Source organism: Strix uralensis, chromosome 3 (genome assembly GCF_047716275.1).
Source record: "Strix uralensis isolate ZFMK-TIS-50842 chromosome 3, bStrUra1, whole genome shotgun sequence".
NCBI classification, from domain to species: Eukaryota; Metazoa; Chordata; class Aves; order Strigiformes; family Strigidae; genus Strix; species Strix uralensis.
In genome coordinates, this window is record NC_133974.1 from 40,941,114 (window position 1) to 40,995,938 (window position 54,825).

The 54,825-nt window shown below is 41.1% G+C and overlaps 2 protein-coding genes across 5 annotated transcripts; both read left to right on the top strand.

The window, feature by feature from the left end:
• Positions 1-17,388: 17,388 nt before the first annotated feature.
• CFAP206 (cilia and flagella associated protein 206) lies at positions 17,389-37,479 on the top strand. 3 transcript variants are annotated; one of them, XM_074864733.1, is made up of 12 exons: positions 17,389-17,554; positions 19,226-19,309; positions 19,631-19,721; positions 20,826-21,014; positions 21,281-21,439; positions 23,770-23,978; positions 24,805-24,924; positions 27,447-27,645; positions 28,338-28,475; positions 30,482-30,675; positions 31,741-31,884; positions 35,459-37,479. In XM_074864733.1, exons 1-12 carry the CDS (start codon positions 17,447-17,449, stop codon positions 35,687-35,689), a joined length of 1,866 nt encoding a protein of 621 aa, XP_074720834.1. In that variant the 5' UTR covers positions 17,389-17,446; the 3' UTR covers positions 35,690-37,479. The 3 variants fall into 3 exon arrangements, with proteins under 3 accessions (XP_074720834.1, XP_074720835.1, XP_074720836.1); XM_074864734.1 differs by lacking the exon at positions 19,226-19,309; XM_074864735.1 differs by lacking the exons at positions 17,389-17,554; positions 19,226-19,309 and adding an exon at positions 19,102-19,164.
• Positions 37,480-38,336: 857 nt separating this feature from the next.
• Positions 38,337-54,371, top strand: SLC35A1 (solute carrier family 35 member A1). Of its 2 annotated transcripts, none has more exons than XM_074862025.1 (8): positions 38,337-38,442; positions 41,420-41,597; positions 47,120-47,279; positions 47,663-47,815; positions 48,623-48,689; positions 51,787-51,963; positions 52,368-52,502; positions 53,830-54,371. In XM_074862025.1, the coding sequence occupies exons 1-8, from the start codon at positions 38,427-38,429 to the stop codon at positions 53,958-53,960; spliced, it is 1,017 nt and encodes a 338-aa protein (XP_074718126.1). In that variant the 5' UTR covers positions 38,337-38,426; the 3' UTR covers positions 53,961-54,371. The 2 variants fall into 2 exon arrangements, with proteins under 2 accessions (XP_074718126.1, XP_074718125.1); XM_074862024.1 differs by having other exon boundaries at positions 38,349-38,460.
• The last annotated feature ends 454 nt before the right edge of the window (positions 54,372-54,825 follow it).

Sequence of the window (54,825 nt, forward strand, 5' to 3'; positions counted from 1 at the left end):
CTTGTTTAGCTATATAAAAAAGGAGTACTTTTTGGTTTTTATATGTATTTGGGCTCACAGTATTTAAGGCATTTTATGGCTAAGGTTACTTCACAGTCTTTATAGTAACATACATGGGTGTAAGATAATGAGTTAGAAATGAATCATTTATACAGCTCACCTGGTACTTCAGCAGAAAAAGTATGAAAAATTCATGGCAGAAACTTGTGAGGGCTCTTGCCAAGTTATAGCAGGAGCTGTCATGGTTAAACATGCATGCAAGTCATCTGAAGATGGGCAGTCATAGAAAAAGGAAAGTGTAGTTTATGGCACTTACGAAGAGGACCTTTATGAAGAGTTGCTAGGAAACACTACAGGAACGTGTCAGAAAATATCTCAGGCCTGAAAACTCGCTAACCCAAAAGAGCCAGGATGCACGTGTCTCAAGTATGTCAAAGCACCAAACTAGGCTTGAAACATTTCCAGCATTGGCAAGGCTAGTATCTCAATGTCAACTGGGTCAGCACTGGAGCTTAAGTGTCAATGTTCCTCAAAGTACTGCAGTGCTACAAGGCAGCATTAATGATAGTATCCTTTGGAGGAAACTCTTAGTACAGACTCTCCCCATTTGTACGCAAGGAGGGTTTTCTCATTAAAACGGGAAAGTTACTCTGGACTTGGAGCTACATGTTGAAAACAGATTGAGCCCCTTCACTTCCTGAATCAGGTGGTAAAAGTACTCTCACCTTGCTAAACAGACATTAGCATTACCTTCAAGTAAGGCCACGTTTTCACAGAATGAAGTAGCCCATAGTAAAATTGGATTAAAGTATTGTCCTCCCTATCCTCTTCTCTTATTCTGGCCCAACCGTTTGCTGTGGTGCTCTGACTGGATCAGGGACCTGATTCCTCTTTAAAAGGGGAGAGTTGAGAGTCTAGGCAACACAGTTGTATGTAGATCATCTGTTATAAAACAGGACCTTTGCTCTTGATTCAATAGAGAACAAGGTAAATGCTTGCTGGCATGTTGGTATGTTTAATGAATTATCATCAGTCATGTGGGGAATGCAGAGGAGGAGCTGGCTGCTGCTGTAATGTTTGTGTCAAGCTTTTCCTAAACTCTTTCATCTCTGAGATTGATGGTTTTGTATTGTATGTTGGGGTTTTTTACAAAACTTGTTTCTTCACTAGAAACTAAAAGTCACATTAGTGATCACTTGTGAGTAACAACTTGGACAAGTCTAGGTTTAACATTAACTACCTGAGGTGTGTTTCTTTACAAGGCAACTCTGTAATTCCACAACAGAAAATAGAGCATACTGTAAATGTGTTTGACTCCCGACTTTCATCTATGAATATATTTAACCCAAACATTGCATCCTTGTGCTAATGAAGAACCAGAAAGCGAAGACAACAGACACCATCACTGTGATGAGGAAGAGGAGGCAGTTCAAGGAAATAAAAAATAGCTGCATCTCCCATTTCTTAATATGTTTAATCAATATCAGAAAATAGCTTTAACCATCTTATATAAGTTACCCATTCTATTTAGGGACTGATTAAATATAAATAGTAATTTGTCTTTGGATAATTGCGAATAGAAACTGGGTAACATTCAAGAATATATATACATTCAATAATATCCATCTCTTGGTTATTAAACAGATAGTGCTCTGTACAAGACTTGCTGACCTCTCCTGGATAAAGACTTCTAAATGGATTGGAATGCTCTATTTGATCAGAGAAATCTGATCTCCACCACAAACTGGACTGATCCTTCTTCTGTTACAAACCACATTAGATGAAACTGATTGCTGTAGTCAAGAGCAGAAACTTTCCATGCCATCTCACAAACCATGTGAAAGAAACTGTGTTTCAAAGCATGACTCGGATAAGGCTGTAACACTCAGTTCAGTTCAGTAAGCTGAGATTTGTAAATGAAAGCTTGGAATTACTAACTTTACTGCCAAGGAAAAGTTCTTATGCTTTTAATTCTGCTGCCAAAAGGGGCTGTATTGGCAGGGTACTGGAGAGTTCCTGGCTGACTTTACTGGAAACCTTGCAGTGTTACAGAAACCACCAGCCACCCAGTCTGCTGCATATGGGACATGAACTGTAATTCACTGACATTATTACTGGTCAATTAAAGATGCACCCGTGGGACTGAGGCCTTGATCTGTGTCTACGCTGTGCAAGCTGACACATGCTCTTGCAGGCTTGCCAATTCTGAACTGAGCTCTGTAGAGACCATCCCCTGCAGGGCTTTCACCGAGGACAATGAGGAGTTGGATTCCTTTCATAGTATGACGGGGGACTACTATGATCACGCCAGAGGATTCCTGGAAAGCTGCCAGAAAGACAGCAAAACTTGCTTTTATTTCATTCAGGAGGAAAATAACCTGGGATTCTCTACGCACACCACACCAGCAGAGCTCTTTCAGTACATGCCCCCAGTCTTTTTATCTTTAAGTCCAAGGTTAAGATGTTGGAATGTGCATTGTTCAGAGATCCTCCTGAACAAAAAGCTTCTAATACTGTAAAAGCCTGAAAGCCTTAGTTTCATCTGTTCCTGTGCTTGGTTCTATCTAAGCAGCAATATGTCGAGTGTCTTGGAGTGGGTCTTGAAAGTCTGGCAGTGGAAGAGGACATTCATGGTATTGAAAGACTGTTTGAAAGAACTGAGCTCATTTGTAAGTGAATAATATGGGTTCAACTCTATAAGCCCTGTAAGTTTCTTAAGTCCCTGCTGCTTGCTTTTTTTTTACTAAAATTATTTTTCCTTTGAGAATACTAAAACTACGTATTTTTCCTTTAGTAAAAAAAATGGCTTTTTGATACTGTAATCCTGAACATAAAATCAGTATACATCTTACTTTAATTGCCTTGCAGTCTTACTTAGGACAAAAAGATCTGTGCTTCTGCAATTTACTGATCTGTTCTCACCCAAATGCTGTCACAGGAAACAGACTGGAAAACCTGAGAGATATGTTACTGTCTAAAGCCCAGGGGAACAGCAAGAACCATTATGATCCCACAGGGGAAATGGCAGCTGGTGTTAGGTGGTGGCTTTTTCTTGGTTCTCAGTATGTTCCTGTCAGGCCTCTTTCCTCTTGGACACAAAGTGTTGTGGTAAATCCAATTTATGGCATTAAGGAGTGTCTGAGTTCAAATATGCTGTGCAGATTTGTCACTGTGAGCAAGGCTCCCAGTGCTGCTGCACATCTCCTTCCAGAGCTCCTGGCACTAGTGCTCTTACAGCACCTTCTAGTGAATTATCTTTTAAAAGTCGGAATCGTCCTTCCAGTAAAAAGTCTTTCAGGCATGATACTAACCATAATGTGCTGAAAAAGCTGGATGTCACTATGTATCAGTGTGACTTTCTACTGAGGCTGGCAAAACCCTTCACCTTTCCCCTTTCCTTGCAAGTTAACTTAATGAATCCGATATGTGTGTGGAGCAGAGAAGTGGTGGGTCTGCTGAGACTGTCAAAAGGATTGATAAGAGTTTAAGAGCCACCTTCTTGAATGTGTGCTGGAGGCAGGAACTTCTTGAAGAATATTTTGCAGCAGTTTATTTCTCCCTCCCCCTGAAAGTGACTGTCATGCAATGTCACTGTATGTGCACACACAGTATGTATGCAGAGGGGAGGCACCACAACATTTTATTTTAAAGTATTTCAATGGTTTTGACTATTCTACTGGAATCAGAGTCAAGGAAACCAGAATGAGCACAGAAATGTGTGAAAGCTGGCAAACTAGCGTCTTTGAGCAATTACAATACACATGTACAGTCATCTCTTAGCTTTATTTTACCCTCGCACCCTGCCCCCAAGCTGTATGCATAGCCCTTTTTTCTTACCTGTTGTATTTTCTTCTCCTCTTGGCTCCAAATGGTGGAAATGTTCACTCTGCTACTGTCAGCACAGATAAGAGGGAAACATCTTTCCTTTAGCTGCAGACCTCTAGTTAGCCCCAAGTCATCCATGGGACATGGAAACAGCTTTTTCCTTCACATGCTGGTCAGAAGCCCCTTCTGCAGCTCATTGCAAGGCTGCTCTGAGTTACCAGGGTAGGGAATTTTTTACAAGCAAAGTAGTCTGGTGGCTGCCTCACCCCACAGATAACCGCAGATGTGGGTGCTAGGAGTATCTGTCTTCTTTAGAATTAGGGGATGCAATGCAGGAATAAAGCAAGGAGCTATTTCATGCCTGCCCTGAGCACAATAACATTCCAAGCTGGTATTGTGTAAATGTTTGATCTGTTGCTCATATTTTAAGGTGTGGCTTGTGTCAGTTCCACTTGATTGGGATGTAAACAGTTTTACTGCCAGATATGCTAATTGATATGTAGTTATTAACACAAGATTTTAGGAAAGTTTTACCTTGTGGGTGTTTTCCAGGCACTTCTAGAAGTCTGATATAGAGAGGATACAGATCTTAGCAGTCTGTAAACTTACATGCTTTCTTTTGATATTCTATATTTCTTTACCCATTTAGCTGTCCATTATCTAGAATGCTGTGAGGTCTCCAGCATAAGCAAGAGGTCGAAGAAATTACCAGTGGTCTTTCAGCAAAACATCTTTCCAGAGTTTCACAGCTACTTTTCAAAGGAGTTTGTGCATCCAAGGTCCTCGACAAAGCTTAGAAATAATCTTTAATGCCAGTGTGGGCTTCAGAGTTCAAAAACTCTTACTCTAGGAGAAAGAGGATATTCAGTGCGAAGTAAAAGGGGATATCTTTTTGCAGAGCAGTAGAGCTGTCTGGAGGGGTTGAAGATCTTCTGAAATAAAGAACTGTGTCAAGTGCAGCCACCAGGCTTGGAAATGGCATGAAAATCCTTGCTTTGCTCAAAGTGTTCATTTTTAAGCATCTGTAAGTTACTGCTTTGATAGTGTAGGTCAAAGTTCAATCTTGAGTTCTGTCTTTGTGAAATACACCTGTGTCGAAACTTAATGTGCTTGTCTTTTAAACCTCAGCCTAAAGGCCACTCACATTTTAAATTAATTCTATCCCTAATTGAACTTTGAAAAGGAGTTGTGAAACCTGAAGTTTCACAGTTATGTTTAAGTCTTAAATTGTCTTTAGGTTATAGCTTCCAGTGAAGCTGCAGGTAAAATCTCTGGAAGTTCTCAGCCTGTTGTGTGCAACCTTAAAGACAGCTGATGTGATGTGTCTTTTATTAACACAAATGACTCAGTCCTTCAAACACTATAAAACAGGAATTTTACAATCAGATTAAGTTGATAACTGAGAGACTAAAGGAACTATACCCACTTAAGAGTAGAGAAACTACATGAAATTGAGCTACGAGCAGCATTTCAAGATCACCATTGCTTAAACATCAGCTGTATGGTGACACATAAGTGGAGAGAATTAAATGAAGTTCAACAAGATGAACAAAGCCAGACTAGAGATAAAGCCCACAGAAAACTAGCTAAAGCCACAGAAGAAAAGCAAAACAAGAACTTCCTTGTCTCTCCTACAAAGCTGATCATACCCAAATGATCAACCAGATGACCCAGCTTAACTATTTCTAAGAACAAGTATCCTTTGTCCATTATTGGGGGGCTTAAGATTCAAATAGCATGAAGTTGCACATGTGTTAAGCGAGAACTAACCACAAAGAACAGTATAAAGAAACTTAGCTGAACAGAAAGCATTGTGCCTTACGGTTAGCTGGTTCAAAATTTGTTTTGGTGAGTTAATCCTGTTCAGTTTGCAAATGGAACAACATGAGGGTTCAGCTAGTCAAAGAAAATTAGGTTGTAACAGAAACTATTGTGAGGCTTTGTTTTTTACATAAATATTGTGTTTAAGGGTGTTTGTTTTAGCTCAAAAGACCACCTGACAACAAATTAAATTATCTTCTAAAGCAGAGCCTAATATTTCATAGTAGAGGAAAAAATCAAACTCATATCTTCAGAGATTTTAGTTGATTTATCAGTAATACCTCTTCTCTCACATACAGAAAGCCCACAGTTTGCAACACTGGTGTGGAATACTCATCTAGGTAGGTGAAAGTCCTTATGCCACCCTCAGCATGGGATATAAGCAGCTGTTTCAGGACTCAGAAGACTTGCAAAAGCTAAGAATTCTGAAAAGTGAATAATCTATGTGCTCAACCTTGAAAGGATTGCTTGGCTCCAGCGGGAGTGACCTCCTCCTAGGTTAGAAGACAGCAAGGGCACTTCTCCTGAGAGGCCACATACTGGCCACACCTTCTCTTTGTCCATGTCTGGGTGGGCAGAGAAGTTCATTGTTGTTTGGGCTTGGATTGAAGATTTGGGCTACAAGGTAAGACCTAGGGTTTGAAAGGCAAAAACAGGAATGGAAATCAGGACAGGTGATTTCTCCACCAGTGAGTTCTCCAAATATATAAGGAAGGCTGCAGTCACTAGAGGCCCAAGTCAGGTATATGAAGTGTTTATTTCTAATGCACCCAATTATAACCAGTTATCTTGTTAAAAGACATTTAAATACCTACTAGGAACTCTGGGAGATGTCAGTTAGGCTGCTCTGTGCTTAAATATATTTCTTACAGCTCTCCACTCTTCTTGGTTGATGCTTCAGCTAAGACAGCTGTTAGCCTGCTACCTCCCTCATGTGCAGATATCCATATGTGCATGTCAAGATGTGTGTAACTTAATAGTCTTCCTCCTAGGGACCACTACAGATATCTTTAGAAGAAATTCTGATTAAAATGAGATTTAATGTTGACAAAGAAACAGGGTGGTTGTGTAGAAGTGTGGTCTGCTTCAGGATGAGAGGGTTGTGGCATTGCCTGGTGACTCTTGAAATGATGACTACCTCTGACACTACAAGGGAGCAGATCATGCTCATGGCTGATGGTCATGTCTTTTGCATCCTAATATCTCCACATGGAACTAAGGAAATGCCAGAGGAAGCAACTGGGACAGCTTTGACAGCAAGAACTCAATGCGAATCTAGGGATTTTCTTTTTGCTTTTTCCAAGTAGTCCTAGATGTTGCAAATGACCAACTGGAAAGAGCTACCCAGGACGAGGGCTTTTTGCAAGCTGTTGCTTCACATTATATTTCTCAGTACAGCAATGTCTTCCTGCAGCACATGAGAGCATTTATCTTATATATATATATATAAAAATATTTAAAACTCTTCTAACCTGCCAGTAAGACTTCCTGTGCTCAAAAGCATCTGCCAGCAGACCCATTTCTAACTGCCCCAAAACTGTATAGGATAGATATTCTCTTCTCAAAACCCTCCTGAGCAATGAGCTGTGGTGACTGGAGTCAGTCTGTATGTCTCTATGGCCTCCAGCTTACACTTTGATAAGGACTTGAAGAAAACTCCAATTTCACTTCAGTTGTCTCCTCGTCATGGGAAGGAACTGAATGGGAGGTCAGAGGGAGTCAGCATGGTAAACTGTCCTAGCAAAGGACTTTCAAAGTTTCTTACAAGACATGCCTTTGATTCAAAACAAAACTATCTGTCTTGCTCAAATGTTTGTGCATGCCAAGGAACAGTACTTCTGTCCTTGTTTCAGCAAGATGGACTCAATGACCATCTCTAAGTCTTTTTCAGTCACGTTTTATGTCTATGGTTACTTCTACATCACGTGTTTTCTGTACTTGTAATTTCACAAATTGGTTTTCTATCTTCTCAGGATATTTTCTATCAAAATATTGTATTCATTTCTATTATCAAGACTAGCTGGCACACCAGATTGAAAAAACAGTCACAGCTGGCCAGTGCTGCACATCTGTAAAAAAGTCATAGAATTCATTTCTAAACTAAAAGAAATGCTAATTCAGCAATCCTTCTGGTTTTCTAAGAGTTACCAGGCATCACATGGTGTTAAAATACCACTTTTTTCTAGTCCTTAGTTATGCTTTTGAGGATCACTACAAACAGGCACAGTTCTCTGAAGAGTTATTCTGCCAAGTATTCAGTACAAATTGACAGGATCTTAAGCCTTAATAGCTGCTCTAGGGGAGAGAAGCTGCACTGGGAATAGAATTGCTTTTGGGCAACAAAATTCAGAATTTTGGAGAAGGATTTGCAAATTTGTACATCACTGCAAGGGTATCCGTTTCGTTCCCAGTTCATTTCTTGACATGAGGAAAACACTGCAGGGAGGGCTCTGGGGTAGTGTGCATAATAATCCTCTTGCCCTCCCTGTCTGATTCATTGATCATTCCCTTTCTTTCTGACAGATGAATGAAGAGCATCTTTGTACATCAGTAAGAAGTCTGTAGCTGGATAAAAGTGAGCTGAGTGAGAGGTTAATTTACAAACTGTGGGATAATCACATACCCATTACTAGTGCATTTTTTCTTCTCCACTAATGGAGTCAAAGCCACGGGAGCACATTTTCTGTAAGATTCTCGCCTTCATCTGTTTACTGGATAGTTGTGTTTCCATAACTTTGAAAGAAGTTCCTATAGCCTGAACTGAGAAGGAAGTCCTCAGGACCCCATCAGGGTGGGGTGCTGCCCAGCAGTTGTTTCTTACACTTGTTCAGCTCGTGGGAAAATTACTGTATCACTTTTTTTTTTTTTCTTTTTTTTGCTTTTGCATACTGGTGGGATTTGGGGCTGTTGCAATGACTCACCTTAGCATTGCACAAGAAGTTGGTCTCCTGTAAAAAGAATATTAATGTTTCTGAATTATTATAATCTGTACAGACATAAGGACTAGTTAATATCTAGCTAACCCATGAAATAGCAGTGTGTGCTTCTGACCAAACTGCAGCTCTTTTGAAACATAACTCATCAGGAATATATGGCAACTACTTGATCTATATCAAGTAGTATATGATAAGTCCTGGGTCTAATTTTCAGTGGATTTTTTGGAGAGATGATTAATGGAAAAAACTCTTGATCTGTGTTATTTTTATTAATGCCTTTGACTGAAATGTTAATGTAATGTTAATATTGTTTAGGAGCCTTAGGGAGCGATTCTGCCAAATACAGATGAATAATGCATCTTTTGCAGGAGTTTCCAGTTGAGGCACTTGATGATGGTATGTCTGGAATCTCTCCACTCCCTCTGCACAGTGAATGCCAGAGCTCTCAAGGTTTGAAGGACAAATAATTTTGCTCCGCACCCTTTTCTGTAACCTGGCAAATACAGTGCATCCATTGTGCTTGCTAAAGGATCCAGGCTAACAATAGTGCATTTATAACTGGGTTTCTACACTTCTGAGTTTTTTTCTAGCAATGTTCAAACGAAGGGTAAACCTTTTGTGCCATGTTGTCTGTGAATGAATTTCTCAATTTCTAAGTTAAAAGCTGAATCGGACTTCTTCGTCCAGCAAAACCTTGCTGCCTTGGTGACATTTTCATCCTGGGGACAACTGTCAGCTTCCCTGATCTGTGTTCCCTGTACAATGAGTAAGTCTAAGTTCCCTGCTAGGTACCCTCATATTGTAGTGAAAGTCTGATATAGGGAATTAGGGGGAGACACAGCACCAGCATACCCAGACATCTCTTCTGTACTGCACCAAAATGATGGTTCTGGGAGAAGAAAACAGAAGAGCAGTCTAAAATTCCTTTACCATATTCTAAAAATGAGGCTCCAACCCTTAATGATACCTTAAATAAGCACTATAGATATCATCTGGGATTCCCTTACATGTGAATCATTAGTCTACACTGTGCCTCAATGAGCCTGAAATGGATATATACCTACCACTCATATAGTTTTCCAGGAGAGTCCTGGAAACTTAAAATAATGCTGCACACTCTTGTGTGAACGTGTCCTTAAAGCTGAGCTGGTCAGCACTGTCGGTTGGCATCATGTGGTGCTCCAACCAAGGCAGCACAAGCATAGAGACCTCCAATTGGTGATGTGCAGGCTTGAGGAGGAAGAAGAAATAAAAATTCTTGCACCAAAACATTCTCAGCTTTGAAACTCAGTTTTATTGTAAACTAACAGACAAACTGAAGAAGGTGACATGACATGTCTGCCCTCACAATGTAGATTTCCGACTGTGAGACTCCTGTGTGACTCTTTGGAAAAGTCAGATAGATTGAGTGTATTTCCCTCATGAAGGAGACAGGCTTTTCATTCTTGTGTTAATACAGGCTTTTCTTGCATTGCTCCTTTGGAAGAACCAGGTGTAATCAAGCGTACATTAGTTTCTGCATCAAGCAGACAAAAACCTGCATCACATGGCTTATGTTTTAACTTCAGAGATGAAGAAAGGGACAGTAACTCAACTTCTACTTGTATCCCACTGTAAATCCCTGCGCTTAGGTATATCATCTTCACCGGGCTTTAACTGGTGCCTTGCATTTTTTATGACAGCAGGAGACCTTTAGGCTAGAGGGCCAGTGCTCGCTCACTAGCAGGCCACCCAGTCAGAGGAGGCTTGAGTACAGAGAGAGGCTAAACTGAGCTGGAAGGTCAACTTGATTAGTGTCTCAGATGAGTGATGAGTGAGAGCGACTGGAGGTTTAGTTGTTGTGGAATCCCTTGGTGAATGCAACTGTGTTAGTGGAGCTCAGACAGACTCTTCCTCAGCCTAGCCTCTCCACTGGCTACAGGGCAAAGGGCAAAGCTTCAAAAGGCAATGCTTTTTGCCATCCTGACAGTCATGTCTTCTGGGGTACAAGCTCTCCATTCACCTAATGTGACTGCCAAGTGCTCAGGCTGCACCCTAAATTCGCCTGCCGAGTCATGTAGCCGGTTCTAGGCTGTTTCCCCTTCAACTCTGCAGTGTAAGAGCACCCAGCTGCAACTTTGTCCCCACACTGGCAAAATGAGGGGATGTGCTCAGGCTTGAGCAACCCATCGAGTAAATCCTGTCTTCTGGATATAGCTGGAGAAAGAGGTGACTTCCTAAATGTGATAGCCCGTCTAATGGGATAGCCATCAAATAGGTGACATACTTTCCCTTGAAGGAAGCACTAGGGTGTCAATCTTTGTAGCAATTTAAAAAGTACTACGTTGTTTTTAATGGCTCTTCAACGTGATATGTAAAATCCTTGTCTTGCAAACCCCGGGATCTTTTCACGGGGTATCACTGTCAGTCAATGGCTGAGGCACACCGCGAGGGGGCAGGGTTCGTCTGTCCGTCAGGGTACCACGAAGCAGCCTCGCAGCAGCTGTATATCGAGAATTTTCGAGGAGAGGGTAAGAAGGGTCTTTAATTCTAGTTACAAGAACACGGGATAAACCAGGCCTCCATCTCCAAGAATGTTTAAAACTGAAATAATAATTCTAGGGGACAAATGCATCTGCTTTGATCACAAAACAGTGTTCTGCAACCTAAAGTCTTCAGTAGCTTACTGACAGGTAAAGTTAATTTTTGTGGTCTAATATAGACTGCAAACCTTTCCTGCAACCATAGTTTTCTTTGGAAAATATGTAATTGGCTTGCTTGCTTTCTTTCTTTCTTTCTTTCTTTCTTTCTTTCTTTCTTTCTTTCTTTCTTTCTTTCGAATGCTGCTGGCAGTTTGTAACTTTTCAATTCTAGAAATATCTGAAATACAAGTTAATACTTCTGAAATGCTTAAAAAAGTAAAAGAATTTAAATTCTCAATAAGTTAAGCTGCAAGTATATTGTTCTTTCCTTCCAGTCTGCAGCCTAAAAGTGTATAGGCAGTTGGACGTATCCCTACTGGGATTTATGGGTGTGAGCTAGCACTGGTGGCTTTTCGCAAGTTCCAAATAATGCATGCTTTTGCAAAAGGAATGCAGTAACACTGTGATATCGTCACTCATATTTATTCCCCATGTTTTGTCTTCTGAATCAAGTGCTCTTTGGCTTGCAGGTGTCCTACTGACAACAGCAGAATTGCTTTTATCAAAGAATATCAGTTATTTCAATTGAAGTAAGAGTTCTTATAACTTAATATTCTTCCAGGAAATAGTCAAGCAAACTAACATGACTGTGAATATTGGTACCTCAGACAGAGTGGGTGGGTGTTAGGGTGGGTAGTTTTTTAATTTAGGATCAAGCGTGTGTTTATGGAGAGAATCTCTTTGTAGTACTCACCTGCTGTGCTTTGGTTTGCATAGTAGAGCAGGCTTTGAGCATGTGAACCTTTCAGGTGAAACTAAACTTGAAGGCGTGCTCTGGGAATGCCCCTAATGCACTCCAGCCACAAACATACCACCAGTCACTGGGACCAGACTAATGCTAGTCTGAAGTAAAAACCGCTGAAGCACATATGGTGTGGTCCTCAGCACCAGCTGCTTTGCTCTGCAGAGGTTGTGCTACTTGCAGATGTGGACACAAGTACAGGTACCAAGAAAAGTGAATTTATTGAAATAGTCTTTAAATTGTCTTTAAAAAGTCTTTAAACTGTTGAGCCCAAACTGCACAATTATACAGGCTCTGCAAACGTACTGAAAACCTGGACAAATCCTACCTTTGGGCTCCTGCTCTCTCTGAAAGTATTTGTGTAAGCCTGTGAATGTGTTAGCCACAGCCTCTGACTGTTATGAGATGGGAACTGGCTCTCTGCAACAGCAAAATTGCAAATTCCACCACCATCTCAACTGCAGATAGTGTTCGGTTAAACTCTGTAGAACTGTCCACATTTAGCTGATAATTTTTTCAGAAGAAGACATTACCATCACTGCTTTGAGCACCAAGTTTTATCACTGACTTTTGAAATTTGCTTTTATAAAGAGAAATCTGGTAGTGGCACCTTCTCTTTTTTCTTTTAATCCCCAGAACTATAGTCATCTTCTCCCCTTGCTCCTCCCCACCTGCAGCTGCAGAAGAGCTGGTTCTTGTATGATTTATCAGAAAGCACATAGGGGAATCTCTGTGACCCTAAGCTCACTAACAGCAACATGCTTCTGCTCTGGAAAGGGCCCTGAAAGCTTCTCATCCTGCAATTTGTGGAAAAAGCTCTCCTGTACGTTTTTGTTCTCTTGATAAATGTCTTGCTATAATTACTGAGCTTAAGGGTATTGATTTTTTAAAATGGGAATGCAGAAGACATTAAGAAGCTCCATTAGCTGTGCTACTAGAATGAAACCTAAGACTTCACAGTGTCCTTTGCAGGATTATTTTGATGCCTTCTCTATAGACCTTCCCAAAGCATTTCCCACAGGTGATGCTGGAACTCATTGCACTCTACCTTTTAAACATACTGAGAATGTGGATGTAATCCTGCAGCTGCTTGCCAGGTAGCATAGTATCATCTTAATTTTATTGGTAAGAGTGACTTGTCTGAGGTCACAAAGGAAAAAAATTACTATCTCAATCTCATCATGATTCTCAGCAGAGTACTCTCTGTCTGTCACCTTAAACCAACTGGAAAAAATTAAGTCAGTTGAAAACTGGTGTAGCTTGTCAGCTCTTATGCCTGCGTTCCCTGTGCCTTTTGAGTTTACTTGATTGCCTTTTAGGGACATGGCTTTTAAATTTAATTAATGTGCTATTACTCTTTCCTCTATCTGACATGGAAAAGCTTGAATTAATTGAGTATTGAGTAACTGAACTAGTTACAGCAAGGCATTGCTGTCATCCAACGGCATGCTCACTGGTGTGTGGAAGAGCTGAGGATGAACTTGGGGCTCACTGGGCTTCTGCATGCAGGCTGTAACCCTGCTACACCTGGGGGAAGTCACCTCCAGCAGCAAGCAAGAGACCTGAAAGCATGCTTGGCTCTCTTGCTCACGTTGCAGAGGGAAGTTGCCCTGTCTGTGTCACCTCTGCTTCCAGCACTCGCTGTGTACCACACACACTTTTTGTGTAGACATATATATGCATATATCTACATATTGTATGCATTTATAGGTGTATATATATTTATCTGTACTGGATCAGGCTGGGATGGAGTTAGCTTTCTTCACAGCAGCCCCTGTGGCACTGTACTTTGGATTTGTGGCTAAAACAGTGATGATAACACACAGCTGTTTTGACTATCTGCTTGCACAGCCTTAAGGTTTTTCTTTCTCCCACTCTGCCTCCCCAGCAACTAGGCCAGGCACAGGCAAGAAGGTGGGAGGAGACACAGATGGGACAGATGACCCGATCTGGCCAAAGAGATATTCCATGCCATGTAACATCATGCTCAGCTACAAAAACTAAGGTAGAGAAAGAGGAGGCAGGGATTTGGCTTTGGGGGTTTTGTCTTCCAAGGTGGCCATTTGTCAGAGACTGGCGATCCATCTGCTTGTGGGATCTGGTGATTGCCTTTGAATTGCTTGGGTTTTTTTCTCTCTTTTCTTTACTTTTTAAACTGTCTACATTTCAACTCATAGTTTTCTCACTTTTGCTTTTTCTATCTTTTCCCCACCCTCACCGCAGGGGTTTGGAGCAAGCAAGCAGCTGTGTGGGTGCTTTGCTGGTGGCTGAGGTCAAGCCACCACAATCCTTTTAGGCGCCCAGTGTGGGGCTTGAGGAGGGGGTTGAGATAATGATGGATTTGATCAGAGCGTGCTAGACTGAATTTATAGCTGTGTGGCAGTTACTTGGCAGAGATTGCTAATGACTGCTTTCAGACTTTTCTGTTTGCTGTATTGCTGTGTTTTGCCCAGGGGGACCTATAATAAAAGCAGCCCTGAGCCTGTCGCAGCGCTGCCGTCCCACCACTCCGGGGACCATCTCTCATGGAGGCAATTGTCAATTGCACCTTCCTCCTCTTCTCCATGGGGGACAGATCTTCCCAGCCGTGCTGCAGTGGACGCCCAGCTTCCCGAGCATCTCTGCGTAATGGGAACGCTCATAGTGCTGTGTGCTGTCAGCCCGGTTTTGAAGCTGGCCAGTGCTGGTGAAGGTAATGACAGCATCCCCATGGTCCCCCACTGCCCACCACCCACTGCCACCACCTCGGACCCCCAACCCAGCGGTCCCGGTTCAGGCCTCACCAATGCCTCCAGGGAACCCCCAGAGGGAGCTGAGACCAAGGGATGCACCCCAGGGCAGCCGATTCCTGGGTGGGAAGGGGTGTGGGAGGGTTTGGGCAGGTGCCTACAGTGGTTTTTATCCCCAACAGTGTGGGACTTCATGCCCAAAGAGGCATGGAGGCTTGCAGAGGTGGCAGAGCAGCTGAAGGCCAGTTGTCTTGTCTACACCAAGAAGAGACAGCAGCTCCTGGTGCTGTGCTGGGGCATGGCCTCCACCTACCAGGCCTTCCTCCAGCAGCCTCACAGGGGCAAGCCAGCATCTGCATCCAAGCATGTGCAAACCGACATGGCGGCTGAAGCAGAGACCCAGCTGTTGGCTAACTCCGAGGAGAAGCAGTGGAAGCAGAGGTCCACCCTGTTGGTGAGGGAGGAGGAGGAAGGAGCGAGGCAGCCCTGCAGGGCAACAGGAGGCAGGTGGGAGCCAGAAAATGCCTGTTCCCTCTTTCCCAGCATAGTGTGAGGTGTGGAAAGATTTCACCCATCAGCTGGGCGAGTGGCTCGCTGCCTGGCTGCTCCAGTGCCGGGATGTGGGGGCCAGTGGCCTGGCTCTAGAGGGCTGGGGAGTGCAGCAGCTAGGGTCCCTCAGGAGGGACCATCCCACTGACAGGGAGATCAGAAGGGCATCTGCCACCCGCAGCCTCTGAAGGCGGCTCCTCTGGGGCATGAAGGAGAGGTATCCTGTCAAGGAGGATCTGCCAGGTGAAGTGAACCACCACAGAGGAAGGTCTACAGTGATGGCAGCTAGTGCGGGGCATGATGCTGGCCTATGCCTGCGCCCTGGCACTGAGGGGCTTGCTGGCCATCGAGGTGCCCACCATGGAGGGGCTGTCCTGACGGCTTCTCCGTGCCCAGGGGAGCCTCTCTGCCACTGCCACGCTGCCCCGCCACCACCCACAGCTCCAGATGTAAATAAAACAGAGAATATACAAGAAATAAACCATAAAGCTGTGCCTGCTGCTCCTGCTGCCTCCTCCTACCCTCACAAGCTCCTTTGGAAGGTATCTGTGTATATTTTGCATGTGCATATACCTACATATATGTAGATATACATACATATATACATATACTTTGTTTTGTATATACATAAATGTTTATGTGTATAAATGCATACTTACATATTGATGCCTGCTAGCTGATGCCTGCAAGCAGTTGGTGCCTCCAAGTTGAGGCCTGTAACAATTAGCGAGAAGAGAAACATTCCATTATATCTTATGTGGTCATGTTGTGCCCAATTGTGTATACCTGGAAGTCTCAAAGGGGGGAATGTTAAGAAATTCTTTTACCAAACAATGTTTAACTTTGTATTTAACAAGGCTTGAGTGATTGAAGTGTACAGAGAAGATATCCTGACCTTGAGAATAGATACATCCTTGCAGAATTGCTCAAACAAGGCAGATAAGAAAGAACAGCTTGGCCAGGTAACAGAGTTGGAAAACATCCAAGGAGAAGAAATTATCCTCAAAAGACTCGTGACCATAAAAGGGAAAAAGGAGTAGGGGGCTAACTCCCCAAATGACCAGTGATGACCACCCGAGACCCCCGCACACGCGCAGTGTAGTTTTGCAATGCCAGCATTATGTAAATAGAGTAGATAGGTGGAAAGGTGGAGACTTCTTGGAAAACATATGAATATTCATGTCTTTAAGGTATATAAAAAGGTATGAGTATTCATGTCTTTAAGGTATATAAAGGATGAACTTTTGGTTTAGTGTATGCACGTTAGGTGGAGTGATTGCCCGTGCATCCAGTGCTGCAATAAAGAATGCCTGCCTTCTAAAACTTCAAACTAAGACTTAGAGGGTTCTTTTGAGACCGGATTTACAGTAACAATATGCCCATATATGTTTTGCATATTCATATACATGTGTTGCTTATTCATAAACATGTATATATGAGTATATATTTAGGTATCTCTACCATATACATGTTTATATGTCCATATGTCTGTATGTTTATGCACAGCTACAGATCATAGAATCGTAGAACAGTTTGGGTTGGAAGGGACCTTAAAGATCATCTAGTTCCAACCCCCCTGCCATGGGCAGAGACGCCTTCCTCTAGATCGTATAGCCATAGATGTCCATGTACATGGTTCGTGTGCACATGTAGATATTTATGTAGACATATAACATATTCCTATGTCTCTGTATACATGTTTTGTATGTATGCAGGCATGTATGTATCTATGTTTTACATGGACACACACGTATCCATTCTGTATAAACATGTATTTCTGTACACACATCTCTGTGTTGTATGTAAGCTCCTCTTTTGCGTACGCATACTCGTACCTACACCCGCACGCACACCCCCCATCCATCCATACGCGCCCCTGCACCGCTCCCCGCGGCGGCGGCGGCGGCGGCGGCGGCGGCCGAGGCCAGGCCGCGTCCCCATGGCAACGGCCGGCGGCTGGCGCCCGCCTGCGGCCCGCTCCCGCCGTTTGCAGCCGCCGGGCCGGGCCGGGCCGGGGGGGCAGGTGAGAGCGGGACGTTTTGGGGGCGCCGGCGGTACCGGGTGAGGGGGTGGGCACCCTCAGCACCTCGGGGACAAACGTTGAAAGACGCACCCGAAATCTTAAAGACATGGTAGTCGCGTTAATGTGTGTGTTTGTCCAGTATGGATTGTGACCTGACCGAAAGTGTCATCAAGAAAATAATTCGTGAAGTCGGACAAGAATGCGCCACCCAGGGACAAACTGTTTCTGAAACCTTGGTGGCGTTCATGGTAAGTGCAAATTAAATGTTTAGGGTGGGGTTTTTTATTATTTCATCTGGGTGTTTTTATAATCATGTCCAAATTCTCTTGTCATCCGTAAAATATTAAGTTAGATACACATTGACAGTATATAGAACAGAAGCTTCAAACCTGGGTGCCCATAGTTTGGCAGTTCAAACTGGTTTTTAAGGCTTTCATGAGGTAGGGGTGTAATCTTACACACGGTGACAAGTTCCCCTGAAGTCCCTGACTGACACTGCTCGGACTGAATGACATGAAGTGAGGACAGAAACATTCCTTTGGTGTTAAAAGTCAACAAAGTTCAAATGGCAGCTCCACGGCAGCCTGCCCAGGCTGGGATGGCAGCAGCCGAAGCTTTCAGGGGTGACTTGAACTTTGAAACATCTTGGTTTCTGATGGCCTGCATTGGGAAGTTTTAAAGGGGTGTTCAGTGATATTTGGTATAGGGTCCTAAAAACCTGAAAAAGCATTTCATTCCTCTGAAATGCTATCTATGTGAATATAAGGCCCTGAAAAGGCTGCAGGTCCTGAGTCCTGGGTCCTCTTTGAACTCTGACTCAGAGTTCCCCCTCAGTTTTCTTCTACAGGCAGATAAACATTTTCTTTTTTTGTAAAGTGCAAAAAAGATAAGTGTTCCCAACTTTTAATAACATTTCTTCCCACTCTCATAAATGAACAAAAAGGCATGACACATAGGTGAATGTTTATTGCAGCAGCTATATTTAATCTTTGATGTTTACCTCTTCCCTCTATTGTGATCTATTATTTTGTTTGTTTCTCTGTTTTAGGCAGGGCCAGGAAGTATAAATGGGCTCAATATTTAAAGGAGTGGGCTTGGATCCCACTTAAACTGAAAATTAAATGGAATCAATCTCAGTGTGGTTCTTGGTAGACAACTATAAGCATCCTAAAAAACATTATACACTTGGGCATCTCAGGAGACATGGCACCGCTGCAGAATATAGTCCAAATGCATCTGCAAATCAGTGTCTGCAGAAAGATGGAGCTAGGTTCTTTCTTTATTGATGGTATAAGAACAGAATCAGCTCTTGATAAACTTGTATATGAATGTAAATGGTTCACAGCAGTACTGTTAGTCTGTCATTTTTTTTCCTAAAGGTGACACTGTGGCTTTAAAAAATACATTGGGCTCAAAAGCAGTATTAATCAATTAAGCATGAAAATTTTCATGGGTAAAAAACTTTCTCATATGGCTGGCAAGATACCAGCAAGCATGCCAGTTGCAAACATGCACATATTTCCCTGTTTGCAGTACACTGTGAATTTTTTATGCAAATGGTAAACATTTATACTGATGTATGCAACACCAACTGAGAAGTCTGTAAACAACCATGATAGATTTCTCTAAAATTTTACTTAGAAAAATATTTTTCCAGGAAATTTTTAAAGGAGCTATATTGAAATAGTTCTCTATGAAGTTTGCATCACAGATTTTTTTTTCCACTTATGTCTGAGAACTGGGATTGAAACTGGCAACATGTATGAAATGAAGTAACTTTGTTTCATTACCAAAGATCGGAAAAAAAAGAATAGTAAAGAAATACTGACTGCATCTGAGATTTTTCAGAAAATAAAAGGTTAGTTGCAAAGAGTAGATGTTGAGATATAAATTAATAGCTTTCTTTTGGCAATCTCTAGGTGAAAGCCGTTGTCTTAGATCCAAGAAATGACTTTAGTGTGGATCAAATCCTTACCAAAAAAGATGTGCAAAATCTTATCCAGGTAATTCTGACATGATGTTGAGAGTCAATACTTAGCTAAGACTCTAGCATTATTTTCTATCTGTTCCTGTAACTAAAATGCCATTTTATTTGGATATGAACACTTTCAAATTTTTAAAGCTACTTTATTCTCATGGTTCTGTAGCTAAAGACTGGATTATGTGTTCCCTCATGTTAATAAATGCCTTATACTTCACAGTATGTCAAGAGAATGGTAGGGAGGGGGCTCTACTGCTGTTGTGAAACCTGTAGTACAGTCCCTGTCGGTTCAGACGTTTCCCCTACCATGAGAAAGAACTCACTTCTCTGTCTCTCTTCTTAGCTCTGTGTTACCAGGCTGCTTGACACAACAAACCCATCCCTGAGCACGATTAAGATGCAAGTTTACTTTGATATGAACTATGCAAACCGAGGTAATTTCAATATAAAGCAATGTTTTTATAGAACTTGGTTCTGAGTTTAGAATTTAATCTCTCTCTCTTTAGGGCTAATAATGATTTCTGTTAAATGACTGGTGGCATTAAAGCAAAATAAAAATCCCTGGAGAAATGTACTACACAGCAGTATGGTGTTTCAGTATGGATATAGCAGGGAGAAAATGTACATTAGTTTTGAGAGTACACTCATCCTGTCTGAGAGATTTAGTGATTGTGATGTGCTAGATCACTTGAGAACAATTACACTTCCAGGTGCCGTGGCTGGCTGCCTTCAGCAAGAAAAACTTGCGCTGCCCCTGTGTATCTGAAAGAGAACCAGTACCCAGAACTGCACTCATGTATCTGAAAGAGAACTTCATGTTTTATCGATATTCCTAATTGAGAGATATGAGCAATCTTGAACAATCAGTTACAGTTTTAACTGAGTATGTTTTGGTCTCATCAGTGGTAACTTCATATGGTCTGAGAATGGGGATGTGGAAGGAAAATGAGTTGGGGAAAATGTCTCTGCTGTAACTGTAACTTCAGATCTCGGTGAGACAGTGAGGGCTGGCTAGGAAGCAGAAGACACAGAACAAGAGTTGACAAAAAATAAATATTTTGTGTGGGGAGGTCATGAAAATGTTTTCTTGTTAGCATGGATTAAACCCAAAAATTAGCAACACCTAGGAAGCTGCTCCAAAGTCTTCTGGACTCAATAAGTTCAGTAAGCTCATTGAGTCCAGTAAGATTCTGAGATCCTGAGCAGTATTCAGATTTGGGCGTCTAAGTGTGTATGAAATGTGTGTGTGTTAGGTCCTACTGCAGTCAGAGGAGTCCAGAGAGTCATAGACTTGCTGCTTAATTTGGCATGATTAGTTCTCTAGAGTCTACTGATGGATGTTAATCGTGCTAATTAATGTTGATGTTTAGCTCTACTTCTGTTAGTTATCACGGTATGGTACCTTGAACATCTCCTGCACATACCTGTGCTTCAGAAACCTCAGTTGGTGTTCTGACTGTGGAAATTAATTGCACCCTCTATATAAGTCAAATTCCAAAGAATTTAGATAGGACTTTCTAACTGTCCTTCTTTCCTAGCTGAATTACTCAAAGAGCGGCTCCGGGTTCTGGAGGGAAGGCTGGCTCCTGTGCTCAGAGGTATCACAGGTAGTCAACCTCATGTGCAAGAAGAAATGGAGAATGTGTATCGCAAGATCATTAGCTATGTGCTGCTGAGCTCTGGCCTGGGATCCCCAACCGATACTGCGGTTGTCAGGGAGGTAACAGGTCAGTAAACCTGCAGCTGTGAAATTGGGCTTTTCTTATTGAAAAATAAAATTTTGCCTTCTCTTTACTGATCTTTGGATACAGATGTGGTAAACCATGATGAATGCTTACTACCCAAACTGTCAGTGCTCAGCCTTGAAGTCTGTATTTGCCATGGATTTCCTACTATTTGCAGTTGTTCAGGAGAGAGTATTTTTGCTTGTTTAATGATTTTCTTTTCTGTTCCCTCATATTGAGAGTTTTCTCATGCTTTGTAATGCTTATAGCTGCCCTGCAGAGTGTGTTCCCCCAGACAGAGATGATTACTTTCATCTCGCTCAGTAAGAAGAACAAAGAGCAACAGCTGAAAAATCTCGCCATGTTAGTCACAGGAATTCGGTTGTACAACAAGGAATGTGGGAAAGGAGGAAGCAACATTGATGACCGTAAGTAGACAACTGCATTTGGGCTGTGTACTCCCAATTAATTCTTCCTGGCCACCTTCACTGGAATGGCTCCAATAATATCCCATCTCTCTAGATAAACATCTTTGACTCAAGGTCTGTAAACCTGAAGGAAAAGTACATATTTGGTATTGATTACAGGTTTCCACGTAAGCTACTACTTTTTAGCTAAGATGGAGCCCTATGTGATTGATATGGAAGGATTATATGTATTAGCTTCATGCACTAATTTACCTGATGATAACTTGTTCCCTGATCCCTTGCCATTAAGTTAATTAAATATGTAACGTTTGCCTTTAAAAGCAGTTAATTAAAATATTGAAAGGACACTGTCAATCCAATTACAATTTTCTGTTGAGTATGTGTGATGAGAAGTGATAAAAGTTGCTGGGGCATTATCTGTATTCTGGTAATTCAGAGCAACCTCTTCAGATTCTCAACACGTTGTCAAAAATCTTTTACATTTTGAATCTTTCTGCTTCTTTAATAAGCAAAAAATGTCAATGGAAATTTTCAAAAGCTGTATTCAGAGTATGGCAAGAATTTGTTATCCCTCTTATTTTCTCTTTTGCTCAAAAGCCATGTTATTTCTGGTAAGTTTACAATTAATAATCAAATAAATGACTGGTCAGTGGAAATGTTATTGTGAATATGCATGTAGTATTGTAGCTCAACGTGGAGACTTCTTTGTAAGAAAAGTCTGCAGCCCAATTCTAGGGGAAAAACTTTCATTTTAAAAGACTAAAGTTTCTGGAATAAAGGCTACAGCACATACCTCTCCTGATAAGAAAATTGTGCTTTCTTGGAAAGCAAAGCACTTGCTTAGCTAGACGGTATTTTAAGTAAAGCAATATAAGTAGGAAAAAAATATATACCTACCACATCAGAGAAAGAAGTAAGCAACTTTCTAGATTTTTATGATAATTTTTCTTCTCCCATGCTAAGCAAGGCATTGTTGGTTTTCTATTTTTATAATATATGCTTTCCCACAAATGTCAACTTTCTGTGTTGTGGCTAGCTCTATTCTAGGTTCACTGGGCCTGGGTTACAGCATGAGGGAGCATTCAACTATTGTGGTTATACAAAAGGCATGATTTACAACATGTTGTGGTCTTTGTCTCTATAATATCTTGGGGTTTGTAATCTATTAAAATAGATAATATGATTGTTAATCCTGTTACATTTGTTAGCTTACTATAATACGGACTTCTTTGCACTGACTTGTTTACATATCACTTTTGAATAGATGAAAAAAAACACAGCATGAATGCTCTTAGGTCAGGAGATAAAATGGATGTCTTTATGCTTAAGGCCAGTAGTTAGACCACTGAAACCTTAAGAGCTAGCAGCAGTCTTGCTGGGGTAGGGCTCCACCTTGGCTTTTTACCCTGCTTCCAAAAAAGTAAATCAGCCAGGCACTAAGCTTTCTCCACCTGTGGTTAGACTACTTGTAATGCCTGTGCAACTTTACTTCCCATTCTTGCTGTGTTAAATCTAGCCTTTCTGTGCCCACAGTGTTTTGAGTTGACATAGCTCAAACCTAATTACTGCACTGTTGCTTGCCAATGTTGCTAGCATTAAAAGTTCAACACACACAACAGAGGGCTGTATTGTGCACTTTAAGCAGCTAGGCCTTCCTATCCTATTTCCTTGCATAGATGTCTGCTTAAATAACAAAACATATCAAAACATTCAGTGTAATGTCTGTCTGCTATCAATAATGAAATTCAAAGAAAAAAAATATAGAGTATTTTCTATTAGCTAAAATATGTTTTATTGACCTGTGTCATTTTTTGGAATTTTGGGGGTTTTTTAAGTACTAATGCTGAATTTTAATAACTGCATAGGCATATTTTTTCATGTAGTATCTATCCTCTGTTTTTAACCCTTCACTCATTCTTAAAGCATGGTTACATCATAAAGTTCCCAGGAAATGGGAGGCCTGTTACTGTTACTAGTATTTTACAGATGAGGAAACTGAGAATTGAAAATTGTGCAGATTGCCTGAAGTCTCTCAGGAAACCTATGTCAGTAGTAGCAACTGAACTGCATCTCTTATAAAGAAAATTTTCTCACAGTCCTTGACTTGACTCTGATATTTCCACACCTGTAATTCTGACTATTTGGAACCACTTGACTAATAAGATACAGTGGTTGAATCTAGCTCACAAACATTTGAAAATGCATGAATATAAGGACAAAATTTAGAAATTTTTTTGGAAGTCTACTTTGCTCAAATACTGCACTGTAATCTTTTGCTAATGATTTAAATAACTCTTTATTTGTATCTCATATTTATTCTATATAAACAGTGCCAGGCATTCTGAGTGAAGCCATTCCGTCAGCTACACGGGTTGTCGATGAAGATCTTAATACTTGCCATACGCTAGCCCACCAGTACACAGCTCTCTTGGAATCGATGCAGGAGGACCAACACAGATATACACAGCTCAGTTCTTTTAAATTAAAAGAAGCACTGTTCAATGTGAGACAATATGAGACCTTCCTTTGCATCCTTCTGGTGAGATACCATCATGTCACCTCCTGTGGGTTTTTATTGCAGATGGAATGTATGCAAGTTACCTATTTGTACGGACAGAAATATAATAAAAATGATTCAGAAATAAATGAAATAAAATTTATATATGAGAACCTACATCATCTGTCATGCTGAACTTTTTACCTAACTTGCTGGGTTTGGCTACTGTCAGGTAAAACACAAAGTTATTTAATTGTTTGCTGCAGTGTGACTGTGCTTCCATTTCTTTTCTGGAGGTTTCCTTTTTTGGTTTAATTTCATTAACGAATGACTCAAAAAGTAGGACTTTTTTCTTGCTTGCATATTGATACTCTGCCCCTAAAGGCATGAGAGAAAAAAAATCTCCTTGTTCAATCCATAAATCACCTCAATTTTGGTCTGCGGACATCCCCAACACATATAGAGTCATCAGAAGTCTTTGAAGAATACAATTTAAATTCTTGAAACTTGTCTTCTTTATGAAGACCTTTTAATTTATCTTTTGAGAAACTGCAGGGGTTTATTACTTTTTCCTGTATATCATAAAGCTTGGAAAAATATTTCTCTTCTAAATATTTTTTCAGTTCTCTTCATTATAAAAATATAGAGGTTTTCTATAAAAATTACTAGTATATGTTTAAGAGAAGCACCTGGTTTTATACCTGAACACTTAAGGAAAAATGTATTTCGTGGGAAGTTAGGGTGTACTTTGTTCCTCAGAACAGTTGTCTGAAAATAGTTGAATGAAGAGATCCAGATAAATAATCATTAGTAAATATTTGCTTTTCTGACTGTTGTACTCCTTACCTGAAGTAAGTTCTCTTTCCAGTCTGATGCAATTACAGGTGCTCAAGAAGTTGAAAAGATGAATGTGCAGTTTGCAGCAACAGTGGAGCAGCTGAAAAACACAGTGCAGAATAAGGCTTCTGTAGATACCAAAGAAGTTTTTGTAAGTATTTTGAATAGAAAACCTATTTCTTGTTAATTATAAAAAATTACTAAAGTATTACAAAATACTTTACTGTGTATTTTTCAATAGTTTTTGTTAAGAAAAAGGCTACATTATTTTCTATTATAACAGCATCTGTGACTATTGAAGGGGCAACTAAATTAAAAGATTTGATCTCAAGATAGAAGGAAAGCAAGGTATAAAAAGGGGGAGAAGGACTTAAGTGGTATTTTACTGTAAGTGTCTTGGGTCATTTGTCAGTATTTGTACATGTACAGTGATATTTTCCTGTTTTGTGTAAATATTTTCTCCTGTTCCTTGCAGACATACTAAGAACGCAGTGATGACAGATAACAGCATATCAGAGTGTGATTCTCTTCAAGTCCTTTCAGATAGCAATTCCTGTAATTACAATATGACTCCTTCATATAATTTTTCTAAAGAAATCAGCTTTCTGTGAAGGGGCTTTCAGCCTCTTTGCCCCTCCCAATAACTTCTGAACCTGTTGGCCAGTTTTAGTCAAATTTGTCAGAGTCCAGAGATCTCAAAATATATAATTTTCTGCAAGTTTTGTGTAAAACAAGCAACTAGAGAGACACAGTTAGAGCCCTCCTAAGATTAAGTCTGAAATGGGAATGCCATAATTACCTGCTGGTTTGTGCGCTGTCTGGCCAGTGAGCAGCCACGTACCTCTGCACAATCGATGTTCTGTGCTGTTTCACCCTCAGCTGGGAGCTATAGGACATGGGAGGGAGGTGGTGGAGGAAAAGGGAATGAGTGATGCGAACTGCAAGTATTGTGAAGGAGGGTGCCCAATGACCCTGTGAAAACCTGGATTATTTTGATGGCAACATGTAAAGGAAATGACAGAGAAATATGTCAGAAAACAGCTTCATTTAATTTGCTTTTCATGGAAGAGCTCATTATTTTGTGTGATATGTCTATCATTTTAATTCCTTGTAGTTAGCTGTTGAACTAGCATGCAGCTCATACATATGTGAGGTTATATTTCATCCTTCTAAACAAATAATTAAAAAGCAAAATAAAGTCTACTTGTGGAGGAGGGAGGAAGGAAGATCACGCCCCCCCCCTTCCTACTCAAAGAATTCTTTACACTTCCCATAAGGGCACCTGAGCTGGAAACTCATGGGAACAGCACTTTAACTGAGCTACATCTCAGATGTAAACTGACACTTCAGTTTGTGTGTACTTGTGATTCTATAAGCAGATGTTCTCATTTGGAGAACATCTTCCCCTCTCATGCAGCTGCTCAAAGCAGTTTTTTCTCTCCTTCTGTATCTTCACGGGGCTTAAGTGACTGATAGACATTACCCTTTTCCCTAGAAGCTGTCTGCTATTGTCTGCTTCCTTCCTAGGTTTTCATCTCTCTTCAGGTTGGTTAGTTGTTCTTCTCTGCTGAAGACAGAATATGTAATGTCTTTTGATTTCAGGTCTTTCACAGGTAGAGATTTCTCTATTAACACATTATTAGTTTTTGTCTTCAGTTAGTTGCTGAGAAGCTAGATCCTCTACAGATGTAGAGAAGCAGGGCATTCTGCCTTTTAAAAAACATATGATAGGGCCTATATTTGTAGTAAACATTGGTTTTAGGAAACACAGAGATTTCATTAATATTCTTTGTTTATTCTGGTAAGAATGATTTTGACCTTGCTGCCTCTCCTTTAGTTTCTTCCAATTTTGTAACCATAACATTTCCACAGTGTTAGTGATGCTGATGAATTCCAGAGCTGACTTGGTTTGCTGTTCTTATAATAATGTTGTTAACATGCATAAAATATATTGTTGCTAGTGTGTATTTCAGATTTGTTGAATCTCTTCCTGTAAATGCTCTGTGTGTTTAGATGTAGCAGGGCACATTTTATGTCACTGTCATTGAAATTAGCATTTATACTCAGAGCTTGTAGGCTTCTTCTGTATGTGTGTATGTCTGTATGTCAGCATCACTGCTGGGAATGGCAGCTTCCAGTTTTGTCCCAAACTCTGTACCACTCTGAAGAGGCTTGCACCCCCTTAATTTGACACACATGATGGCCTGGGGGGTGTGGTACCCTGTCACTCTGAAAGCAGGGCAGACAAAATAACAAAACCTGATAGTTTGTACATATCGGTGTGGTTTTACTTCATTTGGTAGTTAACCAGGTTCATTTCTTCTGGTCCTTCTTATTCCTGTATACCTTATTTTCAGTTACAAAACTCCTGTCAGTGAAGTGCTCAACTCCAAGCATGGTCTTGGAGTAATGTATTTGGGAAAGGCTTTGGAGTAAAATGTACAAAAGCACCATTCTGGCCTGTGGGCCTACATGCTGGATGTACATGCTTTGGGCATACATGATGGGAGCTCCTCTTACAATGCCCAGGAGTTCCTCTGGAATTTCTGGGTGCTGAAGGTCTTGGAGATCAGTACTGCTTTGTTCATAGCAGGGATTGTTGTGCACAGCACTTGGGTTACACTGCAGACATAAACCAAAACTGGATTTCAGATAATTTTCTTTATTTTCTAGCCTCTATTTGTTGCACTTTCTAACCTCTGGACCAGCTTTCAGAATGAGATGCTACTGCTAAGCTTCCTCACAAATATGATTAACAATCTGCAACAGTTCTTGGAAATCCATTCACAGCTTTTTCCTGAGGAAGTGCTAATGTCTCTTCTGGAAGGAGTGACTGTGAAAAGTGATGAGGAAAGAATAAGAGAAACCATGGGTATGAAAGTTATTGTTTTTTCATTTTCCTTCATTTTATAAGATTTTGTGGTTTGAGTTTTTACAGAAGGTGCTACACATTGATTCTCTTAATAACCAGAATTTGCACAGTACATTGAAATGAGTCTTGTAGTGTGTGGATTTATTTTTCATGTAGTGTAGTTTGGGCTTTTATTTTTATATATAAAATTAAAATATAACTACTGGATACAAACACACCTTATAAAGATGGCAGAATGATCAGAGAAGAAGATGTCTACTTTTTAAAGTTTGTTTATGTCTTTTTATACCTTTCAGAATTTCTGAAATGGGAGGGGGGATAAACAAGCTAATTTAGCGGGGCTTTGGTTACCAGATGTATTTGTTTTTAAGATGGTATCCTTAGCAACCAAGTTATACTCCAGGGGATTTGTAATGCATGAGTGGGTGAAAACAAAATAGAAGAATAAGATATTACCTTCCTGTTGTTGTCCCGTTTCCAGAGAAAACTAATGCTGTTAAAGAAGGCTCCTGCAGGGCTGTTTTTTCAGTAGGATCTCTCTTAAGGCAGGGCTAAAGTTTGGCTTTTGGGGTCTTGGCGCTGCAGGTCATCCTGTGAAGACCAGAGTAATCCGGTCATTCTGTAACATTATTATATTTTAAACATCTGATGTTTTGTTACTAAAATCCTTCCTTTGTTAAACCTTTTCTTAGGAACCAGAGTGAATGTTTCTGATTTCAAGAACAAAGAGTGGCTTTTTCCAGAAACTGCTGATAATTTTGATCAGTTGCTAATCCAGTACCATGGTTTCTGTGCACATGCAATTGGTGTGAAAGGCCTCACCCTCCCAGGTATGCTTTGTAGTTAAGTCTTTTCCATACTTTATATGTACACAAGTATAGGGAAAATCTAATTATATGTTCTGAATTAATCCTCTCATGTAAAAGCTGGAGTACTGTATCTTCATGTTTGTAATTTTCACCCCAGATAACTTATTTCCCATTAAAGTAGTTTTCTTTTAAAAATAATACAAATAAACTGCCATAAATAGAAGGTAGGAGGACTTCAAGTGCAAGTAGGCAGGAGCAAGCAGAGGCAGAAACAAGACAGGATAGATAAATGTTTCCTTCTGCTATACGTGCATCTGTATAACCAACACTGCAGCCAAATGCAAGTTTGTTTACTGTTGTTAATGTGTTTTAATATGGGCATCGGAAAATGGTCATTCCTTCTATTTTGTGTATCTGTGTGTCGCAAACACACCCTTTCACACCAACATCATAAGTATTTTTAAATAGTCGTTAGTTAAAAAGTATTAAAAATCTTCTCTGAAAAGAATGCAAAAGTGCACTTGATTAAGTGAACTAATTATAGGAAATTTTTTTGTCTCTTCTAGGGTCAGTTGTCTTGAAAGCAAGACGTATTTCAGCTACCCCATCAGTTCATGTTTTCTGTCTCCCTATCCTTTATAGAACCTATCCATACAGAATTTTTTTAAGCCTATAGAAGTTTGGGAGGAAAATATTGACATTACTTGGCAGTATTAAAAAATAGATATTTTAACGACAGTGTAAATATTGAATATGAGAACAACTCTCCTTGGCTGGACTGAAGGTCTCTCTAGCCTTGTATCTGATTTCTGGATGTGGACAGTCATGAACACTTGAAGATTATGAGAAATCAAGTAGGAATGATCCTTCCTTAATTATATCCTTCCCTGTTCTAGCAGTTAGTGGTTATAGGATTTCCTCAGATAAATGTTGAGTCTGTAACCTTCTGTTGAATAATCCTTGATAGAGGTTTTTCATTTATCTAATTGCTTTTTTAATCCATTTAGAGTTTGCCATGGGATGTTCTTATTGTCAGGACCCCCACAATTATAATTATATATACTATGAAAAGGTACCTCTTTTTAAGATGCTTTTAAGCTCTGGTTTGATAATTTCATCAAAGATCTGATAGTCTTTCTATTAGGAAAATTAACAAATAGTAATTTTATATTGCACACAATTCATGGTTTTATAACCCTATATCATATTACTTCTTTTCAGTTGTTTCTTTTTAATGCCGAAGAGGCCTCTTTCTTTAACCCCTCCTTCTGTGAAAGGTCTTCCAAGCCTCTGTTCACTCCCAACTCCATTTTACTTTTTCTTATTCTGTTGTGTTGGAACAAAATGTTGTATTACAAATGTAGAATATATGTTGTTATAATGTTGGTTTTCTTCTCTCCCTCTGTTTTCATCCTAATCATTCCCGACATTGTTTTTTCTTTTTTGATTGCCACTGAGTAGTGCCATTTAGTATTTTCAAGGTGCTGTCTATGTGAATCTAGGTCTTTCCTGGGCAATGACAGCTGAAGCAGAGCCTGCCACTGTTCTTGAACTCAATTTGTGTTTTCCTATATAAGTCATTTGGCCTTTATTGTAATTTCAATTTCTTTGTTCATTTATTGTTCAGCTTCTCATCTGTTTCATCTGCTTCTTCAGTTAATTTCAGTGTTATGCCCTTTGGTATATAAATAGACTGCTGACCTGCAATCAAATATTTGCTGGATATTATAGGGAAAACATTTGTGGGTATGGGCTGTTTTCTTATGCCTTTCCCATAGGTGTTTTATCTGCTGTTTTTCTGACAGACATGTACTAGGGCATGCTGGATGTGAACTGATCTAAAGCAGTTGTACTGACCTAACAAAATAGACTTTTCTGTATTTTAAAAAAGCTTACTTTCAGGGATTTATTCTGATTTCAGAAAAAGGGAAGTGAAACTGACTTGAGGGAAACGATAAATGTCTTTTGTATTGGATATCATCCTATTCACTACTTTATTTTGTGGGGTTTGTTTGGGATTTTTTTAGGAAATCCTGCTATTGGAATTTTGAAGCACAAGGAGAGATATTATGTTTTCAGTTCCAAAGAAGCTGCATACATCTTTGCTCAAGATCCAGATAAGTTCATTCAACTGAATGCAGAAAAAGCAAAAGAACATGCAGAGCTAATTCAACTGCTCGAGCTTCGTCACCAGTTTGAATACCTTGCTCCGTATGCACAGGTACACACTGCCCATGCCTCTTGCTGAACAGCTGCTGGGTAACTGGTTGATCTGTCCTTTCTAGAACATAAAGAGAATGGATGATACCCATCTTCAGGAAAGAAGTATAATCATCTGCCTATCATACAGAATGTCTGAAGGTCCATCTTTTCCAGGTCTTTAGGGAGTTGATAAGAAACATTTTCCCTTAATGTTGTTCTCATCTTAACTCTTCATAGGAGAATATGTAGAGCCAAAGAATTGTGGCAGCGATAAAAGCTGTTTGTCCTTAGCCTAAGAAGATCCTGTGTCTGATGATTCTTTTCCTGATTTTTGCAAAAGTAGCTTAAAGGGACAGTAAATAAATGCAATAGAAGATATGCCAGATACCATATTAATTGGAGCTTTAGCTTAGCAGTTCATCAGTATGTGCTGGATGAGGATGGAGTGATATCCGGGGACAGGAATTATGGAATATATTACAAAATTAAAGGGGACTCATTAATAACGAGTGCAACAGTGCTACTATGTGAAATCCAAAGACTTGATTTGGATTCATAGACATTCTCTGTGATCCACCATGAATTCTAAGCCCCTAGAAATGTAGTCCTGAGTGTAGTCCTGAACTGGTCCTTGGTGAGAAAGATACAGTTTATGTCCTGGCTCTGACAGAGATGTAAGCACTTCTCCTAATTATGAAGTGTGATTTTTAGTCCATTCATAAAGACAAACTGGGGTATCTGCATCATCAAATAGTGGCGGCAGTGGTGACAGAACCCCTTTTAAACAAAATCCAATGCTTAAGCACTCACTTGGGATGTGGGAGTCTAAAATTCAGCTGTGGCCTCTGCTGAAAGGGTTTTCTGTCAGAAATTAAATCCATCGAATACTTAACAGTTTCTTCTTTTTAGCGGGGCCAGGGGGAACAAAAATATTGTTGAATGTAAAAATCCTTATCCACTTGTCGTTTGCAGGTTTCTATTTGCTTTTAAAAAGTAGCATATCCATATGCTATTTTTCTTAGATGTCTCTATTCTTCTCATTAATACCTTGCTTGGCTTTCAGTTGTGTTTTTTTTTCATCCAGGCCAGAAATACAGACAAATGTTTGATGAAACCAACCATAAAATGTGACAATAGTACTCAAACTGATACTCATATCTTGCCTCCAACTATTGTGACATCCTATGAATGGAATGAATGGGAACTGAGAAGAAAAGCTATAAAATTGGTTTGTATTGTTATTACTGGATTTTCTTTTTTGGATAACAAAGTTCAGAAAAAATTCCTGTAAACTTTTGTTCCCTGCAACATAAATCTAACTTTATTCAAAGACATACACTTTGTTACAACTGGCTCAGTATTTTTTTCCAGGTATTTTCCCTCCTTATGTCTAGACTTTCTTATTCTCCTGTTTTTTCCATATTTTCCCCCAGCTTTTTGAGCAGTGCTTCCACTGCTAAGTCTATTCATTCCAAAAGTTTCAGTTGCCTTAAGTACTAACAGTTTGTTGATTAGCATTGAATTTTAAAGTTGTTTCTCTATACAAATCAATTTAACAAGTTGAAGATATTGCTATATACTTTCTTTGTAAGAAAATAAAGGGTTGCAGAAAGGTTTGTGTCAAGCAAAACTTTATTGCAAGTTGAACGATTTATATTAATATTCCTCATCATCAAGTAAGAGGAGGAAAAATGTAACTGGCAGACAGAACTGTTAAAGCATTTCACCAGACGGTGGGTGTCTCTAGGCTTGCTTTATTAACAACTCAGAGTTGGGCCATCACCTCAGTGAGTGGCAACAGCTAACAAAAATCGCCCTCTATATATGTGATATAACATACAATACAAAGAGTCTTTGGTGATTTTCCAGGAACTTTCAACTCTTAATTCATCATCAATTTCAAAAGTCCATTGTATTCCACAGTTTCGACTAGTTCTTGTCGTTCTGTTCTAATTCCTCTTTGGACACCACTTCTCACTGATGCAGTCTTCGGTCATCATGGTTACTTATCTTCTGAACAATCTTCATCATAATTCACTTTTAGACTTCTGAGAAAAAACTCAAAATGTTCTATTTAACATATACTTAACCTATGTCTAGCTTTTCATTACCTAGCCTAAGTTGCTTAAACTGTCAGTATTGTTCCTAGAGCACCTGTGCATACTGCATTGAATTGTCAGTATTGTTCCTAGAGCACCTGTGCTCTATTAATTAAACCTATAAAACAATATCTATTTATTAATTATTCCTGCTATTAACAATATCCTAAGAGAAAAGAGTTTTCTAAAGCTTGTTCCTTTTATAGGACAGTTAGGGAAAGCAGAAGCTTTCTTTGAGCTAACTTATCCATCTGTGAAAGGTATCAAAGCATGAGACCTTTTTTTCTTTTTCTTTTTTTTTTTTTGCATAATGAAATACTTTTCATTTTATCCTTCTTCATGTTTGCTAAAACCAATTCTGCTTTCTTTGGAAAAAAAAAAAAATCCCTCTTTCTTGTAGGACCAGAGAGGTAAGAAACAGAGCAAGCAGGTTTTTGTATATATAAGCAAGAGGAAACGTTTGTTATACTATCATGATGATTTTCTGATGGATTGAAAATTGCAGTCTGTCCACAGAAGGTTGGCCACATACATAAAAGCTTTTAAAGTAATGGTATATATTTTAAAAGCTTCTTTCTAGGGTTTGCCAGGACATGCAGTTGTTGAGGTATAGCACCTGATTTTCACAATTCAATCAAAATGAACTTGCGAGTGCAGGGAATATTGCAGTTACCAATATCAACTGGACACAGGATACTGGACGGTTGATTCTTTTGTTTCTGTGAGCAGAGGCACTGAAGGCCTGTGGTCTGCTGTGCAGCCTGTTTCCTTTCTGTTGTTCCTTTTGCCACAAAATCTCTAACATTATAAAACAAAAACAAAATTTTGGGCTGAGAAGTCTTGCCAGTGTTAACTGGCTTATAAAGGATTCTAATAGTTGCTACTGAGGTATGTAAAGAAACCAGTTAGGTTTATAAGAGGCCTAGCTAAAAGCTTCCTTCGCTTCTGTAATGGACAAAAATACATAAATAATTGTAAAATGTGGTCAGTGGTTTATCTTTAGCATAAGCAAAGGTGGCTGTTTTCCAATAGCTGAACATGAAGACTATTCACAAGCAAATTTGTAGCTTGTTAGTTTGAAATATTTAGAGAAAGTACTTTAAAGTACTAAGGGTGTTTTAGCCTCAGCTGCCCATATGGGAGATTAGTGATGCTGAGTGGAAAGAAAAAATGCCAGATGTATGCAAAAGTGTTTTGTCTACAGTGACTATGCTGAATTTGTAATATGGAGGTGATACAACATTTAGAATCAAAGTGCTAAAATAACAGAAATAGCCTACCAATGCACCTGTGAATTTGATACTTTAGGGGAGTATCAGACATTTGTGGGTTTTGTTAGAGGATGAGCTCAGGTGCCCTGGGGTTTTTTTCTGTTCATACTTAGCCAGAAAACTTGTAGTGATATGAAGTGTTAAAATATGACTTTTTTAGAACACCTATTTGATGTTAGAAGTAAAAACTTTCAGCTCACATTTGTTTCTCTGTGCAAGCATAGTTCCTTGCAATAGCATACATTCATTTTTCAAGAGGGATAAATTTAACAAACAGTGTCTCACGCCTGCTCTTGTTTTAATTGTCATTAAGACCCTCAGAAAAAGAGACTAAAATACTGTCTTTCTTCCCATGCCATCTCTTCTGTAGGTTCCTTATTGTTCTCTTCCGTATTTTCCTTGATGACACTATGCATAAGATTCAGCTGTAGATTAAAATACATAAAGGTGCTTCATGTGTCTACATAAAGGTGCTTCAACTTCTATTCCAGTGAAGTCTGGTGAATATTTTGACTCACCCTGATACAAACACTGAATTTGGCCAACTTTAACTCTCCAGCTTCCACTGACTCCAGTCTCCACTGACTGGACTGGACTCCAGGGACTTTCTCACTTACATGTAGGGATCTGGATCCTGCCACATGAGACTGTATTTTGTATATTTCGATGACATTATGTTGTACAATTTATGGTGTTTTACATCATTGCTGACATAGAAGACTCAGTGGAATAAGGAGCATTTCGTTGTTTCAAGTGCTGACTTTGTAATATTAACACTTTCTGAGAAGCAGTTTTGTTGTATCTACAGCAGTTTCTGTGATTAAACAGAGCTTTAATCATAAATTACTTTAACTCTTGCCCCTTGCCAAGGGGCAATGTCTTGAAAGAAGGCATTTTTTCCCTTTTATCTGATACTTTGTGACACCAACCCCCAAACGCCCTCACATTTGGTAGAAACCAGACAAAGACTTGATCCTGTGCTTAGGTTATCCACAATACTCAGGATCCCCAAACTTGTTTTAGGTTGCAGGTGCCCAGAGAGATTTATCCAGGCCTGCCATCACATTCAGTGTGCTTTCAGACTGATTGAAATTAATTTGAAGCACTGGAAGAATTTACCATGAAAACAACATTTTCTTCTGACAAAACAAAGGCTTAAAATTTGAAGCACAATGACCAAAGGAAAATACAAAAGCAGTTAAGAGGCTGACTTAAAATTGTGTGGGCTACATACAGTGCTGTTCACACATCCTGTTAGTCCAGGAGTTATCAAATCACAGTTGCAACTGTGTATTGATAGGAGGGTGAAGTGGGCCATGTTCCAAGTTTGTGAAGCCCGTAGATGTAAAAATATACAAACAGACCTAAGTATACACTAGTGCTAAAATATTCAAACAAAATTTTGCTTAATCTGATTCTTTTGTGTCTTCAGGCCAATTTGCGACGCAAATTAACTCATGCCACGCAGACTGATCTCAGCCATATGAGAAGACAGAACTCCACCCAAGTGTACTTGCCAAAAGATGTTAGCACCCAGACTAAGCGTGACAACTCAAGCAATGTACCCAGACCACAGATTTTCTTGGAAGGTCTCCAAGGAGGATCATCTCCTACTACTCATATGGTCAGAGTAGACTTAACAAGAGCAGTAGATGAAACCTAAGTGAAAATGAGAAACCTAAAGATATATATTGAATGTATATATTAAAATCCATGCATATATCTGAATTAAGATACAAAATATTTTACTGTGTTGTTTGATTCCAGGAGCAGTTGATTTACTTCATTTATCTGTTGGGGCTGCTGGCTGGCATGAAGTGATAGAAATGATAAGCCAGATTTTAAACAGCAACTTAGAATCAACATATTCCCAAAGACTATAACTTAAATTATCATTTAAATGTGTAGTGTGTGTTCTGGGATTTTCTTGAGGTTTTAATGCAATGATTGCTTGCTGGAACACTCTTGTTAAGAGCCATGTCTTTGGTACATGAAAAGTATAATGTAAGACAAATAGCTTTTATGAGATATGGGGCCAATGCTGCAGCTCCTACGGAGGCGTAATTCCCACTGGTGTGAAATAAAACTGATCACAGGAGGGTCACCCGAATGTCACAGCTCCACCCCTAGAGCAGAATCAAGAAGGCGAAACCAGCAAAGTGACGTCAGTCTCGGTCCCTGGGCCTGTCCATTTGCGCTGTCATTATCCCAAGCGTCTTTGCAGAGTAATAGGTGTTACGAGTGTAGGCCAAGGCAGGAAGGTCGAGAGGAAGGAATCGATCTCAGATGGCTCTGGCAGCCTTTCAGGTCTAGTAATTTCTGTATTCGTTGGCTAAACAGAGTGCTGGTGAGCACACTGGAAACCATAGGAACTTCACTTCAGGGCACCTTTTTGAAAGCTCTGTTTCACTTCTCTTTGAAAAACTAAAGCACGACAGGAAAAGATTTTTAGTTTTTTTTCATTGCGGCAGGGAAATAGGTGCCAGATCAACGCAACTGCACCTAGTGTTTCTGTTTGTGAAAATCTGAATCATTTGAGCTTTAAGATGAAACATCTCAAATGGAAATAGGGGGTACTTTAAAACAGATACTTTTCACAACAACACGTTACTATCTGCAAAACGTCCAGGTGTGCAACTGTGATTGCATAGAGTGTGCTAAGGTTTCTAAATCTCTTTTTTGGTCAGGTGCAGCGTGGATTCCTGGGTCATTGTTACACAAACTTGTAACAGTGAAGCTCGAAGATTCACGCTGCTGGGTGATTTTTCCATGGCATTGTGCAGGATAGCATTCTATTTTGTCTAACTCTCTTCAAGGTATCTGGCTTTAAAGTTATACAGCTGGGACAAAAGCACAAGGCGTCATTAAAAAGAAGGAGCAGGAGGGAAGCACAGAAAGAACTTAGCAAAATGGTTCTCCCCTAGGTGATTTTCTCTTTTGTGAAAATAAACTAATCAGTAGCAGACAGATGTGCTGCTCCTCCGTGTTTTTAAATTATGAGCTGGCACCAATTTTTAGATTTATTAATAAAAATATGAATTCTATTACCAGCTGCAGTTTTTTTTTCTTCCTGAGAAAAATACACTGTTGCTGCTTTATGAAATAGTTTTTGTTGTTGTGATATCTATGGTTTTTATCATCATTTGCTTTGAACTTTTTATGTTAAAGTTTTTACTTTGAACTAACAAACTGGTATTTCAAGAATGCATAAACACATTTATTTAAAAGAAAACTGATGAGTAAAAATACCTTTTAACCTACTTACTCTGTTCTTTTCCATTGCAGAAGGTACTGCAGTATTATAGAATACTGGGGAATACAATTGTAACCTACATTTCAGCTTTGGCATGGCAGAAGCCTGTCAGTACCTAAGAACTTACTCCTGGCAATGAGAAATGTGTGTGTGAGATTCCTGGGTGTTTGCTACCAATAAAATAGTCCAGAAAAAAAGGAGAGGTTACTTTTCAAAATGGCTTTGCTTACGTGAAAGGGGAGACAACGTTCAGCTGATGCCCATTTGAACTTGAGTGTGTTTTTATTTGTGCCTGGTTCTCCTGTTCCGCTGGTGCGCTGGTGAGCGTACCCGTGATGGCAAGACCAGGCGCTACGCCGACAGCCTCATAGGCAAGGGTTCCGTAAGGAAGGGCAACTCTTGCACTTACCAGGCTTTACGGTTATTCAAAGGGTAGCTCATCCTAGCCATGCTCATCCTGTGCATTTACAGCTGCTTTTTGGGGTGGTTTTTTGTACCTGAGTCGGGTACAACTCGGCCCACGTCTTTCCAACCACCTGCCCTTGCGCACTAGCAGCAGAGAAACAAATCAGCCGGATAAAGGTTACAAGGAGAAGCAAATAAGTAATATATATATTTATATATAATATATATTTAGTAAGTGTGCGTCAGGCAAAAGTACTGCTCACACTGCGGTAGCAAAGCTGCTGCCTTGTGCTGGCGCTGCCTCCCTCGTCACCCCCGCGACCCCGGGCACGCTCTGCACCCACCCGTTTGCTCTCCAGCCTCCCGCTGCTCTGAGATGCCTTTCGGGACGGCGCTGCCTTCGGAGAGCGCCCGCACGGGCGCTTCGCACCTTTCCGACGAGCGCGTTCCGAACGGCCCCCCGGTTTTTTTCTTATTTAAGAGCTAATTGGTAAAAGCTAAGACTGACTGGCGGGAGAGACAGGCACCGCCGGGCCCGCCAGGGGGCAGCCTACCGCCGGGCCCAGCCGCCACTCTCCGCCTCCCGGCGGGAAGAGGGACTATCTAAGCGAAGCTCTATAGTGAAACTAGGGAGGCGGGGCCGCTCTAGGAGGCCTCGCCGCACTCTATGGTGTAATGGGAGGAGCGGCGGGGCACGGCGGGCGGCTCCGGCCCGGCGGTCTTGGCGCCTTCTGCGGGCACGATGTCGCCTCCGAAAGGTGAGGCCGGCGGCGCGGGTGAGTCTAGGGCGCCGTGGCGCTCGGGGGGAGGTACGGCCGGAGAAGGGGGCCGATCCCGCCCCCCCCCACCCCCCCGCAAGACCGAGCGCGACCCGCGCGCCGGCGGCTCCCCGCTGCCTCCCCCGCCCCAGAGGGAGTGGAACCGCCCTCCCCGCCGGGGGCTGCGGCGCCGGGCGCCACCACCGCGGGCGCGGGGGGAAGGGGCTGTGAGGGGGCGCGGGGCCGCGCCGGGGAGGGGCTGTGTGTGTGTCCCCCGCCCCGCCTTCCCGCCCTCCTGCTCTCCTCCCGCCGCCTGGGACGGGCCTTGCCCGGGGCCGCCGGTGGCCGCGGGGGCCGTGCGGCGGGGCTGCCGCCTCCCCGGCGTGTGGGAGGCGCTGTCAGGCGGGGCGGCGGGTGCTCCGGGGCCGGGGCGCCTCCCCCTTTAGGACGACCCTCGGCCGTCTCCGGTTCCCGCTCTGGGAGCGTTGGAACGTGGGCGCTGCGCTTTCGGGTTAGCCCGAGGCCGTGAGGCCCAGGTCGTCAGCGCGCACGGGCATCCCCCTGCTGCTCGGCGCCCACCCCGCGGGTGCCAACGGTGGCCCTGAAAGCCCCGCCGGACCCCGGGTTTCGAAGCCAGAGCCCTCGGGCAAGCCAGGCGGGCTTAAACCCTTCGGGAAGGTGACACCTGCCCCTCCACCAGCTTCGCCCATAGCGGGCCTTGCGCAGGGCTCCTCAGCGCTTGGCAGCAGGCTCAGTGGGGACGAGAACGGCGGGAACCCCAGGAGGAGGGTTTCCTGCAGTGTGTGTAAGGCTGGGTCTGAGGCGCACACCGCCCCAGCGGCCCTCGGCAGGCTGCAGGTGGTGCGTCGTGTGCCAGCCTTGGCCTTGGGCTGCCATTTAAAAGAGCCCTGGCAGAGTGGTTACATGAGCTGTGGAGATGTGTGGGAGGTCCGCACTAATATCATGAGGCTTTTGGCCTGTCTGGTTCCTTTTGCTGGAAATTGTTTCGTTCAAGTGGGATTTAGTGAAGCCAGTGAGAGAAACTGGGAAAGCAACAAGAGCTTCTTTCAGCTCACTTTTTTTTAAGCTTAAGTTCCGAGTTAGCCACAGAAGGTATGGGCGCCCCAACTATGCTTTCCTTCTTCCCTCAGTGCTGCACTGGTACTAATGCAGACATGAGCCAAGCTGGAGAAATGTTCAGACTGAAAACTAACTACAAACAGCTTTTTACAGAATGCTAGAACTATCTAGTGTAGTTGCTAGATTCATTATGTCCTGCTGCATTTCATTTAGCCAAGTTTGCAAACAGTTGCCAAATTTGGGCATGCATTTATTTTTTAAAGAGTAGTAAATATAGGCAAGGATTATATTTAGTTTTAGTTCAGTAGCGCATAGGCTTAAAATTTTAGTTTGTAAAACCACATTGTTAATATAATTTCTGTCAATATCATTAGAAAATACATTTTTGTAAAACTGGACAGGGTTAATTTTATTTCCTGGTTGTTACGCCCCTGGATTCCCATTGTCCCTCCCTGCAATCCAAACTTAATTTAAAAATGGATTACAGCTTGTAAGTCTCTTTTAAGCATTGTTAGTCCAAAAACTAATTGGCTCTACCTTTTAAAAGTGGTTACTGACGTGGGTAAGATTTTTATCTGTAAGGAAGTAGCTAATTTAAATGATTGCAGCAGCAGGAGGTATTAACTGTACCTTGCAGAAATGTTATGCAATAGAAGACATCACTGGCTTGAAAGAAAAATGAACCAAAACATCGGTTGCACTGGATTCAGCAAATCATTCCCATATTAAATGAACAAAGTTATTACAAATCTGCCCGGGGCTTATCTGTTAGCTCATTCCCTAATCGGCAGAGGAACATAAACTTAATGCCAATTAAAGTAAGTTTCTTTAGGATATTCAGAACATGACAGATAATGGCCCCAAAGATGCTGCTTGAATGACCAACATGCACCCATCAGGTGTCATGCATAACAAGGAGTAATCTACCAGTTTGAAAAATGGTTTTGTAGACACCACGCATTTGCTGATGTCTCATGCTGTAGGTCATGCTTTCATGCAGAGAAGTCCTGTTTGGAGTCACGTGCTGTTCTCTTTACTGCTGCGGATGCAGTCTTGGCCATTCTCTGACGTGAGAATGAACTGGCGTGGCCTGGCCACGTCCACCTGATGAAACTCTCAGGCTTCAGGGGAGGGCAGCTGTATGAAAAACTGCCTTTCACCAGTAGACCTGGGACAGGCTAACTCCCAAATTATGCAGGATAGTAGTTGGGCCAGGGCAAATCTGTTGCAAGAATTGCCACTGTTGTAGGAGTGGGGAACACAGAGGGGATAGCACAGATGATAGGTAGTCTGTGTATGGTTTAATTTACTTCCGTAGTTGTAACCTTAGTGCTTTCTACAGTTAATAATTTTTAAAGAAAGCCCTTTGTGTGAAGTCCCATCACCATTCTGAGCAAAGCTCTCTTTTACTAACTTAGGTGGAAAATAAGGCTGAAGGAAATGCTGCCTTATTTTTTAAGATTTGCTGGGTTGATTCCCTTCTTTGCTGATACTGAACTTTCCCTCTCTTTGCTTTTACTAGTCTGCCAATGCTCTTTGTGTCAGACTTCAGAATACTGCATGGAGAAGATCAGCTGCCATTTCAGAGCAAGCACTTACTGTTAGTTAAAGAGCAGAAAAGCACAGAAAGACTTTTTGATTACTGTTAGATAAATATTAGTCTGTGATTAGTTTTTCTAGAATGAAGGATGACTATGAGGGCAAGAGGACATCTTATTTTCAAACACTTGGAGTTCCTGTACAAGCAACCTTTTTATAGGAACTGTTTCACAACACTGTAATTATTGTACACTGCCACAGGAGTATTTGATGCAGTCCTCCAGCTGGAAGACACCCTGTTTCAGTTCTTAAATTAAAACGAAGGGCATGCTGAGTCGTTATCTTTGTTTTATTTCAGAAAATGTCAGCTTACTGTTCAAGTTGTACTGCCTCACGGTGATGACCCTGGTTGCTGCCACATACACAGTCGCACTGCGGTACACGAGGACAGTGGAGACAGAACTCTACTTTTCAACGACAGCTGTGTGCATCACTGAAGTTATCAAGTTGTTCTTGAGTGTGGGCATCTTGGCTAAGTAAGTACGAGAATGCTAATCAGTATTTTGAAAAGGAATCCCTCCTTCTAACCTCAGATTCTCAGATACCGAATTCCAGATACATGTGAGAACGTGGCTGGATAGTCATGCTGTGAAAGAGTCATTTTAGAGTGAGTTAGAGCTTGTGACTCCTCCTCAACTGAAACTGCTTTGTAAACAGCACAATATTCAGGTGTGTCCTTTCTGCATTCATTTCTATTTTTGTATGCTTTGGAATAGGTTCAAAATGTCAGCATGCATTATCTGCGATGTTTTGGGTCTTTAAAGTATTGGTATAGATGAAGGCTGGACTGTGGGCCGTCGTCTGCTGAGTTATGTTCCTACTCATAAATTTTCCCAAACAATGTTGCAGACAGACATTGTGCTGTCTCTATTAACCTGGGGAATTGATGCTTTAAGACTGGTGGTCAGAAAATACTAGTTTCCATAATCCCAGACTGCCGCTAAGAACTAGAACTTTAGTCCACACGTGAGCATCTAAAGCAGGGAGGCCATGAGTCTGCTGTTGTTCTCTCAGCTTCCCTGTGTTACATCCTTCCTTGGAACACTCTTTCTGTTGTGGACTTTTCCAAAGCCTAGTTCTTGCTGTTGTACAATTTTAGGTTGTCTGCCTGTCTCTTTGTGGTATATCAGAAGGCTGGTTTGTGCTAGAGGATCGTGAAGTCACATGGTGTACTTCAGATTTTTATCAGATTTTTTTCTAATGAACATCAAAATGGCATTTTACTTGGTTTAGAAGTGAGACAATATTTGAATTTGGTAAGGCAGCTGTGGCAAACTGCCTTTTGTTTAACCTTTCATTAAATGCAACACATTGGAAAAGGCAAGTGTGACCAGTATCAAATTTCTGTTTTTCTTTTTATGCACCCTGGGCTTCTCACTCTGCCAGCACAAAATGTTGGCAGAAGTGTTTCTGGTGATGAGTGGTTGTGCTGTGGTTCTCGGTGTTGTGGCCAGCGTGCATCCTGATCCAGCCTGCTTTTTGGAGGCTGCAGCAGCCCACGTTTCTCAATAGTGAGGGACCTGTGGGTGGCATTTGGTAGCCTCACCTGTGCGTATAATTTCTCAGATCTGTTTTTGTGCACCTGGGCCCCAGGCTGTTTGTGGTATACCAGAGGGGCCTAGTTCAGCAGGGTAAGCAATCTGCCTCTTGTTAAGGGTCAGTAATATTGTGTTCATAAAGTGTATGAGTGGTTTTTTTGCTTGAAATAGTTAAAAAAGCAATTACTTTTAACTCAGAAGTCTGTTATGTTTTTAGAACAGCCCTGGACAGCCAAAAATCCATGTAGCCCATTGTCCTCCCTTTGACAGTAGTCAGCAGAGGATGCTTAGAACGAGAGGTATTAAGCAGTAGGGCAAGCACGGCTGAGCTTTCCTTAGCTGGTGGCAGAAGTGTGGGGATTTCTCAGCCTGGGTGTGGTGGTGCACACTGTGGCTGTAGTGCCTAACGATCCTGTCCTCTGTGAGATTGTCCAGTTTCTTTTTGAACTGTTAGTCCCTACTGTTTCTGTGAAATTACTTCTGCAATATAATTACACAATGTATGAAAAAAGTATTTTTTAATAAACACTTTATCTAGCAGTTTCACCGGATTCTGTCGTCTCGTGTTGACAGACACCATGAATAATCTTTCCCCTTCATTTTTGTTCTCATATCTTTATAGATCTGTACTGTGTTTTCATCACTCGTTTATTTTCTAAACTGGGAGTCCTAGTTTAATTTTCCCGTGATCATCCTAGTACCTATTTTCAGTATTGTTACATCCCTTTTGAAACAGGATCCAGAGCTGCATGCACATTCAGGATGTGAACATGCCGTGGTGCTAGGCTGAGGGGTGAAGGTGCTTTCTGTCTTCATCTTAGTTCCTTTCCTAAGGATTCGTAACATTCTGCTCATTTCTCTGAACACAGCTGAGCCTTGAGCTGGCGCTGTTGGAGAACTGCTCACATCTTTTTCCCAAATGCCCATGACTGGTTTAGAGATGGTTGCTGTGTTTTGAGGTTTTTGTTTCCTGTGATTCTTTCTCATTTATTGACAACTGAGCTCTATTTTCCAATTAAAATGGGATTAATCTGATTCACTCAGCTGTTTGACAGTTATGATATCTATTCTGATCTGGTCAGCTAGTGGGGTTTTTTTCTCCATAGTTGAGAGAGAGATGGGCACTGCAGACACTGTTCCTCAGGCCGTGCTTGGCAGGGTGTCTCACTTGCTGGTGGTCCGGCCGCCTGCCTTTACTGTCCAGGTACCTGAGCTGTTTGTCAGATGGGAAAAGATCTGGTGAATTCTGCTTGGTGTAGCGAGAGGCCCTTTGGCAACTGTTGAAAGTTTCCTTTTGGATATCACATATAATTGAGTATAATCATCAACATTTGCCAATTTCCTAGTAATCTCCCATTTTAGATCACTTATGAATATGCTGAGCATCATTGTTTCCTTCAGTATCGCCTTTACAGCTTCTTCCAGTTTTAAAAGTCCTAACCAATTTGTCTCACCCAAGGCAAGGTGCCTTTCAAGTTTAATAACCAGTTAGAAGACAGAATCCAATCTGTTTTTTCTGTACATCAAGGTATATTTGGGTGGGTACCTTTTTCTTTTTGAAACAGTCAGCACTGATTACTGCAATATACAGGATACTGGAGTATGACTCTCGTGTTGTTCCGGCTGCAGAATTTGTTTTCCTACACATTCTTACACTCTGCCTTCACTGTGTTTACTTTTAAGGTTTTGCCTGGAAGGCATATTGAATGGTCTTTCAAAAGAGAAGTTTATGATAGTTTAAGCTGTGTTAATTGTTTACTCAGTTGTACTCTGAACTTCTCCTATTTATTTAAAGTCCAATTCACCATCTGGTAATTACATTGTCTGCATTCTTAGATGGTACGTAATTACTTTGCAGTGGATGAAGAGAAGTGGAGCTGATTTGCAAATTCTAATTTTAACTTCAGCTTTTCTAACAAATGCATGTTTCTGTTGCAGAACTGGTTGTTATTAGTATCTCTCACCTGTTCAGACCTGTGAAGAAAATAGAGTATGTTTTTTAAGTTGAATCTGGATCAACATCGAGAATGCTGAGTTCAAGCTAGATCACTTTTTATTTTCTTATTTGATTTTACAGTGTGCATCTTTGGACACCTTATTTTGCATTATCATCTGTACACAGAGGCTTGTTTTAGATTCTCTTTTGTGTAGATTTGAATCTGTCTGCACATGATCTTTGTACTGAATTGAACTTACAGTTAGAGATTCTTGATAAGTGCATGCTTCAGAAAGCTCGCCCACTGCAAAGATGAACTATTAGATAGTTCATCTTGTTCTCAAAAACTGAAGTGAAAATGGTGCTTACTCGACATCTGTTATTCTTCATTGCTGAAATTCCATGCTAGAAGTTAGAGCAGACAGAGACTACTATTACTGCTGTGATTTGACTTTTAAATATGTGATCAGCTAATTCACCAAGCATGGTCTGGGACAGAAACTGGTATAGTTTAAATATTATTTTCTGTTGGACAGCACACCTTACCATCGACAAATAGTAGAAGCCACTAGTGTGTGTTAATTTTTGACTTCTTACTCTCACAGAGTAGAACTGTATCTGTGCTAATTATATTTTATTTGCAGTTAGATATTTGAGATGGAAGCACTTTAGTCCAGCTGTACTTAGGTATTACCAGGAACTCTAGGTTTTCTTGTACATCTTATCTCCCAACGTTGGGCGGTACAGTAAATACAGGTATTGAGGAATAAGTAAACCAATAATTTTGCCTATAATGTCAATGACTCGTAACATTTTATGCAGTTCTGTATCTAGTGCAATTAACCATGGTGAGCTGTAGCATGAACTCTTCCGCTTCCTGGTATTGCAGACTTCGGTTTGAGTGCTACTTGTCTATAGATTTTCATGTCAGTGGTTGTCCCTTGTGGCCAGATGTGTCTTGCAAAAGACACCTATGTGACATGCTCGGTGTCACCAAGTCTGTCCCAGGCCAAGTATCCACTTAAGCTAGGAAGGAGCTTCGCCTGTAACCTCGCTTTGTACGACAAGAGGGTGGGACCATACTAGCCTCTGTTTGGTAATTGCACTGCCCCTGACTCTGGTTTTTCATGTGTGCTCTCTGTTACGGGAAAATGACAAAAAGAATCCCTTGCAGCTGCCTGTATAAAGACTGCTCTCACTACAAAAAAAATAAAAAGGGGGGCGGGGAGAAAAGGAGGTATATGCTTGGTGCCAGGCAGGTCGGTAGGCAAGGGAGGAGAGATACTTGGATGGAAGGAACATGAGAGGTTAGTCTATAAATCTTTGTAGAGGCAAAGTTCAAGAACCTGGAGCACAGAGTCAAGGGTTGATCAGGAATGGAAAATACACAGGAACAAGGTGGTTAATGAAGGAGCTTGGGGTATAGAGAGATTGCTGATTCTGCTAATTGCTATTAAGAGTTTGGGGCAGGTAGATGACGTACATTTGTGAAAAAGAAAGAAGTTGGGACATGGGTGAAATGTGGGGAATTGGTCTTCTGGAGTGCTGCAGAGCCATTTGTTCATGTGCATGTGTAACGGAAGCAAAAGAAGTGTTCAATTCAAGAGCAGTAGAGGTTGCAAATTGAGAGGCCTGTGGGAGGGGACAGGCGTGATTTTGGAGGTTGGTATTTGTCAGTGGCTAAGCGAGAGAAGAATAGAAAAGGGGGAACATGGGACTTGGGGAGACCTGGGAAGGGAACTGGAGGGCTTGAGTAGCAGCGACAAGTAAGCAGGAAATGTCAGACTGATGGACAAATGATAAGGGAGAACTAGCAATGCAGAGGTCAGCTTTAGTAAGCTGAGGAGCAAGCCACAAAAGGGGACAGCAGCAAGAAGCAATGTGTTCTTCCCCACTGCCTGCTCTTGCACACGCTGTAATTACACGAAGACGTGTGAAGATGCAAGGCGACAGGGAGCTGCCACACGTCCCACCGGACCTCTTCACATGTGTACTGGTGCCGGTCCCGCGTTTCCGCAGCACACGCGAGAAGAGGAACCCAGAGCTGGCTGAGGAGTGAGAGATGTCTCCAGCTCAGCAGTGCGCATGGGTACAATCTCTTTTGGCTGTACTGTGAGGCCCAGTTTAAACAGGACCTGGAAAATCACAGGCATTTGACATCTCACACAAATGTCAATACAAAAAAAAAGGGGGGGGGAGGATATTGACAGCCTTCTGTCCCACTGCCTGTATACTTAGTGACTTATTCCACTGTTTACAGTGTTCATGGTTGTTGTTTACTTTATTACACATTAATGCATCTAACCTCCAGATTCCAGAGTGTCTGCTTCACCTTCAGGGCTTTCTACCTGTTGATAACTTCACTGTTTTTTCCCAGTTAATTTTTCTTTAATGAGCAGAAGGTACAACTGATTGCTGAGAACAAATTTTCAGCCTTCCCAAAGGAAGAATTTTCTGATTTTCTGATTTTTTTCGAATATCAGTGTAAGAGAGCCCTCAGTTATATTAATATTTTATTTTGCAGAGAAACTGGAAGTCTGGCAAGGTTAATAACATCTTTAAAAGAAAATGTATTTGGAAGTCCTACAGAATTGCTAAAATTAAGTGTTCCATCTTTGGTGTATGCCCTCCAAAACAATATGGCATTTGTGGCTCTTAGCAACTTGGATGCGGCAGTCTACCAGGTAATACACGTTTTTGTCAGTAACTGACCTGTAAATGCATTTCTCTTCAGTGCTCCGTGAGGCGTGCATGCTAGGCGGCTGCCTGCCCAGCACACAGTACCCTCTTTAGCTTCAGTGTTAAAAGCCAAATGGGGTTTTGTAATATTCAGAGCATACAGTCTGTTGCAGTGCTCTGATTTTATGAGCTACCCCACTCACTGCTAGAGTCACTTCAAATTCACTTTGTTGTAATTGGCAAGGGTACAAAAACCCAAGGATCTGTAGGAAATCAATGAGTATAAAATTTTATGTCTCATTCTGTAGTTGAGTTCTTGATTTCATTTTCTTGTTTCGGAGGAGTTCATAAAGCCACATCCTCTGTGCAATATTCCCATCTTCTGCAGGTGACATACCAGCTAAAGATCCCTTGTACAGCTTTATGTACAGTCCTAATGCTAAACCGTACCCTTAGTAAGTTGCAGTGGTTCTCTGTCTTCATGCTGTGTGGTGGTGTTACCCTTGTCCAGTGGAAACCTGCCCAGGCTACAAAAGTACAGGTAAGAGTTTACATTTTCCCACTTCACAACAAAGAATAAACTGCCTTATGCTTTGTATTTCAGTTCACAGCAGCTGGGATTAAGGCAAAGTCTCTTACATTCCACACAGCAGCATCCGTTTCCTATTTCCAGCTACTTCATCTACAATAACCACTCGTTTGATCATTCACTTTCACATTTATTGTACGCCAGTTCAGGCAGGCTTGCAGTATTGCTCCAGCCTCATTTGTTGGAAAGGCACCTGATTGCTACAATTAGTATGAATTACCACAGTCATCTTAATCAGTGTAAGGCACCTCATAGGAGTATCTGAGTAATACATTGTTTCCAGCAGTTGGCCCTGGTATTGTAATTGTTGGAGCAGAGAACTTGGAATGGAAGCACTTGGCGGAATTAGGAGTGAAACTCCAGTGCCTTGTGGGCGTGGGTATGTCATTGAAACACACCCTTCACGGGCACTGACCTAATCCCCTTCTAGGAAGAAACAAGTGTCTTCTGTTTCTTAGGTTTTCGCTGCTGGTCAGCCGCATTAGTGGGAAAGGCAGGTCACACAGCTGGGAGACTGGCCACAGCCACGTAGACAAGTGCCTCTGAGCACTGCAGGGCTTGGTAAGAGTACACGCAGAAAGTGAACCACCACGCAGCTGCACCAGGCTAGTCTGAAGGACAGCTCTAGCTAAGCAAGTACATCTTACACTGTAATGAAATGCTAATAATTTTGCTGTACTTAACAAAGTACCTCTGGAGTTGATTTTTGTAAATTACTGAAGTGTTGCATCCTTTTAAAAATAATGGTTGCTGTTGCAGGTGGAGCAGAATCCATGGCTAGGGTTTGGAGCGATCGCTGTTGCTGTACTGTGCTCAGGATTTGCAGGTACAGTATTATTTCCGTACGCAGGTCACATCAAAAGGACTGGAGAACTCATGATGTTTAAAACAGGACATTCTACATTAGTTAACTGTCTTCGTTGATTAGAAGATAAAAAAGGACTTTATCCCCTCTGCCCATAACTACTTTCTACTTGCAGTAATTACGACAGATTCGTGACATGATTATTTTAGTTGCCAAGCAAATACTAAGAGCATCTACTATTGATTTTACGTGATGCAACTTAGAAAGCTGGTTTGCAAGTGGAAGTGTCTTTCAAATGCTTAGAACACTACTGTAGGGAACATCCATAATGACTCACTCAGTACAATTAATTAATTACATCAATTTTTTAAAGTAGGCTTTACAGTGAATAGTTCCCTTATGGTGATCACATGAAATACTTGCATTTTTTTATAAGGGGAACTGAGGTCCTTGTTCAGTTCTTGCACTAGCTCAGCCCCAAAATACACGTTGCCGTAGTCGTGTAGGTGGTAAATCTAACCGAGATGCAGAGCCAGCATGAGTAAGGCAGAGAGGAAGATGAGTAGCAGGAAGCCTAGATTAACTGCATGAAGGATTTTTGATTTTGCTTGGTTTGGTTTTGTTCTACAACCAACATTTCCCCTCAAGAGTAGTTTTTCTCTGGCATGTGCAGGAGGCCAGAACTTGAGGACAAGTGAGCTGATGCTGAGAAATAAGGAAATGCAAATTACTACTTAATTTGAAATTTGGCTCACAGGGCTGTATTTCCCTGGCTGTAAACTGGATTCTTCCCCTCCCTCTGTAAGAAAAGAAGGTACTGTCACCCACCTCTAGTACTGTACAATCCTGCAAGAATAATCTTGTGTTGTTACTCATGGAAAACATTCTGGTTGGCAGGGGAGGAAAGGAGGAGAGTGTCATTCTTGTTTGTGTCTTTTCAGTGAAATGGGCACTTTGAAGCAGAAATACTAAATAAGATTGTGTAGAGCTCAATCAGCTTTTCCTGGAAGGTTATAAATTTACTCGTTCCAATAGATGGTCGCAAACCACAAGCCAGAATACAGCATTGACAGTGAAGCTTTCAGATCCTAAGGCTCTCTGGCTTTCTCTGGTAAGGCGGGTAGACAGCTCTGCTTCTAAAGTTCTGCAGATTCAGACCATTGAAAGGTGGATGCAGGCAGCTCTAGAGGATTTAGACACATACAGCTTTCTTGTCCCACAAAAGGACTGCAGCTTGGGTGTTTCCTCACTGACAGCTGTAGCTTTGAGGCAGCTGGGACGACAGAGTATTTCATCTGCGGAGCTTTTTGTGCCCTTGGGCCTTTACATGTTGAAAACATAAATCCTATTCAAACTCCTTTCCTCTTCCTCCTTCCTACACCCACATGAAGAAGTTATTTTGGCCTTAAACCTTCAGTTTCTGGACTGACCGTGTTAATGTTTTATATTATTCCAGCAAAGTCAAAGTTATGTGTTTTTGTCCCTCAGAGATGGGAAAAAAAGTTTTTTCTTCAAATTGCTGATCCTGTGGTAATTTCCAAGTATCTGCGGGCCCAACAATGCTTATAAAAGCATTGGACAAGTACAGAATGGCAGATCCTTTGTGACTCGAAAGAGTACTGAAGAGTAATTTCTCCTTAACAGCACCCATTCTTTCCTTCATCTTGCCTAGTGGAGTCATTTTTTTTTTTAATGCATTTTCAGAAATCTGAAAGCATACTTTTCATTGGTTTGCTTGCTGTTTTCTTACTTTACAAAATGTACAAGTATGGTTCATATTCAAGCCAAATTTCTGGTACGTTGATTACATCTGGTTGTGCTTTGGGTCTTCTCAGCGGGCAGAAATCTCGAGATAGATTACTTGGGGTTCTTTTAAGCACTACAGTCATTAACAATACTAGGTGTTTTTTGATATGTTTAGACTTCAAAAATGTATATTGATATAATATAATATTTCCTTGGGTTTTTTTATTATTTGAAGCCCTGAAATATAAATCTGTTCTCTAATTTATTCACCATAAAACTTCACTATACTGTATTAAATTATAAATTGCATTTTTCATGAATAAAAGAGTAGCAAGACCTTCCTTGAAGCTACCGCAGGGATTTCAGGAGAGGCGTGTGCCTAGGGCTTCTAACCCACAGGTCTCTTCTCTGTGCCATCCTTGTCAGTTCCATATATTTTTTTCATATCTCATGAAGGATCTTTGGTGATATTAATCAGCAATAAACTTTTAGTCAGTAGGGCTTGCACCAGAAGGTCATGGAAGTGGCTGAGAAGATCCGAGTCCTGCTCTCTGTGTAGCAGAGTCCTGGTGTGGGAGCAATGGTTAAAAAGGCAGGTAGTGATGGCCTTGTCCCATGTCGGCCTTTCAGTCTGACATATGCCTCCTGAGTAGAATAATGAAAAAGTATTTGGGGAATTTCAGTAATGCAGAGCATAGAAGTAATGCTCATCAGCATGGCACTGTGAACCAGAGCTTTCGATTAAAATGAAGCCAAAAACTCAAAACCAATCTGTAGTTTCAATTAGCAGAAGGCATCCATTTTGGTTTGCTCTTGTAACCCCTGAAGCTGTGGTTTCAGAACGTATGCCACTCTGCCAAGTGCTCTGCAAGCACAAGGCTCCTGCAGAATTTTCAGTCTCAGTACTGAGGTAATACAGTCCCACCCATTTGTAGTTTTTTACTGCCAGTTATGCCAATGGAGGGAAAAAAATAGTTCTACATCATGCTAAAATAGATGAATACTGTCCTGTGGGCAAAATACCAGGTGCCAAGGCGAAACACTTTTTTTCTGGTGTAGAATTGTACAGAAGCCTGGCGAATCAAACAGAAATAAGGAGTAGTTTCAATTGTTGGTGGGGTTCATTGTTACGACAACTGTAAAGAGAAATAGAATCTATTTTTGATGGTACGTACACATTAAAATGATGCTGTTGTGGAAGACACACGTTAGTGGGGTGTGTTGCTGGGTCCTCGGCACTGGGAACTTCTGTGAAACTTCGCAGTCTGTAGGACAAGATTCCAGTAGTCTTGTCTGGCTCTAAAACACTATGAACCATGAATCATTAAGGAGGACACTTCATCTCACTGAAACTTTTTTATTTTTTTTTTAGGAGTTTATTTTGAGAAGGTCTTAAAGAGTTCAGATACTTCCTTGTGGGTGAGGAATATTCAGATGTACTTATCTGGGATTGTGGTGACTTTGTTTGGTGTGTACATGTCAGACGGAGCCCAAGTTCTTGAGAAAGGGTTTTTCTATGGCTATACATACTACGTCTGGTTTGTCATCTGTAAGTATCTTGTGGGTTTAGGGTCTTCTTACATTGCTTTGCTTTTTTAACTATGATATAACTGATTGCATGAAGCTACAAACTCAGTCTGACACACTGTTTTTTACTGTGTTTTGATGGATTTTATTTAAAAGTATCGTTTTCTTAAAAATTATTCACTGTTCAATTTAAAATTGTGCTGAAACATCTATCTAAATAACTGAGTAGCGAGTAGATAATTTTTAAATGAGACGTATCTGATCTACTAGATGCCACGTAGACATCCCAATTTGATGAATGTTGCGTTAAATCACCAATTAGGATGAGGTAGCCCAAACAAGGAGTACACTGGTGGAGTAAAATGCATCATTTCAAGAATCACCTACTGCATCTTTACTAATAGAATCACGTTATCTGCTTTCCAGTTCTCGCCAGTGTAGGTGGCCTCTACACTTCGGTCGTTGTTAAGTACACAGATAACATTATGAAAGGCTTCTCTGCAGCAGCAGCCATTGTTCTTTCTACTGTGGCATCAGTCATCCTCTTTGGCCTCCAGATAAGTAGGTGCCTTTTTGCCTTTGATTTCATTGTATGTGCACGTTTCCTTCCTGGCTCGCAGGCTGTATGGAGTTCATACCAAAGTGATCGTTTGCGCCTCCTTTGAATTTTTCTGGTTTTAACTTGGTCTCCACCAGGACTCCTGTGCACGAGTGTGTAATCTGTGTTGTGTGATGTCAGGTGCCTGATGACCCCGTGCTTCCAAAGGCATTCATGGTTTGTTTGGTCAGACGCACCCTACAGCTTCAGACGGAAAGGTTCTTTCTCCTTTAAACAGCTTACAAGTTTATACAGCTTTTATTCATAAATCACTTTGTGATGCAGTTTAGTGCGTGATACAGCTGTTTACCTGAGACTGCTGTGGTGAGTTATCATTTCTTGTTGGCTGTACAGCCCAGTGCCAAATGAATTCCTCAGCTATTTCTGCAAGGGCTTTACACCTCCCTGTTAAGTTATACCCGCTGCTGCGTTAATTTTTACCTTCCTTATTTGCTGTGGACACCACCACATGAGAGTGAGTCAAACGGCTGCTGGGGTCATGACGGATGTGGTGAATAGTTTTGAGAGGAAACAGCAGATTGCTTTGGGTGTTTCTGCAACTACACAGGATTTTCTCCCTGATCAGTTCTGATGCTCTACCTTATAGCTCCTGCTCAGTCCTTCACTGTTTTGGGTATTTTTCACTTTCCTACCATAACAAAGATTGTATGGTGTAATGGTGGAAAAACTAGCTTTCTGATGTGGCATCGATGAGATGAAACTTAAGGAAAGTTTGCATAAGGAGAAAATCATCAGTGTGTGGCTGAAAAAGAGCACCTTAAAACAAGTGATGAAAAACACAACTAGTTTTCAAGACTGACTTGGGAGAGAACATTCTCGTGATGGTTCAAGAAATCAAACCTGGACTGGTGATCTTTCTGTGAAAGCCTCATTAACAGCGTTTCTTAACTGTCCACAAGTGGGAAGGCAAACAAGCTGTGTTATCAGAGGCTACTTTAGCCCATCCACCGTGTCTTCATCATTAGGTTTATTGTAACGTAAGCCTGTTGGATGGCATCTGGCACTGCAGATGTTTCACACTCGCTTCTCTGACCATCACCATGTTCTTGCTGATACAAGACTAATTGGTGTGGGGATTGTAAACATTCCAAGAGTTCTCGGTGACGGAGGGCGAGTCTAGATTCTGTGAATTATTAACAGCTTGTCCTGTTTAGTTTTGAGTAACTTCAATACTGTCATTCAGATATCATTGTAATTTATATAGCTTAGTCTTCTGAAGGTTTCTTCTGATACGGAGGTGTTTGTTTAAACTGTTTTGTCTCCTTTCAGCTGTTACCTTCTCCCTGGGTGCTCTCCTGGTGTGTATTTCTATTTACCTCTATGGATTACCTCGACAAGACACCACAAAAATCCAGCCATCAGAGACTAAGAGCTCAAAAGAGAGACTTGCTACTGTGTGATGTTGTCCATAAAAAATGGACAGACAGACAAGAAGAAAATTGGACTTTAAAAGAACCTACATTTTTTAAAAATTAGCCTTAAGCTAGTCATGAAACGGTTTAAGTGGGATACCCTAAAAGCAGAAGTTAGTTCTGTTTTACATGTGAAGTTTCCAGTGGCTGACGCTGAGGCTACGTTATGGCCGTGGAGCTGGATGGGTATTTTATTGAAGGCGTTCTTCATTCACATCGGACAACGAAGAGTCCCATTTACAAGGAGAACAGAATGAAGGAACTGAACACTCACTTGTATATAATGTACATAATGGGGGGAAAGCGGTTCTTTGTGTATTTGATAAACTGTCTTGCCCTTTGAGGGTAGAAATGCTCAAAGGCTTCATGAAAATCTATTAAAAAGAGCAATTACTACCAGCATTTTCTCTTAAAAGAGGTGGCAACTGCAGTGTGATTAATGACAGGAAAAGCTTCTCTTCTAGGTGATACATATGCGATGACACAACTCCCCCAGGAATTAACCATGCTTCAGGCATCACCTACCTAGAAGGGATTAGAAGCAGCACTTTCTGTTTGGTTTAAAAAGTCAGAACAAAAGACCGGTATTTCTCTTAAGTTGCAAATTTTCTTTCACTTTTCAAATGCTTTTTATACCTGCTGTAGCTGGTAGAGGGGTCTATTCTATTCTATTCTATTCTATTCTATTCTATTCTATTCTATTCTATTCTATTCATCAAACTCCAGTTGTACAGGAGAAGGTTCACATGTTCTTGTATCTCTGGCTTAAGTATGAATGAGTCAACTCAGTGTCAGACATCTGTACATTTTCTCTCTAAACTTTTTTGTGCATACAGAGGGATGGTTGAAGAGA

What these genes read in the sequence shown, in the direction of transcription:
- SLC35A1 (XM_074862024.1), top strand. Translation starts at nt 38,427, where the DNA reads ATGTCGCCTCCGAAAGGTGAGGCCGGCGGCGCGG. An exon ending in TGGATGCGGCAGTCTACCAG is followed by an intron (nt 47,280 to 47,662) that starts GTAATACACGTT and finishes CATCTTCTGCAG; the next exon opens with GTGACATACCAGCTAAAGAT. An exon ending in ACTGTGCTCAGGATTTGCAG is followed by an intron (nt 48,690 to 51,786) that starts GTACAGTATTAT and finishes TTTTTTTTTTAG; the next exon opens with GAGTTTATTTTGAGAAGGTC.
- CFAP206 (XM_074864733.1), top strand. Translation starts at nt 17,447, where the DNA reads ATGGATTGTGACCTGACCGAAAGTGTCATCAAGAAAATAATTCGTGAA. An exon ending in TATGAACTATGCAAACCGAG is followed by an intron (nt 19,722 to 20,825) that starts GTAATTTCAATA and finishes CTTCTTTCCTAG; the next exon opens with CTGAATTACTCAAAGAGCGG. An exon ending in CCTTCCTTTGCATCCTTCTG is followed by an intron (nt 23,979 to 24,804) that starts GTGAGATACCAT and finishes TTCTCTTTCCAG; the next exon opens with TCTGATGCAATTACAGGTGC.